The sequence below is a fragment of the Carcharhinus amblyrhynchos genome, chromosome 4 (genome assembly GCF_965287045.1).
Source record: "Carcharhinus amblyrhynchos chromosome 4, sCarAmb.v2.hapA, whole genome shotgun sequence".
In the NCBI taxonomy this organism is placed as follows: Eukaryota; Metazoa; Chordata; class Chondrichthyes; order Carcharhiniformes; family Carcharhinidae; genus Carcharhinus; species Carcharhinus amblyrhynchos.
In genome coordinates, this window is record NC_137327.1 from 48,964,229 (window position 1) to 49,023,819 (window position 59,591).

General features: G+C 43.8%; 1 protein-coding gene and 1 non-coding gene across 3 annotated transcripts; both read right to left on the reverse strand.

Annotated features, from left to right (window-relative positions):
• Nucleotides 1–4,852: 4,852 nt before the first annotated feature.
• Nucleotides 4,853–30,034, reverse strand: herpud1 (homocysteine-inducible, endoplasmic reticulum stress-inducible, ubiquitin-like domain member 1). 2 transcript variants are annotated; one of them, XM_080187117.1, is made up of 8 exons: nt 29,619–30,034; nt 23,404–23,481; nt 20,125–20,202; nt 17,316–17,431; nt 17,101–17,223; nt 13,640–13,984; nt 10,054–10,201; nt 4,853–7,379 (listed from the first exon to the last, which is right to left on the reverse strand). In XM_080187117.1, exons 1-8 carry the CDS (start codon nt 29,757–29,759, stop codon nt 7,197–7,199), a joined length of 1,212 nt encoding a protein of 403 aa, XP_080043243.1. In that variant the 5' UTR covers nt 29,760–30,034; the 3' UTR covers nt 4,853–7,196. The 2 variants fall into 2 exon arrangements, with proteins under 2 accessions (XP_080043243.1, XP_080043242.1); XM_080187116.1 differs by having other exon boundaries at nt 17,316–17,434.
• On the reverse strand, nt 27,226–27,417 carry LOC145342807 (U2 spliceosomal RNA). Its single transcript, XR_013886650.1, has one exon. It is a non-coding gene; the product is annotated as a U2 spliceosomal RNA (small nuclear RNA).
• Nucleotides 30,035–59,591: the final 29,557 nt, after the last annotated feature.

A 59,591-nucleotide genomic window follows, 5' to 3' on the forward strand; every position in this document is an offset into this window, starting at 1 on the left:
CAAGTCAGTGTGTCAGTTCAAACCATGGCAGGCCCAGCAGTGTTTCATATCCTGCCTGGTTAAGTTTTAAAATACAGCCTGGAGTTTTCTCCTTCTTTGGAAGTAAATAATTCACATAATGTTGGGGCAAGCAAATTTGGGGCCTTTAAAGGTCACAGAGTTTTAGGCATCTATGAATTTCCTGCTGACAATAATATGCCGGTCTCAACGATCTTTTATATTGGTCCATTAAACTGTCCATCTGAATGAATCTACACCCACCTGACTACAGGACCCCTGACTCAAATGTGAGAATTTTCCAATCACGTTTGATTGGAATTCTGGGATGGGTTCGCTCTCAACGTTGCAGTCAGGATTTTAAGTGCGGTTGGAACAGTCATTTTTTGGGTCTTTTATTGCAATATTTTTAGCATTTTCTGGTAAGATTTATACTTACTGAGACCAACCCTGTACTTTTTCTTTCATTTAATGTGTTATTATGGCATTAGCATAAGTCACATTATAAGTTGAAAAGTGCCACTGATTTGCAGATTCTTAAACATGTCTCCAGTATACATAAATAATGGTTAAACGAGTTCAAACTTCTTTGAGCCTTAAAATTCAGGGTTTCTACTCATTCAGCCATCATTCATGCGCAGAAATATGGTGTTGTGTCAGGCTTGTAGTGTAGCTCCCTCAGGCATGCTGGAAGCCACATGTACTCATATACAGAGCTCTGTCCTTTGCAGGCAGAAGAAGCACGACTTGTGCCTTTTTCAAATAAACAAAAGCTTGGGTGGGGGTGGGAGGAATACAGCCATTCCCTGGTTCATTCATCATGGTAATGCTTTGAGCAATCAGAGTTGACTTGCTTTATTTGAATTTAAACACAAGCTTGGCAGTTGACTATTCCCTGGTGCATTATCCATGGTAGTGCCTCTACCAATCAGCATCTGCTTGTCTACCAATCAGCACTTTCTTTCTCATGCACTATTGATTGTTATTCCCTCTACAATTGGTAATCTTGTATATCTGCCTTAATGACTGCAAGATGAAAAGTTTCGACAGCAGGTCTCTGTTTTCATGCGTGTGTTCACTGTTTCCTTGAGCCCCGACTGTTTATACTAATTGAAGTCCATTTACATTTTGGGCTTATTGCAATGAGATTGGGTGGAGAATCAGGTTTTTGCTTACATTGAATACCATTATTATTTTACCAGTCAAGAAACATATCTTGATCTATCACAGGTGGCACAGTAGCACAGTGGTTAGCACTGCTGCTTCACAGCTCCAGGTACCTGGGTTCAATTCCTGGCTTGGGTCACTGTCTGTGTGGAGTTTGCACATTCTCCTCATGTCTGCATGGGTTTCCTCCAGGTGCTTCGGTTTCCTCCCACAGTCCAAAGATATGTGGGTGAGGTTGATTGGCTGTGCTAAAATTGCTCCTTAGTGTCTTGAGATGTGTATGTTCGAGGGATTAACGGGTAAATATGTAGGGATATGTGGGTAGGGCCTGGGTGGGATTGTGGTTGGTGCAGACTCGATGGCCCGAATGGCCTCTTTCTGCACTGTGGGGTTCTATGATTCTATGATCTGCAGCCCAAAGACTGAATTGCAGTGTGACTTACATGGAAGAATTCACAGAGAGCACAGATCAGGCTAAAAGTGTGCATAACAAGCAGGCAGTAACAAAAATAGATGAACACATTCAAGGGAGGTAAGTGGTGGATGTGATATTAAAATGATAAAATTGAATTTAAAATTCCATTGAAATGACAACCCAATATGCTTTTCCTACATTGCAGGCAATTAAATACGTATAGATTTCATTATTTCAGTACTTCACTATGAAGAACCAAACCAGCTAAGGAGTAGGGCTACATTGGTATCTTCCTGTTCTACCTCTTACTGCTGTTGAATTGGGTCATCTTTCTGAGTTGCTCTGGGTGCAATGGGGACGATTCTGAAACTTGAGTAGATTGCACAGGGGATTTTCTGAACTTCGTGCGAATGTGAGATCTTTGCACCTACAGAGTTTTGAGCTGTGCAACATGAAGGCCGTTGCCAAGCAACCGCTGCTGAGGCCTAGCGCGTGGTTTGTATTTGTTCATTTTGAGAAGCTGTGTGTGGGGAGAGGCGGGATGGGGTAGGATGTCACACAGGGACAACAAATTGGACCAAGGGATGGATGTGGATGAACAATAGGTCACAGAGGTGCTCATGGCCAGAACTTTACCACCCTGCCTGCTCCGGAATCGAGGCTCACATCATGGAATTCTCCGTTGGCCTTGGACAGCATTTTACGAGTCTCAGCCGAGTGGGGTCATAAAATCCTGCCCGAGTCTGAAATAGGACGAATTTTCTGAGAACGAGCATCCATATTGATTTATTTCTAAGCATACTGTCCACTTGGCCATTGCACTTCAACTCAGTTTGAATATGTACTCAGGCTTTCACCTCTGTTCGGGTGGCATTGCCTAACTTTATGTCAAGAGGCACATACTCATGTCTACTGAAGTCTCCTTGCACAGTTTTGGGTACAATTCCCAGTTACACCATGTTGGGAACTCCAGGTCTATATTTGCTCTTTGAGCATTGTGAAAAATCCCACCCTCGCTTTGTGTAAATGGCATATAGGATTACTGAAAGAGTTATTACATCAAACATGTACAAAAAGAACTTACGTCAGGTTTACACTGAAATCCAACAATTTCTGTGGAGAGGGTTAACATCAAGTCTCGATGACCCTTCATTAGAGCGGCCCAGGTAATGCTCTGGGTACACAGGTTCAAATCCCACCTGGTGGGATTTAAATTCAATTAATGAATCTGGAATATAAAAATAGTAATCATGAAACTAAGATTGTTTTTAAAAAAAAACACTTCATCAGGTTCACTAATGCTGTTTTAAGGAAGGAAATCTGCCATCCTTACCTGGTCTGGTCTACACGTGACCCCGGACCCACAGCAATGTGGCTGATTCTTCTAAAATGGCTGCCTTCCAAAATAGTCCAAGAAGCCACTCACTTCAAGGGCAATTAGGGATGGGTAATGAAAACTGGCCTTGTCAGCCACACCCACATCCCGTGAAAGGATATAAAATTGGTGTGCATCCAGGAAATCTGCCCATCTTCCCAGGCCCACGCACCACATCAAAAGTCACTTCTACATCTCTGTTTGCTGCTTTCTTACTGGTGCAAACTGCCCTCAGCTGCCCCCCTTCTCCTCTCTCAATAGACAATGCACTTGCCCCAAAACCGGAAAATCCCACCCAAGGTTAGCGGACCTTTGTGTGGTCTGTGTCTGGCCCGCTCCAATTCCCATGGCAGACGGATTCCACAAGCTGAATCAATATAAATGGGAAAGATTTCTGAGAATGTCAGCCTGCTTGATGTAAGTAACAGGTACAAGAATTCTCCATTGTAAAGATATGATTGGGCAGGACAATATTGGATGGAGTGGGGTAGAGTCAGAGAGCGAGAAAAGCTTTGTCAGAAACAGTTTACACAGTTACATTCACCAGATATTGGCAAAAACTGCATTTGTAACTCTTGGGAAAAGGAGAATGAGCCAAGTCTAAGCTAACATGGCAACTGTCCTGAAATTGAACTTTCTATTGTGTCATTTAAGTGTCAGTATATTATTATACAATTTGGTGTCTCTCTGTGTCACCTCAGGAAGCCTTCACCTCTCCTTTCAGAGTCTGGCAGTACAGAGACAAACCACGTTCCAGAGTCTATAAATAAATATTTTCTTACAGTGTGCATTCTGAGTGCTGCAACCTTTAAGCAGCATTTAAAATCACAACAGTTGGCAGCAATAAAAAAAAACTGGTTTGTTTGGATCACATAAGGGGAAACTGCTGACATATTTTCTGCTATGGTTACAGATGAATAAACGGACTGGCTGTGTGGGATTAACTGTCGCCCAGCTCCCACAGTAGTTGTTTATGAAAAATCTCCAGAATGTAAAGCAGGAACCAAAATGTAAAGGTTTAATTTTTTTTCCACCCTTTCTTTTCCTGAAAGTTTTGACTCCGCATTACTCATTTTCATTGCTTACTGGTGTCTCATGCAAGCGGCCAGTATTCAGAGTAGGCCTTTCAGCCTTCTAAGCGTGTTCCACCTTTCAGTGGACAATGGCTGCTCTTTTTCACCCACTTTGTTTACCTGTCACTCTGTTACCAAACTTGTGGGAGCTCTTGGCTGAATAAATTGGTGACTGGAGGAAGTGACTCAGACAGCAGTTCAGTCTTTATTAGTGTCATCAGTTCCTCTAACCTAGCCTGTGATAGAATTTAGGAACTTTGGGATGAAGTGAGGCCTTCCCCTGATCTGCAAGCGAGTGGTCAAAAATTGGCAAAGTGAGGAACAGATTGAGAGGTTTCTGGCAGTTGCATTTGTGGGTAGAGGCTGCTTTTCCATGTTTAAATTGCACAAAGGACAGAAGGTGGGAGTGAGAGGGGGGCCACACGAGGGGTGGTGCTAGAGGCGCAATAGAGGGATGGGGGTGATAGAGATTGGGGAGGGTGATGGGGGTGTGTGAGAAGAGTTTAATTGAATTATTCTGTAAGACAAGCATCAGACCCTAGCACCCCCCTCCTGAACATCTTTCCACGTATCCATCTACAGTTGACTTTGCACTATTATGTATCCCTGCCATCGCCACCTCAAATGTCCTTCCAACACCCAGCAAGTCTGGCTTCAAGATTAAAATATCTGATCCTTATAATTAATGGTTGGAAGAAACAGGGCGAGCCAAAGAGGGAGAAATTGGCTAGTTCTCTCCTGTACACTTGGTGAGTTGGTCAACTTATAGTCATTAATAAAAGCTCATTTCAATAAGCAAAGATGACCGAATAAAAAGCTGAGAAGTCCACCTTTCATTAAGACTTTAATAACAGACTTTACAGTAACATGGCGGTTACACTAATAGATTAGCAATCCAGGACTAACAGATCAATTCTCACCACAGCAGTTTCCGTGAAGGAAATCTGCCAAGCTTCCCTGGTCTGGTCTACACATGACTCCAGACCCACCGAGAGTCAAATGTGGTTGACTCTTAATTGCCAAACAAGTCACTCAGTTATGTCAAACCACTTTAAAAAACAATAGTAAAGTCAAAAAGATCACCTAACCATTGTAGCTTCTGGCACCTATGTCAAAGGGGCGCGCGGTGCCCTAGCAAAGCCCTCGCCGGGGTGCGCGCTGCCCCAGTGAAGCCCCCGCTGGGGCGCGCGGTGAACCCTGCAAAGATGCACAGTGCCCAGTGAACCCTGCAAAGTCCCTGGCACAAATCCCTGGAAACTTGTACCAAAATTGGGACAGCTGTCCCTTAATAGGTGGGAAATCTCCTGGCATTGGCTGCAAGATATGATCTGGTACATATAACAACAATAACTCCGTCACCATCCCTGGGTGTGTCCTTTCCCATTGATAGGACAGGCCCAGCAGATAGTGGCACAGTGGTATACTGTCGAGAGGGTGTTTCCCTGGGATCCTTCAACATCGACTCTACATCCCATCATGACCAATGTACACAATTGTCTTTGAGTGGACGTGATTTGTTTAACTGTGCAGCCCATTAATACCCTATGGTATTAGAAGACTAAGGAAATTTGGCATGTCTGCTATGGCTCTCATCCACTTTTACAGATGCACATAGATTCTGGTTGTATCACAGCTTGGTATGGCTCCTGCTTTGTCGAAGACTGCAAGAAAATACAAAGAGTCATGAATGAAGCCCAGTCCATCAAGCAAACCAGCCTCCCATCCGTTGACTTTGTCTACACTTCTGCTGCCTCGGTAAAGCAGCCAGCATAATTAAGGACCTGATGCACCCTGGATATTCTCCCTTCCACCCTCCTCTGTCAGGAAAAAGATACAGAAGTCTGAGGTCAGGTACCAAATACTCAGGAACAGCTTCTTCCCTGCTGCCATCAGACTTTTGAATGGAACTACCTCGTATTAAGTTGATCTCTCGCTACACCTTAGCTACGACTAACACTACATTCTGCACTCTCTTATTTCCTTCTTTATGGTTTGCTTTGTCTGTATAGCGTGCAAGAAACAATACTTTCACTGTATACTAATACATGTGACAATAATAAATCAAATCAAACATCCAGTCGTGAATGGTGATGGACAATTAATTCACTGAAGATGAAGGTTCCACAAATATTCCCATCCTCGATGATGGGAGCTCATCGGTGCAAAAGATGAGGCTGAACCAGTTATAACCATCTTCAGCAAGAAGTGCCAAGTGGCTGATCCATGTTGGCCTCCTTTGGGGGTCCCCAGCATTACAGCAGCCAGTCTCCAGCCAATTCAGTTCACTCCCAAGTGATGTCAAGAAACGGCTAAAGGCACTGCATACTGCAGAGGTGATGGGCCCTGGCACCATTCCGGCAACAGTACTGGAAACTTTGAACAAGTTAAAACACTAAATTCAGAACAAATGATGAGGAAGACACTCCATTTACTCTGACATCCAGGTTTAAAATGTGAAAAGACATTAAAAATTGAAGAGTTAATAGAAAATAAATGGAACAGAAATCTACAGCGCGGTTTTGGAAGCCACATGCATGACTGACGTGACTCACATTCAGCATTATTTAATGGAAGCCCAGAGTCCCAGCAGAGCAGCGCAAACACTCTGCTTCTGTCACAGGAGCTCTCAACAGGAACTAAAAGTGGGTCAAAGAAAATGGATCACAGTCCACACTTCCTTTTATTGTGCTTTTGGTTGAGCAAGGTTAAAACTAGATTTATACCTTTGCAAACAAAAAGAATCAACAATGCTCATGTTGCCAATAAATGTTGATTGTTAAACTAACACAGGAGAGAGTAAGCATCTTTAACAGTGTTAAGTCATATTTGACAGATAAGAGTGTTGCTGGCCACAGCTGTTGGAGAAATCAGAAAGCCGCTGTAAACTGTCACACGTTATGGAGTCATTCCAATTTACAGCTTCACACACTAGAAGAGTCTACATTACACATTTTATAATAGCTCGATATCTTTCCACTAATAATTTACAAAATTTACACTTTCATATGAGATACTATCCTGTGCTTCACTTTGAATCACTTAGAGACCCAGGCACAGCAGAAACAGTCTGATTTCATTTTGCACAAAGCCCAGAAAATACTGAAACTAGGATTGCACTTTTTTTTTGAAGAGAATAAAGAATATATTGCAGTCCCATGCAGAGTTGGAATTAGTTCGCCACAACCTGGGGACCTTCAGGAATCAAAGAGGCAAAGAAGGTTTTGAAGAAGACCCAGGCTTTATTTGCAAGTGTCGTCCGAACCACCACAGCCTCTGGAGCCAGTGGGACGTCAGCAGTCTCGTCGCTTCCGGAGTCACTTCTTCCTTCAACGTCTTGATCTGGTGTACCACTCTGAAACCAAACAGATCAGGTTACTATTTCACACAAGTAAACCCTCAGAGCTGTAATTTAACTTGGGTCAGGGGTAGAGTTCTCTTTAATAAGTAGCCTTTCCCCACCTAACAAGATGTTCCCCTGGAAGATTATCATATAAAACCTGACACATTAGAGAGAATCAGGTTGCAGAAATGTCTTTCAAAAGGAGCAAGAGACAGAGAGAGAGAAGGGAGAGGTTTAGCAAGAGAATGGTTAGGGTCATGGCTGTCAATAGTGATACAAAAGAGATCAGATTGGAAGATCATTGAGTTCTTATAGGGCTATAAGGAGTTACACAAATAGCAAAAGCAAGATACAGAAGAACTTTAAGGAGGTGCAGTGACCACATTTGAAGCAGGGAGCATCTTAACCTGGGCATTAGCTAGATTTATTGATATGGGTTCACTAACAGCAAAGGGAATCGGAAGTCTTCCTTGTGCCATAGATATTACAATAGTACAACAGTGGGGGTGCCACAGACGTAGTAAGGCTGTAGACAAAATACTGCAAGTTTCAATCTCTCGTTCTGCTCCACTCTTTGCATAAAGAGATTGAGTACGCTGGTCTGTTAGGTACAGTAGGAACATAGGGAAAATGGAGAAGGAATAGGCCATTTGGCCCATCGAGTCTGCTCGGCCGTTTAAACAGATCATGGCTGATCATCTACCTCTTGTGTCATTATTCCCCCACTGTTAATCATTTGGTTGACAAATTTTTAAAGGACAAATTTGGTTTGTCAAAAGTCCTCCTGCTGTCATTGACCTATTCCTGCTGGATGGATGGCCTGGAGATTTGCTGTAAGCCCTCCGTGAATGTGACTCCTCAACAGGGCACTAGGGTGATCTCATTCACTGCCTGGAATGACTGGCACCCAGACTCCCTCCTTCCCTCCAGTGGATGCATCCTGTATTTCCCCGACAGCTGAACAAGGCGGGAGCGGGGGGGGGGGGGGAGAAGAGAGAGAGAGAGAGAGAGAGAGAAAAACTCAGCCCCTGCCCAATTATTGGGAGGTCTGCATCCAACTTTACGCACATCAAACTTCAAACGTTAATCTCAATAACCAGTAACTTCAAAAGATGCTATCCAAAATATGCTTACAACAGTTCAAACAAATTGCAAAGCTTTTTCTTCATGATGATTACTGGTTTTGTAGTAACTATCCTTAACCCTATTTTGGGTTATAATGATTAACCGATTAAAATAAATGAAACAAATTAAAGGGACTCTGCCTTAAAAAACCAAATCACAAATGAAACTTAAAACATGAAATCAAAGTATGATTAAGAGGGTCTATGACACACTCTGGTCCCCACAGTGCACACTGGATACAGAAGGTCCCAATGGTGGCAGTACATTCCCCATGCCCCCTCTCCAGGGACACCCAGTCACAAATGTAGCCGTAGTAGAAGGGTGAACAGTTGGGCTGGACGACCTCCTTGGTCAACCGCTGTCTGGACTTGACAGGTTTAGCCAGGCCCAGGAGCAGGTTCACGAGGAGGTCCACAGCCCTCCCCGCACCCCTCCACACCGGGTGCCTGTAGATCAGGAGCTGAAGTGCAAACAAAACTGTAATAAAAATTTTTTTTTAAGCAACTAAATATCGAGTGCAGTCTAAAACAGACTACATACACATGGTCCACAGACTCGATAAGGCCTCAAAAAGGGCTTCTTGGCAGTCTGTGAACCAGTGCAACCTATGGTTGTTTGGGATTGCTGCATGCAACACCCTCCACCCTAGGTCCCCGATGTTAAGGGGATGGACACCTCCATAGAGGGACCTCCACCACATAGCAACAAGGTGCACCAAGACATGTCCAGGACAGGTGAGGACACAGTAATGGAAAGTGCGCAGCAGCAGCCCAAACATCTCCGTGTAGTGGCAAAGGGCACAGAGAGCATTTCTGTGAGGCGGCTCAGGCTGTGGAGCGCTGGGTCCCAAGGAAGAGTTTGGGGGTTAGGGCTGATGTAAAATTCAGTCTGAGCAGGGGTACACTCAAACAAGATTCCACCGCACAGTTGCGCCTCTTCGAGACCACATGTGACGTTGGATCTGAGTACGACTGTTTTGAGGTCACGGATGGCACTGGTCGCAAGCTGGACATCCACCACTGTGCAACACACTAACTTGTGGGATGTCATCCAGCCACCCAGCACGTCCCTGATCCTGGTCACCTTGGCATCCACAGCACATCTCTCTGCCAGTCACCTGAAACAGAGTTGACGGGGAACAAATTCCTGAGCAGTGGCTCCCACAGCCCCTACGCCAGACAGGGGAGAGCTGCAGCACCAGGCAATCGTACAGGTCCTGGTAAAAAGATGGACAATGCCTGCAAGGAATTATGAAGACCTCCTGAACAGAAGCTGCACGTCACAATTCAGGCCATGACCCTGGTGGAAGAAATGTGTTGCCAGGGCACACCATCTAGGAGGGGGCTCCACGGAAAGGTATCTGAAGGTAGAAGGTCGCTACCTGGGCGTGAAGGCACACCAGCGCCTGACAGCGCAGCCCCCCCAACAAAGCGGGAGAACCTCAGCAGTGGCCCAGTGAGGTCTATTGCTTCCAGAGTAACTGCCTTAGCCAAACCACTGCATAGACTCAATTTGAACTCATAGTGTCTACCCACATAAACCACGTGCCAATTTGACTGACCTCTTCCTGCACAATATCCTGGCTATCCTGATTCTCTTGGTGCTCTTGGTTTACCCGATTCGGATCAGCCGCCTCTGCTGGTACATCCGCGTTTTGTACTGGTTCAACCGGAGCTGGATATCTGAATGGGAACCACCCAGCACGATGCCTGCAGGGGAAAGCACAGGACACACATTCAACTATCAAGCAAAGAGTAAGCACATAGCCCAGTGATCAACATCCTAGGCCAGTGAGCGGGCCCACATCCTTCATCTCAGTGAGTCACAGGTTCAAAAGTCAGGTTTGTTCACCAACCATAGCCCCATGAATGAGATTCAATGCATTTAACACATGCCGAATATTTCATAACCAGTTATAGAAAATGCTGAATCATTTGTGTATTAATAGAACTGTCAGAAATTCAAATGTTAAAAACAAAAGGAATATTTACTTTTTGGTTGTAGAGGGAGCACACGACTCTTGGTTAACACTATTGCCTCACTGCACCAAGGACCCGGGTTCAATTCCTGGCTTGGGTCACTGACTGTGTGGAGTTTCCCCGTGTCTGCATGGGTTTCCTCCCACAGTCTGAAAGACATGCTGGTTAGGTGCATTAGCCTTGCTAAATTCTCCCTCAGTGTACCTGAACAGGCGCTGGAGTGTGGCAACTAGGGGATTTTCACAGTAACTTCATTGCAATGTTAATGTAAGCCTACCAGGGAGTAACAAATAAACTTTGCTTTCACAGTCAATGTTGTGAGCAATCAACACCTACCACACTTTATCCTTTGCTTTATTTGGGTACATCTTCAGTCATAGCAGTAGGAAAAGAACTATGTAGCCAGAAATCAGCAGAATGTGCCAATCCTGAACGTGGGCAACCGTCAGTAAAATGTCTCGCAGGCTGCACTCAGAACGCAGATGGGCTGCATGTGGCCTACAGGCTGCAGTTTGCCAACCACTGACACAGCCCCTTAGGAAGAAGGGCTGTTCAACAGCACGGCATTTGGTTGGCACCAAGTTACCACACGAGGGCAACAAAACTGAATACAGACTGGTGGAATAATCTGCTGGACGGTGTATGGATCTGACCATCTGTTTTCAGCACAAGTTGGAGGATTCAATAATGAGATGCATCACTTAGTGTGTTAGGAGCTAGACAGATCAGCACAGTGCTATTCAATGCTGATTTACCTAAACACCAACAGGGACAGCACACAATGGCTTCTGTGGCTCTAGCCAAGGCTGTGGTAGGTTAATAACTAACAGGTGTCTTCCTCCCTAATATTATTTCCCCCACTGGGAACTTCATGAGGGGAATTTTAAACTTTTATCAGCAGGCATGAGTGAATCAGCTGTTAGCTCAAGAATACTATTAGACAAGACAAATCAGGTGGGGTGTAAAAAGGACCACTACCCACCCTAAAATAGCCAGGCCCACATACCAGCACGTGCTGCTAAGCCAGCTGTGGCTAAGATTGGGCTTCGTTCATCCTCCCAAAGTTGAACAACTTGCCAACACACAGATCAAATTAACTATGCCACTCCTCACTCCCTGTGTGGAGAATTAGCAAATATGGCACGGAGGTAAAAAAGTCATTAAAGTCAGTTCAAAATGATATATCTTTGTGACTCTTTTCCATACAGATAAGGTGGAGCAGAACTAGTGATTAAAACGCTAAATAGCATAGTCAAGATGGATGGAAGCCAAGCCATTTTACTTCAGCTGTTAGTAACACAGAAATAGAGAGCTCAACATGGAAACATAGGAATTAAGAGCAGAAGTTAGGCAAATTCAGCCCTTCGAGCCTGCTCTGCTATTCAATCAGATCATGGCTGATCTCTCCCTGATCTCAAATCCACTTGCTCCACCAGTTCCCCATAATCGCTTTTCCTTTTTTAAAAATTAGAAATATGTCCACCTCCCTCTTAAAACCATCCAACAATTCAGATTCCACTGCACAACATGGCAATGAGTTCCACAAATTCACCACCCTCTGCGAGTTCCTCCTCATCTCAGTTTTAGATCTACCACCTCTCAGCCTATATCTGTGACCTCTTGTTCTAGATTGCCTCATACAGGGAGCATTTGGTCTACATTTATTTTATCAATCCCTGCTCAAAAGCAGCATTGAACCCAGTAAGCCTTAAATGAGATTAAAGACTAGAAGAAACACAACAGAACAGAGGCAGTCATTTGAGTCCTCTGAATGTAGCATTTAGCACTGACCTCAGTAGTTGAGGTGAATTCTGTTCAGTGATACATTGGACTTTGTAGCATTAAGTTTATTGAACCCTGACCTATGCACAGCTACTGAGATACGTCAAAGAGAATATAAAGTAAACTGCACAAACGTGCCAATTTAAACAAGGCACTTCAAGGAAAATTCCCTGCATTCCAATTCTCCGAACTCCTGGTGACCTTTTTCCAGTTATTCCTGACATTCTAGAGGAACTTGTTCCTGAGAGAGTTCCCTCTTGGCTCTGTACAACCCGCACCAGATTTTACCATGTTAAGAGTATTTCACAGGATATCACCGCTTCATTTGGAAGGTGAGTGGGTGCTGCGAGCACACATAATTGATACACTTAAACAATGCAGGCTGCTCCACGTCCTTCCCATCAGTTTACTGTAGACAAGGGCTTTGAACCGTGTGGGTGTAAAGGGTGACAGGAAACAGGGAGGCCCGTCTCTAGAGCAGCCCTGATCTTACAGAATGGTGGAGTAGGTTCAAGGGCTGAATGGACAACTCCAGCTCCTGTTTTTTATGTTGTAAACAGTATTGACAGAGTGTTGGTTGCCTGGTTCCTCAAGGAACTGACTGAGGGGCTGGGCATGCTGGGAGTGGCAGGAGCAAATTACTGAAACAGAACTAAAAGCTATTGCTAACAGAGGACAGCGGTGAGCTCTATGCCTCACAACACCAAAGATCTGGCTTCAATTCCAGCCTCGGATGACCATCTGCGTGGAGCTCTCCCCATATCTGTCTGGGTTTCCTCTGGGTGCTCCGGTTTCCTCCCACATTCTAAAGATGTGCAGGTTAGGTGGACTGGCCATGCTAAACTGCCCCTTAGTATTAGAGGGACTAGCAGGGTAAATACGGGCTTGATGGGCCAAATGGCCTCCTTCTGCACTGCAGGGATTCTATAATTAGTGCTATCCAAACATTATGTTGTGAATCTGCAAGAAGCTCTGGAAATATTTGTGTTTAAAGATGGCGTAATTTAGAGAGTCACTGTTACCTGGCTCAATGCCTTCCAAGTTAATTGTCTAAGTTAGTAAGAGGTGAAAGATGTAAACAATGCAGTCAGCGGTGCAAAAGCATCAAACATAAAGTTGCCAACTCTACTGGACACATTCCTGGAGCAGTTATCATAAGATTTCCTGACCAGTTAGACAGCTAGCCCCCAAGCCCCAGTATTATAATAACTGATAAATTCAAGAGTTCAGAGAAAATGTCCCAGTGATTTTTATTTTCTCTGCAGCATTGTCCAGAAGATGTAATTATAATTTTTGGAGACTCCAGCTCTAGAGAGATGGCAACCCGGTGAAGATAGGGTGTGCAAGTGAGACCAAATTCTTCTCCTGGCCCTGTGGAATACTTACAGGTATATCAGCAAGATGGCGCTCACCACCAACACCACACGGCTCAGGGAAGAGTAGAAATACACAATGCTGAGGAAGAAGCAGGCCCGGGCAGCCAGGTAAAGCCAATCCAGCCAGTCGCGGTTCAGCTCGTCGTCATCATCCATCACTGGGCCTCCTTGGGCGTTCATCCGGAGGTTCTGGTTGGCTGGTGGGTTGTTGAGTTGAGGGAGGGGGGCGTTCCGATCGGCTGGAAGGTTGACCAGAGGGGGCTGGTTGGGTAGCACTGGAGGTGTCCCCGGCGCGACGACTGGATGTTGCTGGGAGTTGGTGGCAGCGGCAGCAGCAGCAGCAACTGCAGCATGGCTGTAAAAGAAAAGGACATATATAAATCTGACTTGCTTTGTTATTGGGTGGATATTGGCTGTACTGCATAGAGTTAACCATGTGGCCCAAAGCTTTCAGAGAAAACTGATGTGTTCTATTCACTACTAATCAACTAAAGAGCTGATTGTTATTGATATTTACTTTATAAAGGGACTAACAGATCTCTTTGACAATGGTATCAGAGACTCAAGACATGCTAGCCTAAGTAGCATGATTAAATGGTTACAGAATAAGAGGCCATTCAACCAGTTGTGTCCATTCTGGCTCTCCGTGAAGTCAGTAAAAAGTCTGACAACACCAGGTTTTAGTCCAACCTATTTATTTGATAATATTCTCACAAGCTTTCGAGGGGACAGCCTCTTCGTCAGGTGAATGGAGAGTTCTGGCCTCAGACAGAGCATATAAAGCACAGACAGTTTAGAGATTACTGATTAAAATGCGAATCCTTACACCTAACCTGCTGTTCAAGACCTGTAATCTCTAAACTGTCTGTGCTTTATATGCTCTGTCTGAGGCCAGAACTCTCCATTCACCTGACGAAGAGGCTGTCCCCTCGAAAGCTAGTGAGAATATTATCAAATAAATAGGTTGGACTAAAACCTGGTGTTGTCAGACTTTTTACTGTGTTTACGCCAGTCCAACGCCGGCATACCCACATCATGACTACTATCTCCGTGAAGTCCCAGCCCCTCCCCTATAAGCCTAGAAATTCACACTGAGTGCTTATTTTTAGTTGTGTTGTGGAAGTCCTGATTGTCTCTGCCCCTACCACACTCCAGGTCCTAACCATTGCAGAAAAAGGTTTTCCCCTTGCGTTGCTGTTGTCCTTTTGCAAATCATCTTTAAGTTACATCCTCTGGATCTTAACCCTTCCACCAATGGATCAGTTTCTCCTGATTGACTCTGGCCAGACTGACCCCCCCACCTCCTTCCCACCTTATGATTTTGAGCATCTCTATCTAATCTCCTTTCAACTCTCTCTTTTCCAGGGGAAACCAGCTTCAGCTTCTCCAAACTAACCACATCACTCAGAGAGGGTACTGTCTCCCGCTGCCTCAGAAAAGCAGTGAGCATAATTAAGGACCCCATGCATTCTCTACTCCACCTCCTTCCTTCGGGAAAAAGATACAAAAATCTGAGGTCATGTACCAACCAACTCAAGAACAGCTTCTCTGCTGCTGTCAGACTTTTGAATGGACCTACCTTGCATTAAGTTGATCTTTCTCTACAGCCTAGCTATGACTGTAACACTACATTCTGCACTCTCTTGTTTCCTTCTTTATGAATGGTATGCCTTGTCAGTATAGCGGGCAAAAAACAATACTTTTCACTGTATATTAATACGTGACAATAATAAATCAGAAATCGGTGGGTAGAATTAGGTGGTGGATTGACTCCAATGAAACGTTATTGTTCCCGCCCAGTTTTCCCGATACCTGCTCAGTGTGGCTTCAAGCACGTGGAAACAGAAGTTGGCTATTCAGCCCTTTCAGCCTGTGCTATGAGTATTACAATTCTATTTGACCACATTTGCTCTAAACTCCTACCTAATAAAAGCTCTCAACTGGCTGATAATTCCCAGACTTTTGGGGAAAAGAATTCCAGATTGCTTTCACCGATTATTGCGTGCAAGTGTTTAAAGGCCCAGCTTAGATTATTGCCCTTAGCTTTGGAGGAGTCCAGACAGCACAGCAGCAATGGGTGTGGAAACGTTTGCTATGTTTACCACATGTCATGGCATAGAAGTCACCCTGGTGTATAAGTCAGCCCCTTTTTTTCTTCCAGGCCGGAAAAATCAAGGTTTTGCATATACTCAATGTCTAAGGTGACCCCATCTTTTCAGCATGACATACTGCCATGCATTGTTAATCATCCCCAATTTTTCAACAGATATTTTACTTCCTAGTACCTTAGAACCACGTACAAGGGATTGGGGGGCGGGAGCTAGTATGCTGATAACTACTGTAAAGGGAAGTGGAAAACTACAGTGACAAAAATTCTGAATGCTGATGGCAAGGTGTTCAGAATCCAGTAGATGCAAATAGTTCAGCTCTACATCTGACTCCGTTAGCCCAAAATCAAAGTAATATCCACAATCATCACCAAGGAGGGTGCATCGTTGGCATCCCTGGAAAAATAGCAGTTGTATCAGGAGCCAATCAAGTTATGCCAATTGCTGGTCACCTGGGCAATGCCTACTTTCATCCAGATATTAAAAGCAAGCACATAGTGGGCAGGAGCGTTGAACATTCAGATATCTTAAAGAAAGCCACCGTGTTCCTGTCTCTTTGGGAGTAGGAGCCTCCGTCTGCACTAATCACTGACCATTGGTTAGCACTCTTGCCTCACAGCACCGGAGACCAAAGTACAGTTCCGGCCTTGGGTGACTGTCTGTGTGGTGTTTGCACTTTCTCTGTATGTCAGCTTAGGCTTCCTCCTGGTGCTCCGGTTCCCTCCCACATATGTGCAGATTAGGTGGATTGGCCATGGGAAATTGCCCCTTCGGAGTGGGGTTACAGGGTTAGGGCCTGAGCATGATACTTTGCCAGAGAATTGGTGCAGACTCAATGGGCCAAATGACCTCCTTCTGCACTGAAGGGATTCTAGGATTCAAAGGCAGGGAGAGGACCTTACCCGGGGCAGGGCTAAGGGTAGGCGTTTTCTCCTATTGTTGCTGCAGCATTCCCCTCAGTATAATCAAGGGGAGCATTTGTAGGAAGTGAGGCATTTCAATGCAGTGACATAATAGTCCTAGAATATAAACTTTTCAAATATTAATAACGCTAAAATAACCTTCACTTAGTTTCAAACTGAGACATTTAAAAATACAATAACAGAGTAACAGGCATATTGGCCAAGAGTGTACGTGGCTACCTTTACCCCGGGGCAATCACTCCATTAATGAATGGCAGTATGTACAAGAATAGAGAGCGCACCAAGTTTTACTCATTAACAACATCAATCGATGGTCATAATATGGTCGCAGAATTAGAAACTGAAGAGGAGCAGTGTGAAGCAGGATTTACCCCCGCACTCCCCAAAACCCCTTCAAATTCATTTAAAAAGACAATCCGCAGGACAAACTCAATACTTACTACTGCATGTAATACTGCCTTGCGTACATCTGCTGGAGCCAAACGATTTGCTGAGAGCTGTACAGATTGTATGCAGCTAACCCAGACATTCCTCCTGGTCTCTGCTGCTCTTCTCCTGCAGGCCTTTCAATGACAAATTGGGAGAACAGTTGAAGTACAGATCCAACGAAGAAAAGCATCAAGTCAGTGACAAAGGAGTCTCCCTTCATGCTTACCAGATGCCATATGCCCAAGGGAAGGAGGCAGGTCCTCTGTGACGGAGGCCATCTGCAGCTGCCGACGTGGGGACAGTGAGGGTGTCTTGGCCAGAGGCTGTAGGTGCAGCTGTCTCCTGCTAACAGGAACAATAGAGACAAAAAAAAGAGGTCAACTTGTGACTTGGACCCAGTAGTGAATGGAGTTGAAATGTGGACAGTGAACAAAGCAATAATCAAATTTACTGTCTGCCATTTTGTTTACCACTCCCTTTAAATGTGCTCAGGAAAAATTAGTTTTGACTTATTCCCAACTGAGAATAACTCACAGCTACAGCTCCATGATAATTTTCCCACTTTGCCCATCTTTTCCCTCTCTTCAGTCATTCATGGTTAATGATTTCCAGAGCAGACATGCTAGTTATGTTGCATTTTTTTAACCAACCCAAAACTCCATTTGATCCCAAAACGGAAGCAGTTCACATCCCTGGTCTAAACATTGGTTTTAGACTGGACACTCAGTAGAGGTTTTGGTTCCGTCCCCAGTCACAAGCCTCAAGGGGGCAAAAAAATTCATCTCAACTCCAGCAACCTGTTTTACATTTGGACTGATTTCTACTCCATTGAAGTCAGTCTGCAGACTGCCGTGTAACGTTGTCTGTTTACTATCTTTACCCACAGTGAATTTTTACTCCAGTAACTCTGACTAAATTCATTTTCAAAAAACAAAATAGATTTATTAAATTCCAATGCAAAAAGGTATAGATTCAATGGAATCCAGAATGGCAACAACATCCTCTATAGGGTTTCTGCAGAAGACTAAAACCAATTAGGGTATAAATAACTTGCTCTCAACACATGACACAGCTGGGAACTTTGCTTTACCACAAGTATGCAAATCTTCAGAGCAGGGGACAACATATGTTGAAAATAAGTTTGTGTGTGTGCTTAACACTGCACCTGTTCTCATTCTGAGAATGGCTTTCATGAGTGTTTCAAAACTGATAGTGAGAAGCTTCACGCCCCTCTGACTGCATTCCTCTATGATGTATCTCAATAGCTGGGCTGTTTCTTTCACCCTCTCCCCCCACAGCACAGCAATATGCCCCCCGATTCATCATCCTTTAGAAATACCTTTTGTACGTCAGTGCTGCACTGTTCAACCCCAGTCAGAATTGGGCATTTTCATCCTTAGTACACTTAAAAAAAACTGCCACATAGAAACAATGAATGTGGTTCTTCCTATTCTGTGTGCCAATCTACCAAGTGTTGATGTAAACAAACACTAAGATAAAGGCAAAATACTGCAGGTGCTGGAATCTGAAACGAAAACAGAAAATGCTGAAAAATCTCTGCAGGTCTGACAGCATCTGTGGAGAGAGAATTCGGAAGGGTCATCCACACTTGAAACTTTGGCTCTCTTCTCTCGCCGCAGATGCTGTCAGACCTGCTGAGATTTCCAGCATTTTCTGTTTTTGGTTAACATTTATGTGGTCACTTTAAAAATATCAAAAAAAATGATCCAAGCACTTCAAGAAGGACGAAAGTAATTCCTGTCAAACTTTGTGCAAGTTCAAAGAGGATGTGTTCAAAGAGGTGGGTTTTCATCTGGCTTCTAAAAGCAAGGCGAGAAGCAGAGCAGCTCACGAGAGGCAGTGCAGTGTGCAAGACCCGAGCACCTGAACACTCTGCCACCAATAGCCTAGAGGAGACCAACTCCCATGTATGTAGTGTCTCTTATCTCACAGCAGCTCAAAGGGCATTACAGCCAAAGTACATCTGAAGTGAGTCACTACCTATTAGGAAGGTACACGTGGCAGTCAATTTGCATACAGCAACTGCCCATAAACACCAATCAGACGATAGATAATGGGAATTAGTGCTGTTAGTTGAAGGATAAGTGTAGACCAGACATGCCCTCTCCTGCAAATACTGTCAGGGGAACTTTAACATCTACCTGAAAGGACAGATAGGGCCTCGGTTGAATGTCTGATCCAAATCATTGAAATAGTACAGTTCTGTACTGAAACATATGCTCAAGTCACTGGAGCTGGTTTTGAACTCACTATCAGAGTCAGAACCTAGAGGTGAAGAAAGGAAATTCACATTGAAGGACAGCCACAGGATTAGAGTCCTACCGTCACCAAAATAAATGGCTTAGAGGAGTTACTAAGGCTATATAGTCCAAGGGTAATGACACACCACCAATTCAACTCAGTCTCTATCTCAGATAATCATTCATTAATTTGGCATCCATAGCTTACTAACGCAGCAGTATCCTCTACTCACAATCTGATCATATAAATCGTGGACTGGGAGGGACTATTCAAGAGGCCTCAGCGGGGCCATTCCTGCTTTTTGATCATCTATCAAAGGTTAGCAGAAGAGTTAACAAGAAAGCCCAGTAACAACATCTGGCTCAGAGCATAGGGACATGAGCCCAGCACCAACTCAAATGGCGGGTTCAGCATGGTAACGAGTGACAGAGGAGATGGAATGGATGGCCATCTTCCTCGATGCCCAACTTCCCAAAGAAGAATGAGCAACCTGCAGTTCCATGCTCCATTTCCAGTTTGCAGATACTGGGGCAGTCAGATTGATTTTTACAACAGCATGAGACTTCCAGGGACCCTCAACTGAATATCAAACTAAACAAAAGGCCACAATCCTCTTGGTCCTGAGTTCAGCAGATTTTGGTCATGTTCCCAGAGTGACGTAGGCTTATAAAGTTTCCCATTCTATATAGCTGTGCTCACAGTATGCATGTATGTATGTGTGTGTGTGTGTGTGTGTGTGTGTGTGTACTCCCCCCCTCCTTTACCCCTTTTACCTTCACATTCGCCGCCTGTGTTGATTCTGCTTCACTTCTCGAGTTACAGACCAGGTGAAGGGTGTGGTACTGATCATTCTGCGGGAGACAAGCAAGCAGTGAGGCAAAGCAATTAGCTCAAGATCCATTCCAGGTAACACTGGAGGCCGTGAGGCAGCAACTGGCTGACAAGACCTCCGAAAGGAATGTCATTTTTAAACTGTGTATTTTGATTTATATTTTCCCAACTCGATCAAATAGGGAAATATTTATTCTAAGCCAAGGCCCTTTAGTTCTATTTTTGCAAAGAAACAATTTTGCTGAGGGAAGGATTTTGTAAATAACTAATATTGGAATAGTACCATTGCAAAGGGAGGCATCAAATTATCTGCTTGATGTCTTTAGATGACTTCAGCTGGTGGCACTGTTGTAACCCATTCCTGTGATAAGTGTCAATGAATTCAATCATAAAGGACGTATACCTGATTAAAAAGCAGCATTTCTTTTCCACTTTGAATTTGGTCTCAGCACACAGCTGCTCTTAGCCTGGGTAACCTGTGTGACCAGCTTAACCAAGGGCCTGATAACCAGCAGTTGCTTGTTCAGCATTACAGCTCACAAGCCTTTCACTTCGGCTCCTGAGATCAAATCCAGCCCAGAGAGGAAAATCTCCTCTAATCAGATATGAGCTCAGGATCAATCCAAGCAACATTCTTAGCAGCCTCGAGACCTTAACAGAATTCACTGCCAATTGGCAACCCCAATTAGAAAGGTCACAGGGCTGTTTGCAAGGCTCATTAGTGCTGCTGGAGACTGTAGCTAGAATTAAAGCTCTCCGCTGGAGAACTTTTTACTCTGCCTAATCTGTGCTCTGACTGGCCCGTGAGTACTGTCAAATGTGTCAATTGGAGAAAGTGCCGCACTGTCATCACCCTGATAAGCAACAGATATTGAACCAAATCACATTATGTAATGACAGCATCTCAATGAAACAGCCTAGTCCTTACTGCCATTACTAGCTTCACACTGCTGGGTTAATGCTCACATAAGGATAGAGGGAAGAACCAACTTGCATTTTTATAGCGCCCTCTCATGAATTTCAAAGTACTTTCCAGCCAATGAAGTGTAATCAATGTCTTAACGCAGAAAATGCTACCATCAACTTTCTTATTCATTCTTGGGGCGTGGGTACCACACAGGCCAGCATTTATTGCCCATCCTTAATTGCTCTCGAGAAGTTGGTGGTGAGCTGCCATCTTAAACTGCTGCAGTCCATGTGGTGTAAGGGAGAAAGTTCCAGGTTTTCGGCCTAGCCACATGAAGGAAAGGTGATCTATTTCCAAGCCAGGATGTGAGTAACTCAGAGGAGAACCTCTAGGTGATGTTCCCATGAGTTTGCTGCCCTTGTTTTTCTAGGCAATAGAGGTGGTGGATATGGAAGTGCAGTTGAAGAAGCCTTGGTGAGTTGCTGCAGTGCATCTTGTAACTGGCACACACTGCTGCTACTATACATGGTGATGGAGGAAGTGAATGTTTCAAATTGGTATCAGTTAAGCAGATTGCTTTGCCCTGGATGGTGTTGGGAGTGCACCCATCCAGGCAAGTGGACAGTACCCCCTCATTCTCCTGTTGAAAGGCCATTTAGCCTCATAACATTAATTCTGTTTGTCTCTCCACAGAGACCTGCTGAATTTATCCAGCATTTTCTGTTTTCATTCCACCATTCTCCTAACCTGTGCCCTGTGGATGATGGACATCCTTTGGCGAGTCAGGGGTTGAGTTTCACGTTCATCTATATTGGCTGTGGGCCGAATGGAAATTTTAACAATTGTCCGAGTGTTTAACAAATCTCAAGTGAAAGATGGCACCACTGATAGTGCAGCACTTCCTTAACACTGCACTGGAGTGTGACTCTAATTTACAGATAGATGCTCAGGTTCCTGGAATGAGACTTGGATCTGCAACCTGAGTAGGAGTAGGTCATGTGGCCCCTTAAGTCAGCTTTGCCATTCAACATGATCACAACCGAATTGATCTTAACATTGACTCCACTTTCCTGCCCGTTCTCCATCACCTTCAACTCTCTGATAGGTCAAGCACTGATATTAAATATATTCGATTACCTAATCCCTGCAGCTACCTGGGGTAAAGAATTCCAAAGATTCACAACCCTCAGGCAGAAATTCCTTTTCATCTGTTTTAAATGGGTGACTTCTTTTTCTGAAATCATGCCCCCTGGTTCTAGATATCCCCCTTGAGGAGAAACACCCTCACTGCATCTGTCAATCCCCCTCATTTCAACAAGTTCACCTTCAGGATATTTTCAGGGAGAAAGGAAATTCCACACCCGCAGTATAATGTGCAGTTTTGTGTCCTTATTTGAGGAAGGATGTCCTTGCTATAGAGGGTGCACAGCAAAAGTTTACCAAGCTAATAGCTGGGATGGCAGGTCTGACAATATGAGGAGAGACCAAGTTGGTTAGGATTATATTCTTTGGAGTTTAGAAGAGTGAGGGGGGAATCTCATAGAAACTTATAAAATTCTAACAGGGTTAGACAAGGCATATTCAGGAAAAATGTTCCCCATGGTGGGGAAGTCCAGAACTATGGGTCATAGTTTGAGGATAAGGGGTAACCCTTTTAGAACTAAGGTGAAGAGCAATTTCTTCACCCAGAGGGAGGTGAATGCGCGGAATTCACGACCACAGAGTTTAGTTGAGGCCAAAACGTTGTCTGATTTCAAGAAGAAATTAGATATAGTTCTTGGAGCTAAAGGGATCAAGGGATATAGAGGGAAGTGAATCAGGATATTGAATTCAATGCTCATTCATGAACAAAATGAATACGGAGCAGACTCAGTGGGCCAAGTGACCTACTCCTGCTTCTAGTTTCTACGTTTCTCTTTCATCCCCATTGATTGTTTCCTCTGGTTTCCTCCCACAGTCCAAAGATGTGCGGGTTAGGTTACTGGCTATGATAAATTGACCCTTTGTATCAGAGGATCAGCAGGGTAAATATATGGGGTTACGGGAATAGGGCCTGGTGGGATTGTGGTTGGTGCAGACTCAATGGGCCAAATGGCCTCCTTCTGTGCTGTATGGATTCTATGATTGCACACATTTAATTAATACAGAAGCAAAAGTTCATTCCAAAAAGCATAAGCAGGACAACTGGGAACTCAACAATCATAGTGTTAAACTGACAAATGCCAATATGAAATTCCTCTGAGCCACGCAACCTGCTTACAGTGGGAGAAATATTTTCCAGTACTTGCCTCTCACAGGAACAGGCAATACTGACCTTGCGTAGTACGTCCCTCAGTGAAAGGTGGTCAGGCAGCAGTTTTCCGGAATAGATCAGCCGTTGCTCGGATTCAGCCTGGAAAAGCAAACACGCAGGTGAAAAATCGGTCACAGACACAACTGGCACCGGATAACGTGGAGCTGTTTTCAATTCTCCCGAAATTTCAATGGTGCTCCTGTTATTCAACTTACCCAATGCAAAGTGGTCTTGGATTCACTCCTGTTCTTTGATGGACCAGGTATACTGTACCATGGTATCATAAATAACATAACAGTCACTTGTACAGCAAATATCATCGTGCTTCAAAGTTAATTGTTTTTAAACAGAGACACTCCTGCATTGGCGCTACATAAATGTAACTTTTACTCTTTAGGACAAATCGGTCTGAAAGCTCTAAGTTCACTCAGTGATTCTGAGGAATCCAAATCAACGAGTGGTAACACAGCTAGTGCTACCTTAGCCTATTTTTATACTGTGCCTCAAACAGACTGTCTTGCATCTATAATTGTACCTCGGCAGTGTCAGGCAAATGTAAAAATTCTTCACACTGATTATTTTTTGAATAGCAGTGACAGACATTAGGCAAACAGAGCAGCTATATCTGGTCATTTGTCTCCTTTCTGTTTGCCAGTCCTTGATGTGCAGTCCACGTTTGATTGTGTACTCTGAGGGGGGGACATTAGTTGGGGCACTGGGAAAATGCTCGCTCTACCATTGACTCAAAGTGGTAATCTGAAGCATCAGTTTGATGTTTCACAAATGAGAAGCAGCCACATTGCCAGCATCAGCGTAGGTGAGCATGTCTGCATCTCAATGTATTCTCTTTTTTAGTGGCAGGCTGTTTTCAATTCCTACTGTTACTCTTTCCAATAGGTAAGGCCTGGATGGTAACTAATGCTGGTGAAAAGCACGAGAGAGTACTCTGTGGAATTCTGCCTACCTTCCTCGTCCAAGTGATACAAACAAACAAGGAAACAGCGGCACAAAGCCTGCTAATGTAGCAGAAGCAGGGCTGGTACTGTGCCACATTGCGCAAGGTAGCAACAGCATTGCATTCTGTTCCAGCTGTCCAGAACCTCTATCCCAAAATATTTGCATCTAAAGAACATCTGCCTTGGACTGTTCTTGCAGACAGTCAAGTGCACTGAAAGCAGTTGACAGACCATATTGGTTATGACTGGGGGAATTAAAAAAAAGTGGTTGAACCTTATGCAGCATGTTACAAAGAAGCATCTGAACTGACCCAGAATATTACAGAGCAAAAACTGAGCAAACTGGCACAGTCTATATCTGCGAGTCAGCTAATCTAATTCCATCCCTAGCTCACTCACTTTCCATACTAAAATCCCAGAATGATTTGGTTCTTTTTTTTAAATTAAGATCTACAGAGTGTATTTTAACAATGGCTTGTAGTGAAAAATGCTACATTCCAAGCAGCAGATCACTCATCATTAAATGTGCTGTTTATACCTCAGCTATTCATTAATATCCACAGTTTTTAATCAGCACACAGTGGGGACTACTCAATATTTGTATGCCTGGGAGAAAAAGAGTTTTAAAAGCCTATCTAGCACTGATTCAATTTAACCACGTTTTGCTGACGAGGGCACTAATAATGTGGAACATTGGATTATTACACAGGGAATAATGACTGTTGTCATTGCCAAATGTAATGGTGAACATCGGGTCCACTTGCCTGGAATAATAAAATGCACAATTACAGATTTTGTCCTCCCACAGCCTGGGCTGTTTCTGGACAAAGCATCTACATAATATCACACACGATAGATCATGCTGATCTATTCAACCCACCCCAGGTAAACTCCCATCAAGACTAAACTGGAAAAACCCTTCCACACAGGACTTCAAGGCAAGTTCCACCTTGCGTGGGCAGCATAGTGGCACAGTGGTTGGCACTGCTGCCTCACAACACCAGAATCCCAGGTTCAATTTCCAGCTTGGATCACTGTCTGTATGGAGTTTGCACGTTTTTGCCGTTTCTGCATGGGTTTCCTCTGGGTGCTCCAGATTCCTCCCACAGTCTGAAAGATATGCAGTTAGGTACATTGACGCAAACAGGTGCTGCAGTGTGACAACAAGGGGCATTTCACAGTAACTTCATTGCAGTGTTCATGTAAGCCTTATTTGTGACTAATAAATAAACTAACTTTATGAATAGATTTCTACTTTTCAACTTATCATTCGGTCCCATTTAAAGAAAGAGAGTTTTAAACACAGTGGCTGGGATTTTATGACCCTGCTTGGCGAGGCTTGTAAAATCCTGCCTGAGGCCAACAGAGAATTCCACTCAGTGAGCTTCGCCTGCCTGCTCTGGAATTGGGACGGGCATGCCGGTAAAATTCTGGTCAGTGATGCATGCAGCAGTGTATAAAACATGTAGCTGCTTCTTCACATCACTGGGTTTGAAAACAAACTAAACCACTTTAAAGTCATCTAAACTATTATTTTAATACACTACGTGGGAAAGTGTAGAAAATTCTCCCCATTCATAATTTTAAAGGAAAAATCAGTGAGAGCAAAACTGGAAAATTTAGTTTTATATTCTTGCTGCAAATTTAGGTACAAGTATCATTGATTAGAGATAACATTCCCTTTGATTCCAGGATAGGAAACACATGTCAAAAATTCTCAAGTTACTATCAACTGGCCTGATTCCATTTACTAACATCCGCAATGGGATAAATGCAGGAAAGTGGAATTAGTGTGCCGTTAGTGGCAGTTTTTTTTTCCAAAAATATATTTTATTCATAAAAATCTCAAGTAATCTATTACAATGTACAGGGCTTCGAGTAGCAAAACAATGTGGAATCAAAACATTTTTGCAGATCTGTCCAAACTACAGTGACTACATTTCAGTACTTAAAAAACTATGTCCATGTCTCAATATTTACATATTTGTACTAATTACAATGATTACATTTCAATACTTAAAAACTATATACATGCCTCAATAGATTACTGTGTGCCATTATTTCTCAGATTGGCACACAGTTGCGCAGGCCGAGGGTATTCTGCAGTTCCCGGGCCCTCGGTCTGCCTCCGTTAAAAGGCCTTACAGTGTGGCCTTTCCCCATTGTGCCTTTGCAGCGGCTGCCCCAAGCTTCAGCGCGTCCCTCAGCACGTAGTCCTGGACCTTGGAATGTGCCAGTCTGCAACACTCGGTCGAGGACAGTTCTTTCAGCTGGAAGATCAGCAAGTTTCGGGCGGACCAAAGTGCGTCCTTCACCGAGTTGATGACCTTCCAGCAGCAGTTGATATTTGTCTCGGTGTGCGTCCCCGGAAACAGCCCGTAGAGCACAGAGTCCTGCGTCACCGAGCTGCTCGAGACGAACCTCGACAAATACCACTGCATCTCGCTCCAGGCCTTCTTTGCAAAGGCACATTCCACAAGGATGTGTGCGACCGTCTCGTCAGCCCCGCAGCCGCTTCGAGGGCAGCGTGCGGTGATGTTGAGACCTCGAGCGTGCATAAAGGATCTGACGGGGAGTGCCCTTCTCCCCATCGGCCAAGCCAGATCTTGGTGCTTGTTTGTGAGTTCTGGTGATGAGGCGTTATTGTTGGTGCAAACTCAAAGGGCCTTTTTCATGCTGTGTGACTCTCTGACTGTGTTTGTCTTACAGTAACAGCATCTTTTCTTGAAAAGGATATCATTTGCCAGTTTTAAGTCAGTGTTTTTTTTAAACTTTGTTCCAATCCAATCAAGTCAAATTAAACCCAATTCAGAGTCCCAACAAGTTGGGACATTCCCGATCCAAGCTGACAAGACAGGGCTCTCACCTCCTGTCTTGGGCTTGATCTACATGATCCAAGCTGACTGGAGTAGGTGTAGCTCCTCCTCCAGGGCTTGATCTTATTTGCATCTTAGCCAAATGGCCGAGATGCCGCTTTAAAAAATTGCTTCAAATGAAGCTGAAATGTAACCTAATGACTTCAACCAAGTGCAGCATGTCGATACTGCACTTGATCTTAGCCAAAAGGCCGAGAAGCGAGAGTCAGTGTTGCTGATTGTAATCAGAGCAGGGACAATGTAATAGATTGACAATGTTCTGGAAACAGTCTCCAACCTGATCCCCATCTTAAGCACTTTAACCTACTACTTGCTATCCCTCAGCAACTGGAAAAGGACAAACTGTTTCAGATCAAGCACTTGCAACACTAACTTGTAATCGTGCTTAAAACCTGTACCACTGTTGCAGCTTTCTGAAATTTGCAATGAGTTTTCCATTCACCCCCCCTTCTCTGTTTGGTCAACTCCCAGAGTTTCCTGCTACATCCAAATATGTCATGCGTACTTGTTTTCACAGCCACTCTTGTCATCACTCGAAGACTGGACACTTCCACTTTCAGAAGGAGGAGCTACACTGACCGGAACGCAAGCTGACACGTCATCCTTCACTAAGAGCACGGAAACCAAACAAACATCAACTAGTGTCAAAACAAAAAAAAGGCTGGAAAATCTCAAACAAGTCTGACAGCACCTGTGGAGGGAGATCAGAGCTAACATTTCAAGGCTGGCTGACTCTTCGTCAGAGCTCTGTTCTCTCAACACGAATGCTGTCAGACCTGCTGAGATTTTCCAATATTGTCTGTTTTTGTTTCAGATTCCAGCATCGGCAGTATTTTGTCTTTCCCCACTAGTATCACTTTGCTGGCACACATCAGAGTTTGGGATTTAAGCCTGGGATCTTACAGTGTGCTTCATCTGCTCATTGCTTTGACAGAGCTATCATTGAAACATACACAAATAAAGGTAAATCATTTGCATAAAGTTATGAATATTTCATGTTTAATGGAACAGATGCCAAGTTAAGGATAATAGACTCCTATCGCACATTAACATTCCCAAGGTTCAGCGAACTGGCTATTGGGAAGTATAAAAATAGGTAGCCAGTGCAGGCCACAGTGGGCCCAATGATTAGCACTGCTGCCTCACAGCGCCAGGGAACCTAATTTGATCCCAGCTTGGGTCACTGTCTGTGCGTAGTCTGCACATTCTCCCTGTGTCTGCGTGAGTTTCTTCTGGGTGCTCCGGTTTCCTCCCACAGTTCGAAAGACATGCTGGTTAGGTGCATTGGCCATGCTAAATTGATGAGTTGGTGGTGGGTGAGTGGAATCGGCTGCCGTCGGTGGTGGTGGAGGAGAACTCGTTGGGGTCTTTTAAGAGACTTCTGGATGAGTACATAGGATTTAATGGGATTGAGGGTTATAGGTAGGGATATGATCGGCGCAACTTGAGGGCCGAAGGGCCTGTTTGTGCTGTAGTTTTCTATGTTCTAAATTCTCCCTCAATGTGCCAAACAGGTGCTGGAATGTGGCGACTAGGGTATTTTCAGAGTAACTTCACTGCAGCGTCCATGTAAGCCTACTTGTGACTAATAAATAAACTTTAAAAAGACTGAGGTATCCTGTGATTCTAGGGAGCGTACGAACAGTTAACTATCACTTCCTTACATCATACCAGATTGCATCCAGTTCCGCACCCATATGAGTCAAACTTCTGAAATACAAACTAATCTGACAGTAAAGTAGGCTCTTAACTTCCCCTACAGTTCTCATTCTAGTTAGGATTCCAGATATCTAGTGCCCAGTTAGCTACAGCAATGAGGTTGTTGTTAAAAGTTGTACATTTCCTGGAATCAAGAAATAATTTTATCCTCTATAGTCAATCGGAAGAAAAGCGAATAGCATGATTTCTGGCTACAAACACTTCAATATTTAGCAGCCGTGAAGTGCATTTGACAGTTACTCTGAAGTTAATACTGTTCCACCCCACCCTTCCGAACCTGTATCATTGTGAATGGGGGCTATGAGACCAGAATAAGTCAGTCTTCTCTCACTCTCCTCCTGCTCTACAGCTGGCAGCTCGCAAATCTACTGTGGCAATGCTGACTGCAGGATTTCCTAAAGGGTACGGAGCTCACTCAGCCCCTGCTGAATCTCCGCTTAAAGATTTCTCCCAGGCTGTTATGAATATCTGAGGCCTCAAAGTTTGGCAAGAGCGGCTGTTGCAGCCTTCGTTGCCAAGTCAGATACTCAATCTAGCTGACAGTTTCCACTAGCAGCCGAGAATTGACAGGAGTATTGATCAGAAATCCCCCACCCTCTCGGATTTCCACAGAAGCAGTAAACAGGGTGTGTGGTGTAGGAGGCAGCCAGACCCACTTCCCAAAACTTCTCCGAACTTTACTTACTGGGTGACTGGGGTAGTTCTCACTCAGGTAGCTTTTCAGTCTCTTTATTGTCCAGGCCAGCTCTGCCTGCACTCTGTGGTCCTCCTGTCTCTGGCTCGGTGCTTTAATCAGCAAGGTCACCAATTCTTCACTCGTCCCCATTCTCTCCCCCGGTCTCAAACTCAACAACCTTTCCAGTAAGGGAATTCCTTCTCAGGGAGGGACAGGCTCACCAAACTCTGTTTAAAACGGGATAAACAAAGGCACCGAACTCAGCAAGTTCCCCCAGCAAAGTCCTGGATTCTCCGGCCGCTCCGCACACTGAAGTCCTGGATTCTCCGGCCGCTCCGCACACTGAACTCCTGGAATCTCCGGCGCGGCGTAAGTTGTCTCTGTTACCGAAGCGCAGTGTGGCTGCCGGCGATTGGTGCACACCAGGAGCGACGTGGAGCTCGGAAACAATAATATGCAAAAGAGGGAGAAACTCCGCCTCTCGCCGAATGGGGGCGGGATCTCCGCTTCTCGCCGAATGGGGGCGGGACCCCTGCCTACCGCGGAATAGGGGCGGCATCCCTGCCTTTCCTTGAGTGGGGGCGAGATCTCCGCTTCTACCGGAATGGGGCGGGATCTCCGCCTCTCCCGGAATGGGGCGGGATCCCCGCTTCTCCCGGAATGGGGCGGGATCCCCGCTTCTCCCGGAATGGGGGCGGGATCTCCGCCTGTCGCGGAATGGGGGCGGGATCTCAGCCTTTCTTACTGGGAATGATGTGGATTCCAGTGCTGGAGTGGCGTGGGCACAGTAGGAAATCTCAGAAGCCCAGGTTAAAGTCCAACAGGTTTATTTGGAATCACAAACTTTCAGAGTGCTGCTCCTTCATGTGAAATGAGCTACCTGGTGAAGGGACAGTGCTCTAAAAGCTGGTGATTCTAAATAAACCTGTTGGTCTTTAACCTTATGTCGTGGGACCTCTCGATGGGACACAGTAACCAAAGTAGCTGATGCAATACCTACTCAGTTTCAGGTGATTTACAGGCAGGCTGCGAGGATCACAACTCTCCACATTCACAGTGGAGGCCATTCAAATCATTCCTGTTTCATAGAAACGCAGTAAAAAGTCTGACAACACCAGGTTTTAGTCCAACGGATTTATTTGATAGTAAACTCACAAACTATCATTACTATCAAATAAATCGGTTGGACTAAAACCTGGTGTTGTCAGACTTTTTACTGTGTTTACCCCAGTCCAACGCTGGCACATCCACATCATAGAAACTCCACAGTGCAGAAGGAGGCCATTTGGTCCATCAAGTCTACACCAACTCCAGCCAGGCCCTATACCTGTAACCCAAGGTATTTACACTGCAAATCCCCTAATGGGCAATTTATCATGGTCAATTAACTTAACCCGCACATCATTGGATTGTGGGAGGAAACCGGAGCACCCGGAGGAAACCCACACAGACACAGGGAGAAAGTGTAAACTCTACCCAGACAGTGACCCAAAACCGGAATCGAACCCGTGTTCCTGCTGCTGTGAGGCAGCAGTGCTGTCATTCTCAAAAAGAACAATCCAATTAACTCTTTTGAATCGACCAACTAAACTAAATTAAATAAACTGAGGGATAAAGCAAGAAGTGCAGTCCCTTAAAGGTGAACTGCCCAAAACAAATCACAAATAAAACTTAAAACATTTGTGTGGCTCTGGAGTCACATGCAGGCCAGATCAGGTAAAGATGACAGATTTCCTTTCATAAAGGAACCAGACAGCTTTTTAAATGACAATCAGCAATGGTCTCATGATCACCATGTGGAGATGCTGGCGTTGGCCTGGGGTAAACACAGTAAGAAGTCTCAGAACACCAGGTTAAAGTCTAAAACGTTTATTTGATAGTATCAAATAAACTGGCTGGACTTTAACCTGGTCTTATGATCACCATCAGACTTTAATTCCAGGTTTTTCTATGGTGAGATTCAATCCCTGGATTACTAGTCCAGTGACAATACCATCATGCTACTGCCACTTCAGAAGTTATATTAAATCTGCTTCTACCTCCTTTTCAGGCAGTACATAGAATCCCTACAGTGCAGGAGGTGGCCCATCTGCACTGAGTCTCTGACAGAGGATCTTACCCCAGCCCATGTGACCCCACACATTTACCATGGCTAATCCATCTAACCTACACATCTTTGAACACTAAGGGGCAATTCAGCATGACCAATCCACTTAACCTGCATATCTTTGGAGTGTGAAAGGAAACTGGAGTACCTGGAAGAAACCCACACAAACACTGGGAGGTTGGAATCGAACCCGGGTCCCTGGCGCTGTGAGGCAGCAGTGCTAACCACTGTAGCATGTGCTACTCAGAATAACACCCTATTTACAAATTTCTCTACAGCTGCCCTCTGGTTCTGTAAAGGAATAATAATTTTGGAGCACATTTTAGCTTCTCCCTTTCGATCTTTCAGCTTCTGATAAAACATTGTAGTCACGAGAGAGAAGAATCCAGTTTTCAATCTCAATGGACAGCATGGACCTCCTCCTGGTGACCATGCGTCTGTTAACTGATTCTGCGGGTAGAATTGATTCAGTGGTGCACCAGTTCTTACTGTGGACCTGGAGGGAGTGGCACCCGTGCCATTCATATGAAAATGCAATGAGCAGCATATGCAAATGAATGGCGGGGACATGTTTCCATTGGAGGATCCCACTGTCAGGTGACAATTAGGTAGGTGTAAACGGTTATTAGAAGAACCACCTGGATAAGCAGGGAGGACACAGATTCAACATTCACCCTCATTCATTTTGCAGTTTGGCAACTCTTCATAACTCTCAACCTGCCCCTCTCCCGAAACCTATCCCCCTGTCACTGCTCTCATTAAAATCCATTGCCCTGGAAAATGTATCCCACTCCCTCACCTTCAAGCGTGCTATAAGTGTGACTGAGGTGTTTTAACAAAGACATAGACTGGCCCCAAAGTTCAGCGAAGCCTCCCTGAAGATCCACATCCCCTCACCACCACTCCTCCCCCCCACCCCAAGCTGCCAGAGAATGGCAGGCAATTGTAACAGGAGGCGCTCCTGCTTTCCCAGGTGACCTGGATGGAAGTTAACTAAGTCCTGCCCTGGTTCAACCTACCAAAATGCATCACTTTGCATTTATCTAAATTAAACTCCATCTGCCATTCATCAGCCCACTGGCCCAGTTGATCAAGATCCTGTTACAATCGGAGATAACTTTCTTCACTGTCCACTATGCCACCAATCTTGGTGTCATTTGCAAACTTACTAATCATGCTTGACAGTCTGCCAACATGAAAATAGCCCATGTATCCCTACTCTCTTCCTGTTAGCTAACCAATCCTTTATCTTTGCTAATACGTTATTCTCTTTGCACCATGAGTTCTTATTTTGATTCAGCACCTCATCAAACGCCTTTCAGAAATCTAAGTGTACCACATCTACAGGTTCCCCTCTAACCACATTGCTTGTTACATCCTCAAAATATCCAATGGATTAGTTGAGCATGATTTTCCTTTCACAAAACTATGTTGACTGCATAATTTTGTTATAATTTCCTAAGTATCCTGTTATGATCTCCTTAATAATAGATTCTAGCATTTTCCATGTGACAGATGTTAGACTAACTGGCCTGCAGTTTCCTGTTTCCCTCCTTTCTTGAATAGAGGAGTACCATTCACTTTTTTCTAACCTTTCCAGAATCTAGGGAATTTTAAAAAGTTACAACTTACTGTTCCTGTAGCCACCTCTTTAGGAATGCAGACTATCAGGCCCTGGAGACCTGTCAGCCTTTAGTTCAGTTAGTTTTCTCAGTGACCTTTCACTGATACCTGTTTCCCTCCTTTTCACTTCTTGATTTATAAGTATTTTGGGGATGGTATTTGTGACTTCTACAGTGAGGACAGACACAGAATACAAAATATCTATTCAACACATTTTTATTTATCTTTACAAGTGCCCATAATCCAGACCCTAGGCCTCAGCCACTGGAGATGGAAGGTTCCACCTCTGAGCACATTGATATCAATGATATGAGAATGAGCCGCCTCTCTCGCTTTCTCCACCAGCTCAGCTACATCCAACCAGGTCATAGAGGGATTGGATTTTGAATCAGCGCCACATTCTGCTGGGCATAGCAGATATGACCCAGCAGCTGAGGGAAGCTGTGATAGCCGAAGTCCCTGACCTTTGGAGGCCTACTGGGATCAGCCCCTCTGCTGATTACACAATCATAGAATCCCTACAGTGCAGAAGGAGGCCACACAGCCCATCGAGTCTGCACCAACAACAATCCTACCCAGGCCCTATCCCAGTAACCCAACATATTGACACTGCTAATTCCTCTGATACTAGGGGGCAATTTAGCATGGACAATCCAACTAACCCACTCACCTTTGGACTGGGAGAGGAAACCACAGCACCCGGAGGAAACCCACGCAGACACGGGCAGAATGTGCAAACTCCACACCGACAGGGACCCAAGGCTGGAATTGAACCCTGGTCCTTGGCATTGTGAGGCAGCAGTGCTAACCACTGTGCCACCCTGATGATCGGCCACTGGTTAGGGACACAAGAAGCCCCTTCATCCACATCTGAGGAAGAACGTTACTCCTCTCTATCAGCTTGATACAAGGATTCACTGCTGTGCATGGACATGTTGTGCAACACACCATGACTATCCATGAAACACTGCAGAGTCTTTGGACCTGTACTCGTATCAGAAGCTCATTTCCAACATGCCAATGGTCTGATTGAAGATGGCTCTGATGGAGGTGTGGGTTTTGTTGTCACACTCTTTCACTGCACTGTATGGTGCATAGATGGGATCTCCTCCTGGAGTATTGTCTGCAGCTTTGGTCCCCTTACTTTACTGCCATAGAGGGAATGCAACAAACATTCAACAGAGTTGTTCCAGGTTTAGTGGGATTGTCTTATGAAGAGTGCTTGGGCAATTTGGGCCTGTATTCTCCAGAGTTTCGAAGAACGAGAGGTGATCTCAATGAGACTGACAAAGTTCTTAAAGGAATAGGCAAGTTGGTGGAGTCAAGGTGGTTTCCTTGGTTGTGGAGTCTAGAACTAAAGGATACAATTTCAAAATAAGGGAGATGTAATTTAAGACCGAGATGAAAAAGTTTCTTTATGCAGAAGGTTGTGAATCTTTGAAATTCTCTACTCAGAGGGCTGTGGAAGCTCAGTCATTTTGTGTTCAGTATGTTTAAGGTAGAGATTATTGGTCTCTAATTAACAATAATGAAAAGGTTTATGGGTAGAGTGTATGTAAAAGGCATTGAGTTGTTTGATCAGTCATGATCATATTGAATGGCGAGCAGACTCGATGGGCTGAATGGCCTACTGCTGTTCCTATGCTCCTATCAACCAAGTGTAGAGGTGATAGTCCTTTTTTATCTAGGATCCAGCTGACAATCTGGGCAGAGCCCTTGTAATAGAGGCCAATATTCCATTCATTTGCAGTACCTGCATGATGATATTTTGTGATTCATGTACAAGGGCACCCAGATACTTTTTCAAAATTCATTTATGGGATGTGGGTTTCACTGGCTAGGCCTGCATTTATTGCCCATCCCTACTTGTTCTTGATAAGGTGGTGGTGAGCTGCCTTCTTAAACTGCTGCAGTCCATGTGGTGTAGGTAGACACTCAGTGCTATTAGGAAGGGAGTTCCAGGATTTTGACTCAAAGGAGTGACTTGGAGGGAAACCTCCAAATGGTGATTTTCCCAGGTATTTACTTCTCTTGTCCTTCTAGATGGAAGTGGTCATGGGTTTGAAAGACGTTCTCTAAAGAACCTTGCTGAGTTCCTGCAGTGCATCTTGTAGATAATACAGACGGCTGCCACTGTTCATCAGTGGTAGAGGGATTGAATGTTTTTGGATGGGATGCCAGTCAAGTGGCCTACTTTGTCCTAGATGGTGTCGAGTGTCTTGAGTGTTGTTGGAGCTGCAGCCATCCAGGCAGGTGGAATATTCAGTCACACTCCTGGATACTACAGCATTCTGTAATCTTTCTCTCTCCACTTAAGTAATATACTGCTTTTCTATTCTTATGGATAAAGTGGACAAGTTCATATTTTCTCACATTTTACTTCATCTGCGAAATCTTTGCCTACCCACTTAGCCTATCTAGTGCTTTCTATCCTTGTATCATCCTCGCAACTTGCTTTCCTAGTGTATTAAGGCGATGGCTTAGTGGTATTATCGCTACACTATTAATCCAGACACTCAGCGGATGTTCTGGGGACCTGATCTTGAATCCTGCCACAACAGATGGTAGAATTTGAATCTGATAAAAAAAAAGTCTGAAATTAAGAATCTACTGATGACCATGAAATCATTTTCAATTATTGGAAAAACCCATTTGGTTCACTAATGACCTTTAGGGAAGGAAATCTGCCATCCTTACCTGGTCTGGCCTACATGTGACTCCAGAGCCACAGTAATGTGGTTGACTCTCAACTGGCCTCAAGTAGGGATGGACAACAAATGCTGGCCAGCCAGCTATGCCCATATGTCACAAATTAATTTTAAAATATGGCAAATTTAGCTGTAATACAGGTGCTCCCTCCATCCAAGTCACTGGTATAGACTGTAAATAGCTAAGGCCCCAGCACTGATCACTGTGGCATTCCACAAGTTTGCCAACCTGAAAGTAACACTCTTGCCCCTCTTAGTTAGCCAGTCATCTATTCAGGTTAATACATCACCCCAACACCCTTAGTTCGTTTCTTGTGCCACATAAAAATCATCTTTTATGTGGCACCTTATCATAAGTTTTTTGGAATTCCAAATACACAGTACTCCCTGTCCAATCTCCAATTTTCCAAGGGTTCTGATATTTAACAGAGCACTTTTCGTTAATCTTGTTGATGGAAGGTGAATACAATTGCCTACCTCCCTGTCAGGGTTTCATTCTTCAGTCAGATTTCAAGCGAGTAGAGAGAAATTGACATTTGAATGAAAGAAATGACTTGGATTTACATAGTGACTTTCATGACCTCAGGCCATCACAATTTGCTCTGCAGCCAATCGAGTAATTTTTAAAAATGTAGTTCAGTAAAGCTACTTATTGGTATGAATTTGGTTTGAATAATGTCCAACCAGTTTTATTGGTTATTGGATGGAGTTTTGTTAGCATCCCAACAACAACTTGCATATATATAGCGCCTTTAAGGTAGAAAAAAATAAGGTGCTTCATTCAGAATCTGAAAAAAAAGGTGACACGATGGGCAGGATTTTACAGCCTTGCTCATCCCGAAACCATAAAATCCCACCCAAGGTCAATGGCCTTTCCATTGTCTGCCCTTTGCCTGCCCCAATTCCATTGGCGGCGGGACAGTAAAATTCCAGCCTGTACCTATTGAGATGATTGTATGAGGCTGTAATGCTGTTATATTCAGCTAACAATTTTTGCTGGTGTTCTCTAGTGGGTTTGAAGTGAAACAGGGCTTAACAATTGCTCAAAATTGATTGGATCATTTAACCCAGATAAAATATTTTGAGTTCAACTGATTGGGACCATTTCCCTTACACATTTGGAGAATTCCAAATCAATGTGTTTGATTGCTAGAGACTGCGCAGTTTCGTGAGCAAATTCCCAAAATAAATGTTCAGCACTTAAGAAAAAAAACACATGACAGAAAAAAAAACTAAAATCACCCTGGTTTCTGGGAACTTTCTGCTGATTAACAAGGCTCATAATGTTTCTCCAATCACAACGCAAAGTCAGCCTCACTAGTAAAATATAACTTAAAAAGCTATCCATTTTGTCAGGGAAACAATCTGACATGGTATAATTTACATTACTCTGACAGAAGAAACACTATCACCTTACTTGCTGCTGCATAATGTCCCCAAGTATTGTTTCCTTTATACCTGTCGCATTTTCTTTTCCTCAGCAAAGAATGGTGAACTAAAGGCATAATACTGTGGATACTGGAATCTGAAACAAAAACAGCAAATGCTGGAAAATTTCAGCCAGTCTGACAGCATCTGTGGAGAGAGAGAATAGAAGCAACATTTCAAATCAGGTGCTTTGTCAGAGAATAGTGAACACCTCTTTTAAACATCAGCCGCCATTGGTTGTATTTTAATACTGGCTTTGCTGCAAAGTAGTGTGCGACACAGTAGCACAGTGGTTAGCACTGCTGCCTCACAGCACCAGAGACCCAGGTTTGATTCCTGGTTTGGGTCACTGTCTGTGCAGTGTCTGTACCTTCTCCCCATATCTGCGTGGGTTTCCTCCAGGTGCTCCTGTTTCATCCCATAGTCTGAAAGATGTGCTGGTTAGGTGCATTGACTCAAATAGGTGTCGGAGAGTGGCAACTAGGTGAATTTCACAGTAACTTCATTGCAGTGTTAATGTAAGCCTACTTGTGACAAATAAATAAACTTTAGAACTATGAAATAATGCGTTATTTGTAAATCGTAAAAACAAGTGCGGCTACATCGCAGGTCACTGAATTAATGGAAAACAAGTGGTCCTCTGTATTTAGATTCTAGACTTCTGAGGGATAGTTTTCTTTCTGGAGCCCAGGGGAAAATATTTTGTTTTTGTTTCTGTCTTCACGGAGGAGGACGTGAATAATTTGCCGGGTGTTAGCGATGGAAAGGTGGTAGGACTGGAGGGTCTCGATGACATTACTGTTACTAGAGAGGCGGTGCTCGACAGGCTGGAGGGGCTGATTGTGGACAAGTCCCCAGGACCGGATGGAATGCATCCGAGGGTTCTGAAAGAAATGGCGGGGGTTATAGTGGATGCCTTGGTGGTTATTTTCCAGACGTCGCTGGATTCCGGGGAAGTGCCGGAAGATTGGAAAACGGCTAATGTTACGCCGTTGTTTAAGAAGGGTGCCAGGCAAAAGGCAGGGAATTATAGGCCTGTTAGTTTAACGTCTGTGGTAGGTAAAATGTTAGAATCCGTCATTAAGGAGGAAATTGCAAGGCATCTTGAAGGGAATTGCTTGATAGAGCAGACGCAGCACGGTTTCATTAAAGCGAAGTCGTGTCTGACAAATTTACTGGAGTTCTATGAGGATGTGTCTAGGGCAGTCGATAGAGGAGAGCCGGTGGATGTGGTCTTTCTGGATTTTCAGAAGGCGTTTGACAAAGTACCTCACAAGAGGTTATTGCAGAAGGTCAGGGGACTTGGAGTTGGGGGTAGGGTGTTAGCGTGGATAGAGGATTGGTTGTCAAATAGGAGGCAGAGAGTGGGGGTCAACGGGTGCTATTCGGATTGGCAGATGGTGACTTGTGGAGTGCCCCAGGGGTCGGTGCTGGGGCCTCAGCTTTTTACCATTTATATAGATGATCTGGAGGAGGGAACCGAGTGTAGGGTGTCGAAATTTGCGGATGACACCAAGATTGGGGGAACGGCAAATTGTGCGGAGGGTGTGGAGAGTCTGCAGAAGGATCTAGATAGGCTGGGCGAATGGGCCAGGAAATGGCAAATGGAATTTAATGTTGGCAAGTGTGAGGTGGTCCACTTTGGTAGGAAGAATGGTAGGAAGGACTATTACTTACGGGGCGAAAAACTGCAGCAGGCGACGGTGCAGAGGGACCTCGGGGTCCTTGTGCATGAGTCGCAAAAACCCAGCTTGCAGGTGCAGCAGGTGGTCAGGAAGGCGAATGGGATGCTGGCCTTCATAGCGAGGGGGATTGAATATAAAAGTAGGGAGGTCTTGCTGCAGCTGTATAGGGCATTGGTGAGGCCGCAGCTGGAGTACTGTGTGCAGTTTTGGGCGCCGCACCTTTGCAAAGATATTTTGGCCTTGGAGGGAGTGCAGAGGAGGTTTACTAGGCTGATACCGGAGTTGAGGGGGTTGAGCTATGAGGAGAGGCTGAATAAACTAGGCTTGTACTCGTTGGAGTTTAGAAGAATGAGGGGAGATCTCATTGAGACGTATAAGATGATGAATGGGATGGATAGGATAGAGGTGGAGAGACTCTTCCCGCTCAAAAAAGACAGTAGGACTAGGGGGCACAGCCTCAAGATAAAGAGGGGGCGTTTTAGAACGGAGTTGAGGAGGAACTTCTTCACTCAAAGGGTGGTGAATCTCTGGAATTCTCTGCCTGTTGAAGTGGTGGAGGCTGCCTCGCTAAATATTTTCAAGAAGCGGGTTGATGGGTTTTTGATGAGAGGGGATTAAGGGTTATGGGGAGAAGGCGGGAATGTGGAACTGAGCCACGACAGATCAGCCATGATCTTATTGAATGGCGGGGCAGGCTCGAAGGGCCAGATGGCCTACTCCTGCTCCTATTTCTTATGTTCTTATATTTTGCTGGGCAGAGCGTGGAAGTATATCACTGGAAGATCTTTCCTGCTCAGGGTTTCTCCTGAGGCACTAACCATTTATACCCACATGACAAAGAAGAATATTTCCCACATTCTATCTGGGTGAAATGTGAAGAAATTGCCAAAAGCCCCAGTAAGAGTCCCCAGTTTATTCGCTCTGCCTGCCTGTAGATCAGCAGACCAGTGGGTTCACACCAGCAGGTGAGCATGAGCAGCTGAGGGGGACTCAATCACAGCATTGATTCCTCCCTCAGAGGCTGGAATCAGACCTCCGGCCCACACACACACATACCCCCACACATATATCCAGAAATACACACACAAACACCCAACCACACACAAAAATACCCAGCAATACATTCACAAATCCACACAAACACGCACCTCAACACACACAGAAACACCCAGAAATGTACATACTAAACAACCCCCCAACACACACATTCTCCATATACTAAAGCCACACCCATTTTTCCCCTCACTCAAACCCACATACAACCACATCCTGACACACAAACCCACACACAATCACCCCCACCACAGGCAACCACTCTGTGCACACACGCACCTCACACTGCAGCACTCCCAATGCACACAACCAATCCCCACACACAAACACGCCCAGACACAAACTCATACGCACATACACAGACCCATCCACATATACACACAAACGCATACATCCACAAACACATAAATACACACTGACAGACACAACGCAAGCACACACTGACACACACACGCACAGACACAACACAGCACACTGATGCACACATACAGATCCATATGCGTACACAATCCCATACACACACACAGAATCACATGCATACACAAACAGACCGCCCTGCCACCCCCCAACACACACACACATACATACAGGCCATACAGACATATACCCACAAACCATTCATATACAAGCCCACATACATACCCACACACAAGGCCATCATGCACACAAACTCACAAACACAAACAAAACCCCTCCACACACACACACACAAACCTATAGGCACAAAGACATCCACACAGACACCTATACAAATCTATGCACACACACCCATAGAGGCACAAACAAACCTACAGTCACAAAGACACACATACCCAGACACAAATCCCCACACAAATCCATACAAACATTGAACACCCACTCAAGCCTCCCCCACACCAACCCACAGACACATACATCTCCACCCTCCCACAAACAACTCCCTCCACACACACACCCCCACACATACACAGACACGCCCCCACACAAGCTTCTGCATCCCCAAAAACACACTGACCAATACACTGCACAAACATACATACATACACCCACCCACACAGACATATACACCAGAATTCTACCACCCTGCCCCCATAGAATTGGAGTGGGTGAGGGGCAGACAATGGGTAGGTCCATTAACGTCGGGTGGGATTTTCCGATCTCAGGTTGAACGAGGCTGTAAAATCCCATCCATTGTTCCACTGTGTCACTGCCTTAAACCCTTTCACATTTATGAAGGACGTACAAGGTAGTTCCCAACTAACATTCTTGAAAAATCTCCAGCAAACAGAATATTCCATGACACAGGCTGGACGTAATGGAAATGATAGCAATAGTGCAATAATAAAAGATGTTTTGCAAACAAATTGGTCTATATTCCTGATAGTATCGATTCAAACACCTCACTCTCTCCCCAGTAGTGACCAGGCTGCATTGACTACTCATTTGGTCTGGCAGATGCTTAGGGCCCTCCTCTCTATATCCCTGTCATCAGTTCTCACAATCATTGACAGCTAGCCAGGATCTAACTTTGACTGAAAACATCAATTAAAAAACGTTGATTCTGTTTTCACATTGGGTTGTCCTGCCGACGAGTGGTGTCCGGTTGCATAGCAATATATTTTTCCCAACTATAGACATGTAAAGGGGGATCTGGTTAGCACTGTTGGCTAGACAGTGAGCATGTGGTTTATAATGATATTGGCATCCTTCAGGGAAAAAGGGACACTGAATTGAATTCACCTTTGCACTGTATCCCAATACATGTGACAATAATAAATCAATTCAAAAGGGGATACAGGCTGGGGAAAGTATATGAGAAAGAGAGATGTCACAAAAAAAAGTACCTATCACAGGACTGATTAGCACTGCTGCCTCACAGCGCCAGGAACCTGTGTTGAATTTCAGCCTCAGGTCACTGTCTGTGTAGAGTTTGCACATTCTCCCCATGTCTGTGTGTATTGCCTCTGGGCGCTCCAGTTTCCTCCCACAGTCCAAGTGTGGGTTAGGTGGCCATGCTAATAATTGCCCCTTAATGTCAGGGGGACTAGCAGGGTAAATATGTGGGGTTGCAAAGCTGGGGCCTGGGTGGGATTGTTGTTGGTGTAGGCTCGATGAGCTGAATGGCTTCCTTCTACACTGTAAGGATTCTATGATTCTGAGAACTGGGGTCAAAGAAAACAAAGGGTCAAGGGAGGTTAAAGAAACAAAAAGGACTTGATGAAACAAAAGAGGTACACAATATAACAGGGTTGTAATGATACAGGGGGAAAAAGGACTGGTATTTATCAAAGGAACAAAATTGAAATAAAAACAAGAAAAAGGGACAAATAATGTCTGTGAGGGAAGAATGTAATGGATGGAAGGGCGAAACCGCCTCAAAAATGCAAGTAGAATGCTAACAGAAAGTTGCTGCTTGACTTTATAATGATGCAATAGGGGCTGGAAGGACCACATCATGTGATCCTTCTCAATGGCTGGTAAACATGTATGTAAAGATTGGTGTCACAGTGCTACCTAGTGGGAGAGCAAGCTCCGAGAATTAAATCAGCAGCATTGAATTAAACGCATGAGAAAATGGTAACTTACAAAATAAGGATGACAAACAGGAAAAGTATCAAAAGACGGGACTTTTTAAATATGTCAGAAATGACTCCGATTTGCCCAGATTGACTAATAAACGAGGAAAGTAAGTCACCTTTCAGATGAAATCTCATTTTGCAATCAGACATTCCAAGTAGAATAATACTAAACAATATGTCACCTCCTAACTCCTGGGAATTGGGGGGATATTGCATAACAGAATGTTCAGCCTTATTCCGAGAAGAAAGACCGACATTTGTCAGTTCAGGATGAGATCCCAACATGTTTCACAGTCAGTGAGGTATTTTGAAGTATAATCCCTATTTGTAATGTGTGGAAACCCACACAGCAAAGTCCCACAAACAGCAATGAAGTAAATGAGCTGATAATCTGTTTTGGCGGATTTGTTGACAAATGTTGCTCAGGACACCGGTATAAAGGTACTGCTCTTTGTAAAGTCCCTTGAGATCTTTATGTTCACTTAAAAGGGCAGATTCAGCATCTTATCCAGGAGTCGACAACTCCTACAGTGCCACACTCCCTCAGTGCTGCAATGATGAGTCAGCCTGTACCATGTGTTCAAGTCTCTGGAGTGACCTTCAGTACTTGTGAGCCAAGACTGATACCTGAGAGAAGTTATCAGTATGTAATCAAACTGAATCCTGGCAAAAACAAACGTAATAGCAAGCAGATATCAGATTTTGTTTTGTAATAAGAATGGTTGGAAAGATCAGCAATAATGGGAATTTGATAATGTAAATGGTACAAATGGAGCAGTCTAGGCAATGGTAACTTAAAAGAATCACAGTTACAGCACCAGAAAATAACAGGAACTAACAGAAAGAATCATCAGCCTGAATGAAACTCACCACTGCAAACCTAACCCTGTTACCATCAACATCTCAAACAACAAATCTCAAACAAGAAAGAAAATAAGGAGCCCAATAACTCTGATCTTATGTCCCAGTGATTTTATGAGCCATCAAATTGTTCATAGAGACATGTAGAAATTGAATTCTGATCTAGGAAGGCCATGCATGTTGTCTGCAACTAATGAGAATTGTGGCAGTACCACAGTGATTTAGCTGACCAGCATCACTAGGATTGTACCAGTCAGCAGTGGGCAGCCCAGTCTCAGAGCTGGTTATGGGGAGGTGGCGGAGAGGTGACTTGTTTCAGTGGCCTTTGCTTCTAACATTGAACAAGTAGGAGCACGAAGATCAGTAAACACACTGTCCTGGGGGCCGGCAGCTTTCTCTGCTTCCATCAAGGTTCACTGGATTAGTTGCCATGTGCTTGAAAATCTGATTTTGGCAGCTGATTCAAGCAGTTGGCCAGTAACCAATTTCACAAAGATGTCTGGAACAGGGTATAAAACAAATAGTAAACCTGGTGGAGCAGGAGAGGCATTATTTGCATCCAAGCTTAGATACCTTGGTAGTGAAAACATACCCATGCTCCTTGGCAGAGTGTTGGTGATTTACTTTTATCGCACCATATTTTACTTCTGAAAGCAGAAAGGCAGGGGAGAGTTCACCTCAGAACTGTCTTTGTGTGCCTAAGAATAGGATACCACAGAGTTACCCTTTAATTACAGTATATTTTAGCACCAAGCTGAGAGGCTTTACATTTCTGGCTAAAATTCACTGAGAGATTTATTTACAAGTAAGATAATACATAAAAAAGTAGAATGACATGGCCAGATATTCAACGCACTAACAATGGGGATTGATTTAGTTCAGTTGGTTGGATGGTTGGTTGGTTTATGAGGCAGAGCAATACCAACAGCATAGGTTCAATTCCTGTATCAGCTGAGGTTATTCATGAAGGCCTACCTTCACAACCTTGCCACTTGCCTGAGGTGTGATGACCCTCAGGTTAAATCACCATCGGGGAGAACAGTCACCGAGGTCTATGGTGACTTTACCTTGCCTTACTGAAAAACAATTAATTGATAAAGAAAGGATAATGTATCCTTTTCCAGGCAAGCAGTTCTAACTGATACTTCTCACCATTACATGGGAATGTTTTCCTATGGAATGCAGAAGAGCAACTGTTAAGCAACTTTACTCAGCCAACCACGCTGTCAGCTGTGAGCTTCCCAGGAAACTCAAGGTCTCATTGTATCGGAATTGACCATGATTAAAAAGAAACGAGATGGATAAAAATAAAACAGTCAACTGATTAATTTTGTAAATGCTCATCCATCTGGTAAAGTTTCACCAATGGTTTATGAATTGGTCAGAGGGAACTATCGATATTTTCTGAATTGCAAGCCAGAATCTCCAAATCTAAAGACAACATCCACTTGGCAAAATGCAGAAATTAAATCACTGATTTTATTTCAATAGCTATACTTGTAAAAAGGTTTAACTCTCTGATTATCACATATAAGCTTCCAATGGGAAGGCCACAGGATTTGAACTTGAAGATGTAACATTAGGAAATCTCCCACTTTGATCATTGGTGGCTGCATAGTGTTTGAGTGGATCTTTTATTGGACTCTTAACTTTTCCTTTTATTCATTTATGGGATGTCAGCATCACTGGCTGAGCCAGCATTTATTGCCCATCCCTAGTTACTTTTGAGAAAGTGGTGATGATCTGCCTTCTTGAACTGCTGCAGTCCTTGTGGTGCAGCTACACCCACAGTGCTGTTAGGGAGAGAGTTCCAGGATTTGGACCCAGCGATGGTGAAGGAACAGTGATGTATTTACAAGTCAGGATGGGTGAATGGCTTGGAGGGGAATCTACTGGGGGGGGGGGGGGAAGGTGTCCCAGGTATCTGCTGCTCTTGTCCTGTAGATGTTTTGTTGTCAGAGTCTATATTGGCTATCCCTTACTGTCATTCTCCATTATAGGAGACATCGCACACAGCATTGCGGTGAATCTATGAGTATTTGTTGTTATTGAACATAAGAACATAAGAAATAGGAGCAGGAGTAGGCCATCTAGCCCTTCGAGCCTGCCCCGCCATTCAATAAGATCATGGCTGATCTGTTGTGGCTCAGTTCCACTTTCCCGCCCTCTCCCCATAACCCTTAATCCCCTCTCTTATCAAGAACCCATCAACCCGCTTCTTAAAAATATTTAGCGAGGCAGCCTCCACCACTTGGGTATTTATATGTTTAAAGGACTCTTATTCTTTTGAAAAGCCTCAGGAGAACTCATGCCAAGTTAGGCCAGATGTAAGTCCTAATGAAGCATTGTGAACATCTGCCAACCTTCACTTGTGTAGATTAATTCATCCTGAAAAAGATCAATCTTCTTCTCTAGTTGGGAGTGGCTCCTGTGGGTAATGAAAATCTTTATTCAAAATGATTTTTTCTTTTACTCATTTGGGCCTTCAGATATCTCTGTTGTCCTTCTAATGGAGAGATTGATCATCTGGTTCCAATGGCCCTGCCCAGCTGGAGGACTGTCACCGACCTTCACACTTTGGCATAAAGGAGGGGATTTGGTATGGGACATGCTATTTCAGGTGAGGTTACAGCTCTGCTGCACTTACCCCAATAGCCAGCAGCCCCTGAGAGCTCCAGAGCTTATTGTCCATCTAATTAAATGACTGTCTCCAACTCCTTTATCCCTATTTTTTAGATCCTGTGTCTAAAAATAATCTGGATATAGACAGTAGAATATGCAGACATAAAAAAAAGGATCAAACAGCAGAAAGATCTATTTCATCTTGCAATGGTTAATCGTATTCACACATGAGAATAACTTTCATTTGCTTGCATTACACAGTTTACCTGCCACCTTCAAATGTTAATCTCCACAAGGATGCAAGCTGCTGAATCCATTTTTCATTCCAAGGTTGAACGTGGCCAAGTTCTTTCAATTCTGAGCTTTTAACTGACCTTTCCAGATGGTTTGGGGAAGTACAGTGCCAATGAGTACTCAGATCATGCACTCCCAGGGGCTGAACAAACCCTATCCATTAACGTGTTCTGATTGTATGACCTTTTAGCACAGTAATGATTTAAACTGTCTCTTAATTCAAGGTAAAGCAGGATGTCCTGGAATGGGGGACAGTGATCATTTTGAGATCTGCCCAGAGACAGGCCCATGTGATTTTGTCACATGTCGAGATTCATAGAAACTTCACACTTTGGCATAAAGGAGGGGCAGCTGGTTTTGGTGGATAAGGATACTCAGACAGACTGGTGAAGACAACTCAGAATAGCTGCTGCCCTGCCAAGAAGAAAGAAAGACCATTTTGTGTGTTAGCCACCAAGCAGAATGTTAGTGAGAATGGATTCCCTGATGAAAATTCAAGACTTGGACAGATTCAAAGACCAAAAAGTCAACAGGGGATCCCTGGCTGCCAGTTGTCCTTTGGACTTTGAGTGAAGTGACTGGAAGACTGGCCTCGGTGTGGCAAGGAGAAGGCAAGGAAAAGCAAGAAAAAGTTTAGGACTTTCTCTACAAGGCTATTTTTACACTGCGAGTGTGGTGCAACATATAAATGTGCTGTGGGATTTTAAGCTTGTGAATTAGTTAATGGGGAAAGTACCTTCTTTGCAGTTTAGTTAATTAGTTGCGTACTAAGTAATGTTATTCTATATTGATTTTAGGTTGTTTGTTACAGTAAAGGTCCTAACACATGATATCTTGTCAGATGATTATTTTTGTCTTTCATTGGGAAATTCATATCTCTCTTCAAAAGTTATTGGGCTCTACAGGGATTGTAACAATAAATGGGATTGTAACAGTAAATGGAACAATAGTTTGGAGCTTAGGCGATGTTTGGACTTTTCAGCTCAGTTGGAGCAATGATAAAACAGGCGAGTCTCATAGCTGACAGAATTATGATGGAGTAAACATTGATATAGAAATAAAATACTGCAGATGCTGGAAATCTGAAATAGAAGTAGAAAATGCTGGGAATGTTCAGCAGGCCAGTTGGCATTTGTGGAGAGAGAAACAGAGTCAATGAGTGAGATTTTCCAGCCCCTTCTGCTGGCAGGATCTTCAGATCCACCAAAGCCAATGGAGATTTGAAATCTTTGCCACAAGGCTGGAAAATCCAGGCCAATGTTTTAGCTTAATGATGAAAGGTCACCTACCCAAAACATTAACCCTGTTTCTCCCTCCACACACATGCTGTCTGATATGCTGGATATTTCCAACAGCATGGTGGCACAGTGGTTCGCAATGCTGCCTCTCGAGCCAGGTACCCAGGTTCGATTCCTGGCTTGGATCACTGTCTGTGTGGAATTTGCATATTCTCCCTGTGTCTGCACGGGTTTCCTCCAGGTGTCCGGTTTCCTCTGACAGTCTGAAAGACGCGCTGGTTAGGTGGCTTGGCCATTCTAAATCCTCCCTTCGTGTACAGGCGCCAGAATGTCATAGCAGTGTGAATGTAAGTCTACTTGTGGCACTAATAATTTTTTTTATAAATTCTTATTTATTTTATGGCTGATAAACACTGTATTCACTGAAATGACGGAACAGGCAGTTAATTTTGCTACATTGGATTTTTGGTTATCAGGGAACCAATTCTACCTAAAGAAGCTGTCTCTCTACTGTGTCTGCACTTGCCTGTACAGTTCATTTTGGGGTTAAAATAGTAGAAATATCTGTAACAATGATATCAAATAACAAGACGATGTGTTTTGCACATGGTGTCTGTGAATATATACCAATGAACTGTTTACTGAAAAGAAATCCAAGTAAATACACTAAGTAATGTAGAAAACATTAACTGGAATTCTCTAACATAGACTGCGGCTGGGATTTTCTAGTCCCCCTACAGTGATTGGCGCCAAATTCTCTGGCAGTGGCAGCAGAACGTGCGAGACTGGGGAATGCTGGCCATTCTGTGGTGTTTTGGATGATTGAATGAGGGTGAAAAGAAAATGTTGATACGAAGTTTGAACAACATTTTGAGGTAATACTTGAGCAAACTAAACCTCATCAGCAGATACAAAGCAAAGGCAAAATAATTAATACATTTATCATTTCACTCATTCATGGATAGCAGTCTCATCTCTAAGGTGGATTCAAGTCCCACTCCAGAGACATGAACACAGAAACGTAAGCTAACATTGCCATGCAGCACTGAGGGAAAGCTGCACTACTGGAGGTGCTACCTTTCAGATGGGAAGTTAAACCAAGTCTTACCTGCTCAGTGAGGAGATATGTTTCAAAGGAGACCTAATGTCCTGGAAAATATTTATCCCCCAATCAAGATCACCAAAACAGATAATTTGCCTATCTTAGAATTATTATTGCACCAAAGAGTAGTGCCATCGCATCTTTACCAGCTCCCCAAACAGCTTAGTGACTTTCCCCTGCCTTTTCCCTGTACCCCTGCACATCATTTCTATTCAAATAATCATCTACTGCCTTCTTGCATGTCTCAATTAAACCTGCCTCCATCACACTTTTAGGCAGTGCATTCCAGACCCAAACAACTCTGTGTGTGTAACACTTTTTCTCAAATCATATTTACATCTTTTGCAAATCACTTCAAATCTGTGCCCTCTTGTTCTCAATGCTTTTACAAGCAGGAACAGTTTCTCCCCATCAACTCTGTTCAGTCACCTCATGATTTTGAGCATCTCCATCAAATCTCCTCTTAGCTGCCTTCTCTCGAAGGAGAATAGTTCCAACTTCTCCGATCTATCCTCATAACTGAAATTTCTCATCCCTGGAACCATTCTTTTAAACCTCTTTTGCATTCTCTCCAAAGCGTTCATTTCCTTCCTATAGTGTGGTGCCCAAAATGGTACACCATATTCCAGCTGAGGTCTAACTAGCGTCTTGTATAAGTTTAGCCTAACCCCCTTGCTCTTGTATTCGGTGTTCCTATTAATAAAGCCCAGAATCCTATATGCTTTATTAGCTGCTCCCTCCATCTGTCCTGCCACCTTCAATGATCTCTGCATATATGCACCCATGTCCCTCTGCTCCTGCAGTTCTTAAGAATTTTACCCCTTGTTTTACATTGTCTCTCCATATTCTTCCTACCAAAATGCATCACCTCTTACTTCTCCACTTTGTACTTCATCTGCCATCCATCTGCCCACTCCACCAACTTGCCTCAGTCCTTCTGAAGTTCTACACTATTATCACATTGCTGTTTGTGGGAGTTTGCTGTGCACAAATAAGCTGTGGTATTTCCCATATTAACAACAGTGACCACATTCCAGAAGTATTTCATTGACTGTAAAAAACTTTGGGACATCCTGTGGTCAAGAGAGGTGCTATGTAAATACAAGTTGCCCTCTTTTTAATTAATTGTACTGCCTTTCGGAACCTGTGATTGTCTAGATGCAGGCCTGCAAGACGCAAAACATTGCAAGATCCCAATTGGACAGTGGGATCTCTCTGGAGAATACTATTAATCAGATGTGGCAAAGAGCAAAATAATTGCATTGGCATGCACTTCACAGAATCTAATCAGATAGCTGTTCTCAAAGTACAACTCTGACTAATGTAAGATTCAATATAATATAGGGTTCTTTATAATTATGCACATACCAGCAGCATTAATTATCAGAGGAGACAACACAGAGCTAATTAAAGCACATGATGACTATTTATTCTTTTAAAAAATCTGTGTTTAATCTTTTGATCCAAATACAACCACTACAGATCACTGTTCTTTCAGTTAAATATTCTTGATCAATTAAATTCTTTCATTTGACAGTTCAAAATTTCCAAATTTCTTTATCATTCTGCACTTTGCCAACCTTTTTAGGTTTAGTGTCACAAGTAGGCTTACATTAATACTGCAATGAAGTTACAATGAAAGTCCCCTGGTTGCCACACTCCAGCGCCTGTTCGGGTACACTGAGGGAAAATTTAGTATGGCCAATGCACCTAACTCGCACAGCTTTCAGACTATGAGGGGAGACTGGAGCAGCCAGAGGAAATCCACACAGACGCAGGAAAAACATAAAGACTATGCACAGACAATGATCCAAGCCCAGAATCAAACCCGGGTCCTGGCACTGTGAGATATAGTGCTAACCACTATGCTGCCATAATCTGAGTTCACACTTTATTGCATGGACTTGATTTTTGCAAGTATACAGAATTCCTCAGAAATCGTATTTGCTGATCGGAGGGAGGTTCAGTGAATTTTCTACTATGCCATGCACTGAGGCTTTGCCTTGTGAGACAATTGTTGAGGAACAAACGTTTTCAATCCTGACCTAACCAAAGAACAGAACTAGTCTAATGGGCTGAATGGCTGACGCTTCTTCCTATATTTCATGCAGTTCTAATCTGGTAATTGGTCAAAATCCTTGAACCTCTGCCATTGGCAATTGAGCATAGTTTAGGCTGAAATCACAGATAATGTGTACAAAGCAAATATTTAACAAGAATACAAGCAATAAAAGAATAAAGGAGAATATAAAATAGCAGTAGACTGAAAATCATTTAAGGGATAGGTAGGATGAAACTTGTTAAATAAACATGTGATGTCGTAGACCTTTTCTTTCTTGGTCATTTTTGTGTTACATTTTTGTAAGAACAAGAGTGGACCACTTGGTCCTTTGAGTCTGTTCTACCAATCAGTTAGATTAGGGTTGATCTGTACCTCAACTCCACATTATGCATCTTTGTTTCATATTATTTCATATGCTTAGCCAACAATAGTCTGTCAATCTCGGGCTTGAGATAACTGCTTAAAATGAGGGGCTCCCCATTTAAAACAGAGATGAGGTGAATAAAAGCAAATTATTGTGAGTGCTCGAATCTGAAATCAAAAGCGAAAACATTGGAAAATCTCAGCAGATCCAGCAGCATCTGTGAGGAGAGAAAACAGCTGACGTTTCGAGTACAAATGACTTTTTGTCAAAGCTAAAAGGCATAGAAAGTGGGAGATATTTATACTGCAGGAGGGAATGAAAGATGAATCATAGCCATAGAAACCAGGGGAAAAGACTGCTAACAGTTGTTACAGAGAGAATAAAGGGTGTGAATAGCTAAATGGCAGAGAAACTGTAAGTTGGTACAGATGAAGATGTTGGAGGAGAGGGGGGTGGGGAAGCGGGACAGAGGTAGAATGTAGAAAAGGGGAAGTGGGAGGAAAAGGGAAGGGAAGGAGGATGAAGTGGGGCAAAAGATTGGAAGGGAAAGAAAAATGAAGAAAGACAATAAAGAAATAAAAGGTAGAAAAAGTAAAAAATAAAATAGAATGAAAACAAAGGTGAGGTAGATCAAATAATCTGAAGTTGTTGAATTCGATGTTGAGAGCGGAAGGCTGTACAGTGCCTAGCTGGAAAATGAGATGCTTTTCCTCCAGTTTGCATTGAGCTTCACTGGAACATCGCAGCAAGCCAAGGACAGATATGTGGGCATTGGAGCAGGATGGTGTGTTAAAATGGCAAGCAACAGGGCACAGACCGAAGGTGCTCAGCAAAGTGATCACCCAGTCTATGTTTGGTCTTTCCAACAAAGAGGAGACCACATTGGGAGCAGCAAATGCAATACACCAAATTGAAAGAGGTGCAAGTGAAATGCTGCTTACCCTGGAATGAATGTTTTGGACTTTGGGTGGTAAGTATAGAAGAGGCAAAGAAGTGTAACACCTTCTGCGATTGAATGGGAAGGTGCCAAGACTGATGGAAAAGGTGTTGAGTATAGTAGAGGAGTGGACTAGGTTATGCCAGAGGGAATGACCTCTGCAGAATGCTGAGGGAGTGAAGGGAAGATGTATTTGGTGGTGGCATCATGCTGGAGTTGGTGGAGGATTGTGCTTTGCATGCAGAGGCTGGTGGGGTGAAATGTGAGAACAAGGGGGACTCTATCCTTGTTCTGGGAGGGAGAGGTGGTGGTGAGGGTTGTGGTGTGGGAAATGGACTGCATGCTTTGAGGGTCCTGACAACAACTGTAAATTGGAATCCATGGTTGAGGAGAAAGGAGCACATATTTGAAGCACCACTTTGGTAAGTGGCATCATCGGAGCAAATGCAACGGAGGTGAAGAGATAAGGTGAATTTTTTTCACTCTGAGAGTTGTTTTTTGGAACTCTTCCTGGAAGGATGGTGGCAGTAGAGTCTTTGAATATTTTTCAGGCAGAGGTGGCTGGATTCTTGGCAAGCAAATGGATGATAGGTTATTTGGGATAGGTGGGGTGCAGATTTGAGGCTTCTATCAGACCATCCAGGATCTTATTAAATGGTGGAGCAGACTCGAGGGGCCGAATGGCCTATTCCTTATTTGTCTTGAGAGCTTCAATGGAGCCAGCATCTTTCAGGGGTAGAGATCCAGATTCCCAACTTTTGACTGAAGAAGTGTTTCCTGATTTCACTCCTGGGTGGCCGATTTCTATGTCTAGTCAAGTAACAGTGTTAAAGGGAATATATCCCAGCAGGTGGTGCTATTGACTCTATGCTGTTACTTAAAGATGGATTGAGTAACAAGGACATCAGAGCAGGAAGCTGATATTAATAGCAACCTATTTCAAAGTTTCAGGCCTGGGAATAAACGTATCTGTAGAAATCTGGGAATAAATGTATTTCTAGAAATTATTAAAGATTGACATCAAAGCTTATCATTCCAAAGTCCAAAGATGTGCAGGCTGGGTTGATTGACGATGATAAATTGACCCCAGTGTCAGGGGGATTAGCAGGGTAAATATTTGAGGTTACGGGAATAGGGCCTGGGATTGTGGTCAGTGCAGACTTGATGGGGAAAATAGCCTCCTTCTGCACTGTAGGGATACTACGATTTAATCACTAGGTGCGACACCAATATTTGCCATACAATAATTGGACAGGCTCAATCAAAACCATTTGTGGACCATGACAACTGATGGATAAGTTAGAATTGAACTGTGTTCCCAAGGGTCAAAAGACATCATATTAACGCATTATTCCAAACAGGACCCCAAATACCCAACTCTCAATTTACAACTGAAGGTCATGTCCACTAACCCATCCATCACAAACAAGCTTCCTGCTCGCCTCATTTTTCCAGTGTTGACAATGAGGTAGAAGACAAAATGGCAGCCCCATTAAGCAGGCATATTTGACACGTCATGATTCTAGACAGGGTCATCCAGGAATACACACAATTCACTGAGACCAATGAAACAAAAAGCAGATCAGTCAGAATGTATTAGGACAGAAGCAGTACCAAACTTATCGCAATGGCGAGGATGCGGGGTGCTGGGGGGGCTGGTAACAAATGAATGGAGAATTTATTTTCTAATGAATGACCCAAATGGGACTTGGGAATAAGCTTTAGTTTCCCAGAGCATCAACCTTTCTTTACTTCTAGTCTCAGCAAAAGCTGCCGATGGATTGAAATGCTGTGAGTCTTTCCAAAGGCAGTTCCAATTTTTAACCCTCATCTTTCCTTTAATGTTCAGCTAAGTGCTCATTTTTTGATAGGAACATTCACCTGATTCTCAAACTATGAATGATTACGAGAGATGGCTGCCTCTGGGGAAATCACATGCTAAGTAAGAAGTCTCACACCACCAGGTTAAAGTCCAACAAGTTTATTTGATAGTAAACCCACAAGCTTTCGGAACGCTGTTCCTTCATCAGGTGAGTGGAAAGTTCACATCATGAGTTGCATGCTACCAGCACACTGCCCTGCTGGCGAGAATGGGACTTCTCTTAAGCCATTTAGAAGTAAACTCCACTCACCTTCCAAGCAGAAAATATACTCCAGTATCTCCTATTGGGTAAGCCTCAGTGAGCAAATGTATAAAAGTGAACCAACAACAGTCCTCTGTGAAGTAATCCTATCATTTTAAATAAGGTGATTAAGTCATGCATGTGAAGCAGGCATAACAGAGGTAGAGGAGTCAGCCATCAGTCCTCTTGCATCCTGCAATTAGACAATGACTGATCTGTATGCTAACTCCATCTATCTACTTTGGATTTGGAACTCTGAATACCTGCATCTAACAAAAATCTACAGGAACAGGAATATCCCCTACACAATGAAACCGACACTATATTATGGCGTGTGCCCTCCGTTTAATCCCTCCCATCAGGAAAATGGTAACATTACACTCTACATAAACCAGCAGAGGCCAGAACCTCTTCCAATTCATATTACTTTGTGTTAATGTCAATGCTCACATCACTCTGGAATTGACTCAGAATTTCCAAAGGATGGCCATTTCAAATATGACACAGTTGTTAATTTTCCTATAGTGAGGAACACCCAGCAACTCTTAGGAAAAAGAAAGTGATTGAATTAATAAATAGATATAGTGAATGAAATAAAGATTGCTGTGAGGCATGTTTTTATTACCCAAGAGACACAAATCATCAGACAAGGGCTCTTATTGCATGGTACTCCTGTTAAGGAATGGATTTGAATACAGTAAAGGTGCTAAACATTTCAAGAATTTTTAATGGAAACTCCCAGCCTTGCTTCACTTCCATTGGCTGATCTGGCTCTTTATCTCTTCTCTGATCCTGATGGATCCTTTCATCTGGACACTTGAGTCTCTTTTTTAAAGTGAAGCTGTGCTGATCATGCTTATGCTATTCTGGATAAATAGAGGTGTTTATTTTGAGTGATGATCAGATGTAAAAGTCCCAACACTGAAATTTCACTATTACAAGACTTGTTTAAAAGTCCCATTTGAGAACTCATTAATACAGTAAACTCCCAACTGATTTCAACTGAACTGATGTCAAGAGTTTGGAGCAAGGATGCCAGTGCTCAAATTCTTGCAGTTGTGCTGGCTAAATTCAAGACTTTGCTTTAATTAGTCATTAGACAATCTCACTGACCAATCGGGGGAGACTGTCTGGTAATTTGTAAAGAATAACCATTGCACTACGCAAAAGAAAAGCAGCAGAGCTGCAACAGCACTTTGAATCATAGAATAAGATTTAGTGATCAGGACTTGGAGCTCCTTGTTTAGGCTGAGGTTGGAAAGTGTGACAGCCTGTATCCAGCTAGGAGGAAACTATCCCCATAAAGAGAGGATGGCTGGAAATTGAGTATCATGAGAAGCTCAGGAGACCAGAGGTATACTTGGATTCAGTTCCATAAATGTTTCGGCAAAGTGAGTCCTTCACTAAACCAGAGATGCCCATTTGCTGGCATTGCATATCAGCAAGTATCCAACAGGATTGATACTTCCCTATTACATAGGGCTGTGTGCTCAAGACAGTCTCGCAGTGCCTACTGCTTGGGGCAGCATGGTGGTGCAGTGGTTAGCACTACTGCCTCATAGCTCCATCGATCTGGATTCAATTCCTGGTTTGGGTCACTGTGCGTGTGGAGTTTGCACGTTCGCCCCATACCTGCGTGGGTTTCCTCCAGGTGCTCCGGTTTCCCCTCAGTCTAAAGATGTGCAGGTTAGGTTGATTGGCTATGCTAAATTGCTCCTTAGTGTTCGGGGCTGTGTACGTTAGATGGATTACCAGGGTAAACAGGGTTTCAGGGATAGGGCCTGGGTGGGAGTGTTGTTCGTGCAGACTCATCAGGCTGATTGGCCTCCTTCTGCACTGTCAAGATTCTATAATTCTTTGATCCTTATTGTTTTTTATATGAAAGACAACTATGGCCACAAGGACAGGTGGCCTTTCTTCTTGCAGTGCCTTATATTCCTCTGTATCTTGTCCTTGAAGGAGAAAAGGACACATACTGTCAGGGATGGGACACACTCATTGAAGGCAGTCAGGACCACAGAGAGAGTTAGTTTAGTTCAGTTGGTTGGACAGTTGATTTGTGATGCAGAGAGACGGCAACAATGTGGGTTCAATTCCTGTACTGGCTGAGGTTATTCATGAAGGTCCATCTATTCAACCTAGCCCCTTGCTTGAGACGTGGTGATCCTCAGGTTAAATCATCACCAGTCATCTCTCCCCCTCAAAGGGGAGAGCAGCCTATAGTCATCTGGCCCTAGCCTATAGTCACCTTCGAGGAGAGGGCAATGGAGATTGAGGGTACCCTACCGGCATAGCACCAGATCTAGCTGGTCATCCATTCCAGGTGCACATGACCATGGATAAGGCACATGCCAACATGGCTTAGTGGACAATATTAGTGATATGTGTGAGGGAGTTGCTGGGGATGGTAGTACCTAGGGGAGGCAGTAGGATGGGTAGCAGGGGAAGGTATATATTGTTTGCAGGCATTGGTCTTGCTCTATGTGTAGTCTCACTGAATGCTGAGCACTGGGTAGTAATGGATGGATCCATTATCGCACAGCCCTCAGGGGGTAAGTTTCATCCCCTCATGTCTCACAGATATCCACTCACATGAACTGTGTCACCCCTTGGTCAAAGGGAGGAGGAAGAAATATCTGAGAATGCAACTAGCACTTCACCCACCAGCGCAGATATGCACCCTCTGCATGTTTAGAGTCTGTGTCACTGGGTGAGAAACACAATTACCAGAGTGCAGGAGCTGGTGTCTGAGACTAAGATGTCCATGCAGTGAGCAAGCATCATCCCTCTGTTGCTGACCTTGGAAAACAGGCCATGGACATTTTCACTCCACAGATGCTGCCTGGCCTGTGTGTTTTCAGGATTTTCTGTCTTTATGTCAACAGTAACCAATAATTGGCTCAAAACTCAAGGCACGTAAGCTGCCTTCTACCAATGGCTAGGACAAGCTCAATGCTTCATGAAATGTGAGCAATACTCTTGCCCTTTTGTGTGTTTTTGGCGGTTAGTGGATGTCCACCACTGGTAGTTCTGACAGTTGGACAGAGATTCCTCCAAAAGAACTGATCCTGTCAAAAACAGCTTCAAATCAAACTGGTCTCCTTCCAAAGTCCCAGTGCAGCTCACATTAACTGGGTCAACAGCAGAACAAGCAAGATAAAAATCCCTTAATTTAAGTTCTTAAAAAAAACAATCTATTCTCAGATTTAAAAAATTGGAATCATTGATAAAGTGCATCAGTAAAACAATTATTTATTCAATGTACATGATTTTAAGCTGCTTATTAATGCTCAATAATGAATAATTTCAAACTTTTGAGCAATTATTCCAATGCGGGGATAGATCAGCTCCATCTGGGAGACAGTGTGATTTCTCAGTTGCTATGGATTCCAGTTTTGTTGGATTAACAAGTTATTTGTGTCTTATTAACACGTTGAATTATTATTCTTGGTGCACATGTTAAATTCTACCAATTGCTCTTCCTGCTTTTATTCACTGTTAAGCGATGGGCCACAAACATGATAAATATTCTTGTCAGTATAATATATTCAAAATGGATTGGCCATGCTAAATTGCCCCTCAGCGTCAGTGAGACTAGCTAGGGTAAATGCATGGGGTTATGGGGATAGGTACTGCATGGGATTGTGGTCATTGCAGACTCGATAGGCCCAATGGCCTCATTGTACACTTTGGATTCTATGATTCCATGAAATTATCCAGTGCTATACAGCTGCCACTGGAACTAGTAATGCTATTGATTTGGTTGGGCGATGCATCATGTAATGTCTGTGTGTGCATGTTAAAATTACTTCTCCAAAATGAAGGGATGTTACAACAACAACTTATATAACTTTTTTTAGGCAGTCCCTCAGGGTCAAGGATGGCTTGCTTCCACACTAAATTTGAGTTCTCAGGGGACTGAGGAGTCCAATGCACGACCTACATTCTCTATCACGGATGGGACAGGTGGTGGTTGGAGGTGCAGGTAGGTGGAGTGCCTGGTTGGCACATCACTCTCAGCAATAAATCTCAATGTTCAGCTCCTTCCCAGGTGCTTTCTCTTCATTTCAGGCAGTCTAGGGCCATAGTTCGATGCTGGCCTGAATGGGAATACTGATATTGGTGCACCCATCCTGCCAATGGATTTGCAGGATCTTGCGGAGGCAGTGCTGGTGGTACTTCCTAGTGTTTTGAGGTGCCTGCTTTACAAAAAGCATGTTTCCGAGCTGTGTAAAAGTGAATATCACTGTTGATTTGTAGATCATGATCTTGGTGCTAGATCTGAGGGGCTGGTCTTCATACACCCCTTCCTCAGGAAGCCAAAGGCTGGACCAGCACACTGAAGATGACTGCTCTTAATGTGGTAGGCTTCCAAGTTTATAAAGCACTTTTAATGTAATAGAACATTCCAAGGCCCTTCATAAGCAATATAAGGAGATAGTAGGCCTGATGACTAAAAGCTTAGCTAACAAGATAGGTTTTAGGGAGTGTCTCAAAGGAAAAAAGTGAAGCAGAGAGGCGGAGGGGTGGATGGAGATAATCCCAGAGCTTGGGCCTAGGCAACTGAAGGTACACCCACCAACCTTGGAACAATTAGAAGTGGAGATGTTCAGAGGCCAGAATTATCCAAGCACAGATATCGCAAAGGGCTGTATGGCTGGAGGAGATTACAGAGATAGAGAATGGCAAAGTCAGGAATGAATTTAAAAACAAGGATGTGAATTTTAAAATCAATGTGTTGCTTGACCAGGAATGAGCACAGTGTGATAGGGGAACAGGATTTGCTGCAAGAAAGCAGCAGAGTTTTCAATGACCTCAGGATAGAACTTGGGAGACCAATAAGGAGGAGTGTGTTGGAATAGGCAAATCGAGAGGAACAATGGGGTGAATGATGGTGTCAATGGATCTGAGATGGGGTGAAGTCTATTGATATTACAGGCGTGGAAATAGGAATTATTTGTGATGGCATAAGAGGCCAGAAGCTCATCTCAGGGTCAAATATCATACATAGAACATAACAGTGCAGTACAGGCCCTTCGGCCTGATGTTGCACCAATCTGTGAAACCAATCTAAAGCCCATCTAACCTACACTATTTTAATTTCATTCATATGTTTATCCAATGACCATTTAAATGCCCAAGGAAGATTGTGATCTCAGAGATTTGCCAGTGAATGGGATGGAATTGATATAATTAGTGAATGGAGTTTGTGTCAGG

Bases quoted from the DNA above. Each gene is read 5' to 3' on its own strand.
- herpud1 (XM_080187116.1), bottom strand. From the start codon at position 29,759: ATGGGGACGAGTGAAGAATTGGTGACCTTGCTGATTAAAGCACCGAGC. The intron at 23,482-29,618 runs GTAAGTAAAGTT...TTGCTTTTCCAG, and splicing joins AGAACTACCCCAGTCACCCA to GCTGAATCCGAGCAACGGCT. The intron at 20,203-23,403 runs GTCAGTATTGCC...TGTCTCCCGCAG, and splicing joins TGAGGGACGTACTACGCAAG to AATGATCAGTACCACACCCT.